Source organism: Callithrix jacchus, chromosome 15 (assembly GCF_049354715.1).
Source record: "Callithrix jacchus isolate 240 chromosome 15, calJac240_pri, whole genome shotgun sequence".
NCBI classification, from domain to species: Eukaryota; Metazoa; Chordata; class Mammalia; order Primates; family Cebidae; genus Callithrix; species Callithrix jacchus.
This window is the reverse complement of record NC_133516.1, coordinates 21,890,928-21,963,016: the sequence shown is the minus strand read 5'-3', so window position 1 is coordinate 21,963,016 and position 72,089 is coordinate 21,890,928. Positions and strand designations below refer to the sequence as shown.

General features: G+C 39.1%; 1 long non-coding RNA gene across 1 annotated transcript; it reads left to right on the top strand.

Annotated features, from left to right (window-relative positions):
* The first annotated feature begins 11,999 nt into the window (after positions 1-11,999).
* LOC118147813 (uncharacterized) lies at positions 12,000-57,763 on the top strand. Its single transcript, XR_004734416.3, has 4 exons — positions 12,000-12,081; positions 17,541-17,611; positions 23,578-23,655; positions 56,847-57,763. It is a non-coding gene; the product is annotated as an uncharacterized LOC118147813 (long non-coding RNA).
* Positions 57,764-72,089: the final 14,326 nt, after the last annotated feature.

Genomic DNA, 72,089 nt, shown 5'->3' with positions numbered 1-72,089 from the left:
GGGGGAAATTTTCCTGGATGATGTCCTGAAGAGTATTTTCCAGCTGGGATTCATTCTCTTCGTCCCCTTCTGGTACACCTATCAAACGTAGGTTAGGTCTTTTCACATAGTCCCACATTTCTTGGAGACTTTGTTCATTCCTTTTTGCGCTTTTTTCTCTGATCTTGGTTTCTCGTTTTATTTCATTGAGTTGGTCTTCGACTTCAGATATTCTTTCTTCTGCTTGGTCAATTCGGCTAAAGAAACTTGCGTTTGCTTCGCGAAGTTCTCGTATTGTGTTTTTCAGCTCCTTTAATTCATTCATATTCCTCTCTAAGGTATCCATTCTTGTTATCATTTCCTCGAATCTTTTTTCAAATCTTTTTTCAAGGTTCTTAGTTTCTTTGCATTGATTTAATACATGATCTTTTAGCTCACTAAAGTTTCTCATTATCCATCTTCTGAAGTCTAATTCCGTCATTTCGTCACAGTCATTCTCCGTCCAGCTTTGTTCCCTTGCTGGTGAGGAGTTTTGGTCCTTTCTAGGAGGTGATGTGTTCTGGTTTCGGGTGTTTTCCTCCTTTTTGCGCTGGTTTCTTCCCATCTTTGTGGATTTGTCCGCTGGTCGTCTGCGTAGTTGCTGACTTTTCGTTTGGGTCTCTGAGTGGACACCCAGAATGTTGATGATGAAGTATTTCTGTTGCTTGGTTTTCCTTCTACCAGTCTAGCCCCTTCGCTGTACGACTGTTGAGGTCCGCTCCAGACCCTGCTTGTCTGGGGTGCACCTCTAGTAGCCGTGGCACGGCGAGGGATGCTACCAGTTTCTTTTTCTGCTCTCTTTGTCCCAGGATGATGCCTGCCTAATGACAGTCTTTTGGATATAGAGGAGTCAGGGAGCTGCTTGAGGAGACAGTTTGTACTTTATAGGGGTTTAATTGCTGAGCTGTGCACTCTGTTGTTCATTCAGGGCTGTTAGGCTGCTATGTTTGATTCTGCTGCAACACAGCTCATTAAACAACCCTTTTTTTTTTCTCAAATGCTCTGTGTTGGGGGGTTTGGGCTTTATTTTTGGATGTCCGATCAGGTGTCCTGCCCAGCTCGAAGGCAGACTAGCCACTGTTTGGCTGCCGAGGCTCCGCCCTGCTGTTGTGTGATTCGCGCTGTTCCTGCCGGCTCTGCTGTGGTCTCCGCCACGCCCTGCGGCGGAGTCTCTTCGTTGTAGCGTGTTGCCTCAGCAACGGCAGGCTGCGTCAGCAGTGGGCGTGTATCTCAGTAGGGACGTGTTGCCTCGGCAACGGCTGGCTGCGTCAGCAGTGGACGTGTATCTCAGTTGGGGCGGGTTGCCTCGGCACCGGCTGGCTGCCTCAGCAGTGGGCGTGTATATCAGTTGGGGCAGGTTGCCTCCATAGTGGTGGACGCCCCTCCCCCACAGAGCGTCTCGGACCGTCTGCCCGGGATAGTTTGAAATCGCGGTTTTGTTCATCCCACTGGGTATCCCAAACGATCTGTCCCTGCAATCCCCTGGGCTGGGCTACTGTGCAAGTCTCGTTCAGTCTCAGGTCCAGCCCTCTCAAGTCTCAGGCTGCCGGTTCAACAAGGCACCCGGACAAGCGCGCCCTGTGGGGATTGCTGGGTAGGGCCGGCCGCCGCTGCCCCGGCTGCCGGCTTCGCCAGGCAGACCTACTGCCTGGCGTCCCGTGTCTTTTTATACTTGGGAGTTTCCCCGTTCTGTTGCGGATTCAACGCGGGCTCCAATCCTGGGTTGTTCTCACAGCGCCATCTTGAGTCCCCTCCCCTTTCTCTACCTTTGATTCTATTCAGGCTCTCAGCAGATTAAATGATGATCACATACATCATCTAATAGGAAAAGGCAATCTACTTTAATGAGTCCACTGATTCCAATGCTAATCTCATCCAGGAATACTGTTACAGCCACAGTGAGAAATAATGCTTCATCTGGGCACCCTTTGGGATAGTCAAGTTGACACATAGACTTAACCATCGGAATACCTCAGAAAGCATTAAGGTGAAAGTCAAACTGTTATTCTGAAGACTAAGTCCAGCCTACAAAGAGATTTGCTTGACCAACATAAACTTTACAAATGTACATTAGTGTCAACTTTTAAACATTCAGAAATTTTATATATGAACTCAGATTTCCAGCTTTTTAAGAAACGTGGAGTTTTTGTAACAGGGTGAGCTAGTGTTCTTCTATGATAGCAGTCACTGGAGGTGAATGGTAGCTGCCCTGTTTGGAAGGTGTTTCGCTCTCCTTTATGCAGGCATTTGAGTTTGTGATACTGAATAAGGGATCTGAGAATATTGACTCATAGGTTACATATATTAAGGTGAAACTTCTGGGACAAAAGTGTGGAATATAGAGGTTGGCTCAGTTCTAGCCTCTCTGATTGGGTATAATTTATGCAAAGGACAACTGCGGGGAATATATATCCACGATAGACTTATTATGGATACCCTGAGAGTAACTTAGGAATTGGGGTTTTTTTCAAAGAAAGGGTACTGGATATCCTGGAACATGTTTGCTCTCAATATTTGTGCAGCTTAGGGTGGGAGTACAAATAAAGTCCTATGTAAATATTTTGAATTGTAAATATAAACTAACAAACTATTAATAAAAATAAAGTTCTATATTCCATTGAAAGATGCACCTAAATAACATTTAAGGCCAGGGTGTTTGTTCATTTGTTTGTTTTTGAAACAGCGTCTCACTCTGTCACCCAGGTTGGAATGCAGTGGTGCAGTCATGACTTACTGCAGCCTGAACCTCCTGAGACTCAAGGGATGCTCCAGCTTAGCCTCCCAAGTAGCTGGGACTACAGGTCCATGCCACTGTGCATAACTAGTTTTTTGTATTTTTTGTACAGATAGGGGTCTCACTTTGTTCCCCAGGCTGGTCTCAAACTCCTGGACTCAAGCTATCTTTTTGCTTAGGCCTCCCGAAATGCTGGAATTACAGGTATGAGCCACTGCACCTGTCCTAAAGCCAGTTTTAAATTTAAAATTCTCAGACATCTTGGAATTCCAGACCAGAAGAAGGCAGCATGAATGTTAGCCACAGGATACTTCCTCACAGTTCATCTCCATCTCTTCCTACTCTATCTTCATCCTCTACCAGTCAAGCCTTTTGAGGAATAAGCTGATGAAGAATCCAGTACAGGCCCTAGAAGCGAGCTATGTGTCATTTAAGCATAATATTCTTTGGAACATAGGGCAAAGTCTAGAAGCATGTTTTGAACACTAGGAGGGCACATTCCCTTTGCTGCAAGGACTAACCATGAAATAACCAGATGGGGATCATTTCCAGTAGGGATCAGTAACTATAGTCGGCAGGCCAAATCCAGCCCACAGCTTGTTTTTGTATATTCTTTGAATGGTTTGACGTTTTTAAAGAGTTGTAAAAACAAACAAAAAACAAAGCAATGAAGAAGAGATGACAGACATCCCAAGTGATCCACAAAACCCAAAATATCTACTATCTTTCCCTTTACAGAAAAAGTTTCCATAACCCTATTTTAAGACTCACATGAAACTTCCCTCTCACTTGAGTCTAGGGGCAGTATATCCTAGGATCCCAGATTCATCTAAAACTACCACGAAGCCAGTTCAAAGGCTACGTGTCTTCTCCAAAATCCCTCAGTGACCCTGCAACCTGTCTTTTAATCCCACCTTTTGTGAACTCTTTCAAATCAAAGAAGTTCTGGATGGGGTTAGGGGTAGAAACTATAAAGTAACATATAGTGAACTGGTACTTTGAGTCAACCACTGTGCTAGATTTTTAGGTACATTATCCTATTCAATGCTCTTGGGCCATCTTCAATCAAGAGTAGAAACCTAAATCATACAAATAATCCTAGTAAGACCAAAGGTAATGAAAAAGACTAATACTTCCTGTTTTTGCTGAAATTAGTACTGTCATCAACATCATCATTTTAGTTTAACTCAGTGATGTTGATGAGTGAGAGAATCAACCATCTTTTAAAAAGATCCAGTTTCAGTTAAGTGCAGAAATGACTCTTCTTCTCACAGCAAAGAAATGCAGGCTTTTAGCTGAATCTCAGCAAGTTGGGAGTTCCATAGCCTAGAGACCTTGGTGATTAAATTCCACCTTTGCTTTTCCTCTGTGTCTCTCTAAGGAGAGACAGATGGTGTGTCAGGTGAAAGCAGATCATGTGGAGATGAATGTCTCTGACACTGGCTCAAAGGCAGTTTTATATGAGGCCGGTGGCCTTGAATGGAATCAAATACTTATATTAAAAGAGAAGGGGGCTGCCACATTGTAAGCTGCAGCGTCTTACCTCACACAACCTAACTGAGGTTCTGTCATCTGCTGTTTCCTCATAGCACACAAAGCAGTGCTTTCCCAGAGGAAAACAGGCTCTTCCTTCTCAGGGAAAGAAAGGTGTCAATTTAAATCCCTGAACTGACCTAAGAACAAAGAAACCTCAGATAAAGTCACTCATGACCTTTAAAGTTGATCTGATTTTCTTATTCACAGCAATAAAGGTGGCTTTTATTTTATTTTTTTATGAGCAAAGGCAAAAGCCCCATTGTAATTGAATGGGTCAAAAGAGTAGGAGGTTGATTTTTACAGGATTTCTTCAATAAGAAATAGCTTTATTGATAATGTTGAAAATCTTGCTGCAATCTAGTAGAGAATAGGCTGTAAAATTACAAAATTGGAAAACTACAGAGAACCATATAGTAAAGGCAGACATACCCACATTCAGGTGGGATAAGGTTTTGTCATAATTGCTTCAGATGTTTTTAAAATATAAAATAAATATTATTTTCACATTGAATGCTCTTCTTTTGCCAAACTTTTCCCATAGTTCCATTAAACCTATAAATATGATAAATTACATTAATAGCTCCATAATGCTGAATTAATGCTTTAGGATAAATGTTATTTGTTCAAATTTTTATATATGTAGTACTATGCTCAATTCTAATTGGTCTTACATTACTTAGCATTTGTGCATCTCTGTTTGTTAGTAATGCTGGACTATAATTGTAGCCTTAAAAAATGAGTTATGTAACTTACTTATTTTTTTCTATTTTCTGAACTTTTACATGTAAAAGGAATTATCTTTTCCATTTAGATTTGAAGGAATGCACCTATAAAACTGCTGGAGAAACTTTTTACTATTAATTCAAATTTTTAAAGTTTTCAATCTGTCAATATAAAAAAATTCTTTTTTTTTCAGTTTTATCATTTATGTGTTTTATATTTTGTACCTTATCCAAATCTTTAAATTTATTAGCAAAAGTTGTTCATGGTATCCTCTATATACATCCTAAATTAAATTGTACTTGTAATGTTTTTCTTCTCATATTCCTTTTGGTATTTATTTGGGATTGCTCTCCTTTACTCAATTAATTTTTTTCACATATGTCTGTTTTATTAATTATTCAAATAATCAGCTTTTTACATTTGATCATTTCTTCTCTTTCATTTTTTATTTCATTAATTTCTGAGTTTACGTTTCTTTTACATTCTTTCTGTTTGTGCTTTTTAATTATTTGGCTTTTTGACTTGAAACCTTATTTTATTTATTTATCATATTTGTAAAACAAATGCATCACACGACTTTTATACTTTTTTGTTTAAAACTATTTTATATTTTATAATATGATTATTTCTTTACTTACAAGTTGTTAAATGTTGCTTTGCTTTTAAATAAATTTGTTTTCAAGTGTCAATTAATTTCTTATTTATTTTCTTGATTTTAACAATTGACTATGTTCTGTGTGATATCAACTCTTGGGGATCTATTGGGATGACCATTGTGCTCTTATAGAATGTCAACTCAAGAGAATCTTTCATTTGTGTAGGCTTGAACATAACTGAGACCCTTTATTGTTTGATGCTAAATTCCATAAAGGTGCTAAGTCAAGCTAATGAAATGCATCATTTATATTATTACAGTCCTGCTGTGTTTTTTTTTTTTTTTTTTTGAGACGGAGTTTCCCTCTTTTCACCCAGGCTGGAGTGCAATGGTTGCAATCTCAACTCACTGCAACCTCCGCCTCCTGGGTTCAGGCAATTCTCCTGCCTCAGCCTCCTGAGTAGCTGGGATTACAGGCACGCGCCACCGTGCCCAGCTAATTTTTTGTATTTTTTAGTAGAGACGGTGTTTCACCATGTTGACCAGAATGGTCTCGATCTCTTGACCTCGTGATCCACCCGCCTCAGCCTCCCAAAGTGCTGGGATTACAGGCTTGAGCCACCGCGCCCGGCCCCTTGCTATGTTTTTTGCTGCAAGAGTTATCAGTTTCTGAAAACATTCTATTTAAATCCTCCTCCGTGAGTCTATTGATGTGAAAAATAATATTGATTAATTTCATATTGTTAAACATCCCTTTCATTCCTACTAAGTAATGATTATCTTTTTTTATTCATTGTATTCAGTTGGCTAATGATTTGTTTAAGATACTTGTTTCTTTGTTCATAAGAGAGATTAGCCTGTAAATTTCCATTCTTCTAATATCATGGCAACAAAACGAGTTTGGAAGCATGCTTTATTTTTCTTTTCTTTGAAATGTATCGTGTAGGATTGTTATCACTTTTTTTTATCAGAGCCTGTAGTTTTCTTTGTGTATTTTCTTCAGATTATGAATGCTGTTTTTACTATCATTTCAACGTCTTTAGGATTTATAGCCATGTTCTCATTTTTATTCCTAATGTCAGTAATGAGATTTTCATTTTAAAGCACAAGTTATTTTAAAGTGTGTAACCTGATTTCCAATAAATTGGAAAATCTTTTCTTATTGATTTATAGTTTAATTCTACTGTCATCTGAGAATATATTCTACATGATTTTAATCCTTTGAAATTTTATTAGACTTGATTTATGGCACAGCATACACTCCCTTTTTGGTAAAAATTTCATGGCATCTGGAAAAAATGTATTTTCATCAGTTTCTACAAATGTCAGTTTGGCCAAATTAAATGACCATGTTGTTCAAATCTTTTCTATCCTTAAAGTTTTTTTAAAATTTGCTTGTTCTATTAGTTGCTAAGAAAAATGTGTTAAAAGCATCAACTGTAATTGTGTATCTGTCCACAGTGTCAAGTTTTCCGTTGTGTATGAGGCTTTGTTGTTATTGTTTTTGTTTTGTCTTGTTTGAGGGTAAAGTTTCAATAATAAATTACATTTCTTTTATAGATACAGAAGCATTCAGGTTTATTATTTTGGTGGTCAAATTTGGCGAGTTGTATTTATCAAAGAATTTGTTTATTTTATGTTTATTTTTAAATATTCTTATAAACTTTCTCATAATATCTTTTTATTATCCTTTTAAACTCTGTAGCATTGATAGCTATGCCCTTCTTGCCTCACTAAATTATCAATAAAATAATATCAATTATTATTTTGTTGATAATTTCATGTATTCCTTCAATTTTTTTTATTAGTTTCACTCATGGATTGTTGATGGTATGATTAATCTTTGCAAAGGATAAAAGTTTGGCTCAAATTATCTTCTCTATTATATGTGTGTTTTCTACTTTATTTCTATTCTTATCTTTAATACTTCCTTCTTTTTTTTTTCCTTTGGGTTAAATTGTCTTCATTTTGTTTCCAAGTCTCTTAAGACAAAGGCTTAGGCTAGGCATCGTGGCACATGCCTGTAGTCCTAGCTACTTGGGACGCTGAGGCAGGAGAATGTCTTGAGCCCACGAATCGGAGGTTATAGTGAGCTATGATCATACCACTGCACTCCAGGTGAGATGACAGTTGAGACCCTATCTCTAAAAAAAAAAAAAAAAGCTTAGAATGATTTTGAGACTTTCTTTCAAATATATGCATTTAATCCTGTATACATGTCTCTTAGCACTGTTTTAGCCATGTCACATAAGTATCACATACACGTCTTTATGTTTTTCAGCTAAAAAGTTCTTATTTCCTCTTTTTCCCACAAATTACTTAACAGTATCTTATTTAAGAACCAAGCAGGGGATTTCAAATTACCTTTTTGTGATCAAATTGTAGTTTAATTCAATTATGGTCAAAGAAATTTTTTTGAACGACATAAATCATTGAAATTTCTTGAAGTTTATTTTGTGAAAGAACATAAATTTAGGTAAATGTGTACCCAAAAAAATGACTATTCTGTCGTTGTGCACAGTGTTCTACATATGTTAACTGGGTCAGTTTTGTGATTATTTTAGAATCTATACTTATAGTGAGTTTATTTTTGTTTGCTTGTTCTTTGTACATAGAAAGAAATGTGTTAAATCGTTACGACTATAAATTTATCTGCTTATTTTAATCTTATTAATTTCTGCCTATATATTTTGAAGCTAAACATTGGGTACATTAACGTTTAAATTGTTATAACTTATTGATTAACATACCTTTGTCTTTGTGAAATGTTGGTCATTATCTCTAATAATGTTTTTGCCCTTAAAAATGTACTTTATATTGCATTAGTACTGTCACATCAGCTTTTTTTGGTTTGTCTGTACATGGTATCTTTTTTTCATTCTTTTCTTGGAAGGTAAGTTCTTGTCTTTAAAGTGTTCATTTTGTAAATAGCATAAAGCTATACGGTTTTTCAATCTGCTCTAAAAATGTTGTCTTAATAGAAGTATGTAGCCTATTTACATTTAGTACAATTACTGATGTTTGTTTATTTAGACAATTACTTTTTGTTCTATTTAACACATTTATATTCCTTTTTTTCTTTCTTGCCTTATTTTTTGACTAATCAAAAAATTTTATTATTCTATGACTTTCCTCCCAATAAGTGGTGAGGCTTTGGCTCTGTGTCCCAATCGAAATCTCATCTTGAATTATAAGCTCCCACATGTTGAGGGAGGGACCTGATAGGAGGTGATCGGATTATGGAGGCAGTTTCCCCCATGTTGTTCTTGAGATAGTGAAGGAATTTTCATGAGATCTGATGGTTTAAAAGTAACAATTTCCCCTGCACACACACTGTCTCTCTCTCCTGCCACCCTGTAAAATATGCCTTGCTTCCCCTTTCACCATGATTGTAAGTTTCGTGAGGTTTCTCCAGCCGTGTGTAACAGCAAGTCGATTAAATCTCTTTTATTCATAACTTACCCAGTTTTAGGTAGTATCGTTACAGTAGTGTGAAAATGGATTAAAACAGTTCGTTATATTTTTTCTTATCCTTTTAGTAGTTTCACTACAGATCACTGTGTACATCCTTAACTCATTGTAGGTTAATACAATTTATTAATTTTTACTACTTCTCCAGTATCACTGGAATCCTAGAACATGATGACTTCATTAATTTTTCTCTTGTCTTTTGTATTACATGCTTTATGAGTTTTAACTCTACATATATATTTTTAAATTCCATGCAAAATTTTTTTTAAATTATACTTTGAGTTCTGGGATACAAGTGCAGAACATGCAGGTTTGTTACATAGGTATACACGTGCCATGATGGATTGCTGCACCCATCAGCCTATCATCTACTTTAGGTATTTCTACTAATGTTATCCCTCCCCTAACTCCCCACCCCCCAGCAGGCCCTAGTGTATGATGTTCCCCTCCCTGTGTCCATGTGTTCTCATTGTTCAACTCCCACTTATGAGTGAGAACATGTGGTGTTTGGTTTTCTATTCCTGTGTTAGTTTGCTGAAGATGATGGTTTCCAGCTCCATCCATGTCCCTGAAAAGGACATAAACTTTTCCTTTTTTATGGCTGCATTGTATTCCATGGTGTATATGTGCCACATTTTCTTTATCCAGTTTATCACTGATGGGCACTTGAGTTGGTTCCAAGTCTTTGCTATTGTGAACAGTGCTGCAATAAACATATGTGTGCGTGTGTCTCTATAGTAGAATGACTTACAATCCTTTGGGTATATAACCAGAAATGAGATTGCTGGGTCAACTGATATTTCTGGTTCTAGATCCTTGAGGAATCACCACACTGTCCTCTACAATGCTTAAACTAATTTATACTCTCACCAACAGTGTAAAATCGTTCCTGTTTCTTCACATCCTCTCCAGCATCTGTTGTTTCCTGACCCTTTAATGATCAGCATTCTAACTGGCATGAGGTGGTATCTCATTGTGGTTTTGATTCGCATTTCCCTAATAACAGTGATGATGAGCCTTTTTCATATGTTTACTGGCGGCATAAATGTCTTATTTTGAGAATGTACATATCCTTTGCCCACTTTTTGATGTGGTTATTTGGTTTTTTCCTTGTAAATTTAGTTAAGTTTCTTGTAGTTTCTGGATATTCACCCTCTGTCACATGGATAGATTGTAAAATTTTTTCTCATTCTGTAGGTCATCTTCTTCCTATGTGTTTACGTGGCAGTTCCTTAGTGCTTGCACGTGGACAGCAATTGAGTCTCTTTTTCTTCCTATGAGGCTACTAATCTCATCAGGAGGGCTCAACCTCATCATCTAATCTCTCTCTAACTACATTTCAAAGGCCCAGTCTCCAAATACCATTATATTGAAGGTTGGAGCTTCAGCATTTAAATTTGAGAGAGGCATAGACATTCAGTTGATAACATGCCCAACCCAATGAGACTGCCAGAATCTCTGCTTCGAATTTTCGTCCTTGTGTAGCTATGTTGTGCTAGGCCTTTTTCCCTATACACATGAAAGTGAAGAATATCAAATGCGTCAGTGGAAATCATGTGTAGATGTTGGGCTTACTTCTCTAAAGGTTTTTTTATTCGTTGTCATGATCCTTCACATTATAGCTGCTTTAGTTGCTGCTTGGTGATTTCAACATCTGTGTTGTCCGTTGTATTCAGCTTTTATAGTTATTTTCAGCAGAAGTTTAGTCCGATATAAACTACTCCTTTTAATCTAAAAGCAGTGGTACACACTTGGCTTTCTAAATGGCATGAGCGAGGAGGAGAAATTCTTTCTAGCAATAAGATTATACAATTAGGAGAACTTCTCTTGTGTTCTCTAGGAATTTATAATGCAGATAGCGTTGATGTCTCTCTCATTCACTCTTCCTTTACTTCCAGTTTACAAATTAATTTTATGAGGAAACAATCTGACAAAAAACTGTACATTTACTCTTTGAATCTATTTTGGTCAATGTCATGTAAACAAGAAAAGGGGGTTCAAAAATAAGTTGGTACTAAAATGGCAAAGAATGTTTGGTACATCCACCTTGTGTAGTTATTATGAAATAAGAAATAATTTGAAAGTAAGTCAGCTGTGAGTGGCAAGACCATAGCTCTTGGAAGCAAACGTCTTATTGTACTTAGCACTTTCCTGTTTCCACAACATTCAAGGCTCTGTTCTAAGACAGATGACAGATGACAGATAGATACATATAGAGAGATAGATATAAAGAATGTAAGGAGAGATATAAAACGGAAGCATAAAAGGAATAATATTTAAATTTCTACTCATTATTTTATCAAGAATGAAAATTTACAAAATTTTAAAGATAATATCTTTATTTGCCAATTAAGCATATTAATTTGATGTCAAATCACTTTCAGTGTATTTTCAGAAAGTTTGAACATAAATATCCAATTCAAATATTCAATCTGTCAGGAATGGGCCATGATGCTTATTCCTGTTACATGTCACTTTCATGTGTTTACTGTGCTAAATTTCTCACCAGACTTCAACAAATTACTGTCACCTACAGAGCATTAAGATAATTTCTCATTGAAGATAAGAAGCAAAAGCAAAACTACTTAGCACTTGGCTAGTGCTTTACATAGATTAATCCATACTCTGCAAGTATTATCTTGTTCTCATTTTAACAATTGGGATACAAGAACGAAGAAAGATTAACTCTGTAGAATAGAATGAGCAGCATTTGTTTAAATAAGAACTGTGCATGGATAATCATCCTACTTATAGGATGTACTCCCTAAGCCAAAACTAAAGCAAATCATCAAGCCAAAACAACTAACCAAGTAAATGAATTAAATAACTCATGTTTAACAGGGTCATACATTTTTTTTTTAACTCTTCACAGTAAGAATCTGGAAAAAATGTTATTTAAAGATACACACTACTTTTGTGTCTCAGGGATAGAAACTTGAACTTTCTGGAAATAATCACCTTACTTGTGGGGAGGAATATGTGAAGAATCTACTAGAAGGATCAAGTAAGTATCTATTTACTGTTTTGGGGGAAGACTTTTTCTGTGCAGTATAATAACCCAAGTAATGGTGCTTTGGGTTGAGAAGTTAAAATTTTCATTTTAAATTACAAGAGTCTTTTTTCAGACTTACATTCTGATTAGGCTAATGCTAGAGTCAAAGATGTTTCCTTTCTTTGAAAACATATTTCACTTACTTTCAATGAATGGCAAAAGTTATTAGCTGTTAGTCTTTGCACATGTTTACTTTAACAGACTAATTAATACATGTATACTTTTGACTGACACTAATTTTGCATGCTTATTTAAGCCAGTGTTTTTCAAAATTCCAATAATTTAGGATTTTGTCAAGATAACATAAGGTACACATTAAGAATACAGGGTGGCTGCAGTGACTCACGCCTGTAATCCCAGCACTATGGAAGGCATAGTCGGGTGGATCACCTGAGGTCGGGAGTTTGAGATCAGCCTGACCAACATGGAGAAATCCTGTCTTTTCTAAAAATAAAAAATTAGCCAGGCATGGTGGCGCATGCTGTAATCCTAGCTACTCAGGAGGCTAAGGCTGGAGAAGTGCTTGAACCTGGGAAGCAGAGGTTGCAGTGAGCCGAGATCGCACCATTGCACTCCAGCCTGGGCAACAAGAGTGAAACTCCGTCTCAAGAGAAAAAAAAAGAATATAGTTTCCTAGGTCATATCCCTGAAATTCTGATTTAGAAGGGCTAGTCTAGGACTCAGAAGTTTGCATTTCAGTATTTCCTTTGTGTTTATTGTATCAATAATGTTTGAGAATCACTGCCAGAGGTTTCTCCAAATGTTGTACATTTATCCCTTTACAAATTCACTTAAAAAGTGAGCTTCTTCACTCACTGTAGATGCTCAGAACTAAAACACTAGAAGTTTTTTTTTTTAATGTAAATACAAAATTGAAACCTGAAAACATGCAAAGAGAATCAGATTTTTTACCAGTGCAGTAAAACTACTTGAATTCCTATTGAAATGCTGGTTATTGTGAAGTTTTAGCCTCATTTTTATGGCATTGTAATATCACTTGAGATAAAGACTTACGTAGCTTCTGTCACTTCCCATGCTCCTATCACTGGCTCAGACCTCCTGCCACCGTGCCATCTTTCAAAGAAGTCCAAAAGAGGTGCCAAAGAGGTGAAATTAAGAATTTCTCCACTTTGTGCGAATCCCAAGAACTGATGACGCTTCTTTATCCTTCCCTCTCCTCTGATCCACTGGCCACACTAGCTGTACTCACACCACGGGATGATAGTTTTTCTCTTAGACCTGGAATTTCCAGCCAGTCAATAAGATTTATTACATATATTTTTTGAGACAGGGTTTCACTCACTTTGTCACCCGAGCTGCAGTACAGTGGTGTGAACATGGCTTACTATAAACTTTAAACTCCTAGGTTCAAGCAATCTTCCCACCTCAACCTCCTGAGTAGCTGGGAGTACAGGCACATGCCACCATGCCCGACTAAGTTATTTATTTATTTTTTGTAGAGACAGGGTCTCATTATGTCGGTCTTAAACTCCTGGGCTCAAGTGATCATCCTGCTTTGGCCTCCCAAAGTTCTGGGATTATAGGCACGAGCCACTGCACTCAGCCCAGTAACACTTACCAATTACTGATTACCACTCTTATTTTACTGTGATGTTTGACTCACATCTGTTATCACACTAGATTCACATTATCACTCTCAGATTTTGTTCTCAATTCTCAGTACACATTCTGTGTTAGTATCTTTCAGATGGCATCTACCATGACTTAGCCTGACTTCACTATTTATGTACACATCCTTTTTCTTCCTCCTTCCTATGTTTGCTGATTCTTCCTCTCTCCCTCCCTCCCTCCCTTCTTTCCTCTGGTCACTCTTCTCTTCTCCTTTCATTTCCTTTCTCTTTTCCTTAGAGGATTCTCTGAGGAGGCATACAAACTTTCTTAACACTGCCCAGAGTTTGTCCATCAGAGCATTAACTCCTGTCACTTGTGCATTTTGAGTATGTGGGCATTGAATGTGGAAAGTGAGAGACACAGGGAGGGGTGTGAGACAAGTCACTGTCACAATGCACATGCATGAAGCTGGTCAAAGTCCTTACAGAGTGTCTGCAGTAATCCGAATAAGAGACAAATGAGGCTGAGAGATTTTGAAGTGCTGCACGAGAGATGTCTGAAACAGATGGCTTTGAAAAGATGAATAAGAGTTGACAGGTAGACAAATCATAGAAAGTTGAGGGACTCCAAGTAGAGAGACTGACATATGGAAAGATATCAAGGCATGAAACGTGTTGTGTACAGGGACCCATAGGCAGCTCTATTTTGGCAGAACACAAAATTTAAGAAGGTAATGACAAGAGAAGAGGCTAAAGAGATGATAAAGAAGCTCCTACAAACTTCTAGATTTCTTTGTAATCCTTTATGGAATTAAAAACTGTTGTGTTATTTGTTTAGTTTTATGTACATAGAGTTTCTCTTATTATTTGTTCAATTTTATGAGGCATTTTATGTCCTATAAAGGCAAGAACATCTCCATCTTCTCCGCTGTGTTTGGCATAATGTAGGCTTTTTAAATAAAGAGGGATACAGATTGCTAAGGGCCTTTCACATTATTCTAGGAATCTCCATTCACTCTCTAAGGTGCTTGAGGGCACCTGTCACATCTAGCCCTTCTCACTGCCTCGTGAAGAGCTTTCTATATAGTAAGTACACAGAGACTGTTTTACTGAAAGAATATCGGGTTATTTAATTATCAAATTACTTGGATTTACTGGAAAGTTATGAAAAGAGTAGGCATGCTAGGAAAGACTGCTTCCTTGTAAAAGAGATGTCAAGAAAGTATGATTTGCATAATCTGAAGGAAGATTGAAGAGCTTTTTGACATCTCTCTATTTTTCAAACTAACTTAACTAATCAAATCATTCATAACACTTAAACTAATTTATGCTATTAGAACTAGCCTCTCTAGATTCTGGCATGTGAATTTTCCAAGACATCAGCATAAGCACTTGCTATTACTGTGTGTGTGTGTGTGTGTGTGTGTGTGTGTGTGTGTGTGTATCCATAATACTGAACAGCTATCCAGATGTTAACAGGTTAGTGTGGTTTTAGAATATAACTGCATTTAGGAACATTAATTGCTCAATGACATCCACTTTTGGATATAGTACACTCAATGTAAGTGTGGAGAAGTGAATATGTGTAAGTCTCGACAAATTAATAATTCTTGTGTTAAAGCCACCAGACATTTCCAGCTGCATAGCTACAGTTGTGACATCCCTCTCAAACACCCAAAGAAAACATGAGGTCAGAATAAGTGATTCCATTTCGGTTTACTTATTCTTTTCAAAATCTCACTTGGCAGTCTCGATGAATAGATCTAGCCTAGAAAACACACCAAATGTGAAGATGAAAATCTGTGAGTGACTCCATGAAGATGCTTGAGATATAGCCAAGTTTTTACGCGGTTACACTTATCAGTTGTTCTCTGTAGATATCTTTCTTTTCCCAAAAATAGCTTGCAATGTATTGTTTAAATGTGACTTGATAATTTTAGTAAAATAAGCAACCTCTGGCAGAAAATACAGAAGAATTCTTGCTCACTATATTAAATTGCTAACTGAATATGTACCAGCACAATCTGAGGTCAAATGGTACCTTAAAGATCATGTACATTGTCTGGCTCATCTAGGAACTGATGACCTATGGAACTGAATCTGACCTACAGATGGTTTTTTTGTGTTTTTTTTTTTTTTTGACTTACACTTGATTTTGACCAAAAAAAAAAAAATGAAGTTGCAGCCATTTAAAACTCAAGATGTTTCTCACAAGTGTCTAGACTTGCAACTTTTCTTCTTCTGTGACAATATCCAGGCTTTATCTTTATGGGGAAACCATAACCTGGAGCTGGCAACCATTGTTTCTATATATACATATGTATATGTGTATATATACATGTATTTTATTCCGTTATAAGTTTTGGGGCACATGTGAACAACATGCAGGATTGTTGCATAGTTACATACATGGCAATGTGGTTTACTGCCTTCCTCCCTATCACCTATATCTGGCATTTCTCCCCATGTTATCCCTCCCCAGCTCCACAGCACCCCCTGTTCCTCCCCTAGCTCCCCACCACAGACAACAAACATGAAAAAATGCTCATCATCACTGGTCGTTTAGAGAAATGCAAATCAAAACTACATTGAGATACCATCTCACGCCAGTTAGAATGGAGATCATTTAAAAATCTGGAGACAACAGATGCTGGAGAGGATGTGGAGAAATAGGAACACTTTTACACCGTTGTTCCCATTAGTGAGGAAGGCCCTACCTCTCTGCATGGTATTCTACCCATCATCTCCTGTAAGAATTTAGGTTTCTGGCCTGACCTCTGTAGACACTCGAATTTCTGGCTCCCGCACTTGAATAATGCTAAGGGATATTTTAGCTCTCATATCTTAAATCCCTGAAGTTGACTAATATATGCTGTACTTTTATCTGGTTGACATGGATAATTTTTCTTCAGTATGGCATTATCTGACAATATACATATTATAATTTGTTTAACATGTTACAGTCTTAAACTAATTAGGGATTTACTTCTATCTAATGAAATATGCTTATAGCAGTTTAATGTTATCTTGTTAGTACAGATTGAAAAGGCCTAATTCTTTTTTTAAATCTTCTTCTTTAAAGTCAACTGAAATATACAGGCATTAGACCAGGGAAAGCCTCATTCAACAATATGGGCTATATATAGACATATCCAATATGTTTATAATCTCAGATTAATTTTTGTTCTGAATGTTTATCAAACTATAATACACAACTTGAATTAGGATTAATTTTAGAGAGGCAATGAACATTATTCTGTATAATTGGGACTCCAAAGCTCACTGACAGTATAATTTGGCCTACTTCTCTGATTATTTATTTAGCAAATGTTTATCATATCTCAAAACCTTTGTGCAAAGGGCAATTAAGAAATATAAAGGTGAATGAAACGTGGTGTCTGCCCTCCAAATAATTTACATTCTAGTCAGGGATACAAATACATAAATAATTCAAGGCACCAGAGCAGGGGAGTGCAAAATAGATGGCAGGCGGAAGCGAACAGTCTCGACAGCCTCAAGGTTGGAACTAGGGTAAAGGGCTATGTGGGGGAGGACTGGAGGGTTATTTTAATATTCTCACTAGTGATCTGGATGCTATTAGGAGAGTCCATTCAGAATTGTAGCCCAAATAGATGCTAAATGCTGCCCAATAAAAAGAAGTAAATTTCAGGACCAGTCCTCTCAGTAAGATAATTTTTTCATCAGCTTATATAGCTTCCTAAAAATGCCACTTGGAGAGTTAAAGGTTGGCCTCAAAAAAGTGAGAATACTAGTATAGAGAACAAAAGATTAACTACAGCCTGTCTTTCCAATTGGAGTTTTTTGACTTGTTTTTCATAGGGATTGGTGTACATAATCCAGGCTGGTGTGGATTTGATGGTGGTCATAATATTTGCAAAGAAGACAGACAGGTAATATCCTCCCACATAACACTGAAATACTTGGTCTATTAAGTGACCGTTCTATAATAAGTTTATTCTACAGGTAAAATCAGACAAATATACTGTTTGCTATCATAGTGTTTTTTTTTTTTATGGTAGTAACTATTGGGCTGAAGCTTTCCCTTTTCAAATTCTTTTGCAAATTCTTTTTGGATCATCTGATGACATTAGGAGATCTCACCAAATGACTAATACTCATTCAGTACCTCAAGAGAACGAGGTGGGAATTACGAGAGGTATGGGGTATCACTGGTAAATGTGGCAGAGTGTATGCTTCAAATTGCTGTGCTGCTATAAAATATCATTTCTAATTATGTAGCATTAGTGTGCTCTCAGTAATACCAGCTGGCCAAACACAGACAGGAAAAAAGTATTGATAACCTACACTCATTTGGAATTAATAATTTGATGAACCCGTCTTTTCCATCTGCATAAATCCTTCCATTTGCCCTTCCTTCCTAATTGTCTTTTATCAACAGTGGTTGGAGCAATGTTTTCTCTCTTTTTCTTTCTTCTCCTTCTTTCTATTTTTCATTTCTGGCTCTTTCCTAAGCACAATCAGCAAACTATTCACCCAAGCGTATATTTGTTGGGCATAACTGGAACAAAGCACTAGAATAGATACCATCCAGGACATGGTGGACAAGCACCATGCAGTCCCTGCCTACAATACGTCTGCAGTGTGGGAGTGGAGGAGAGAGGAGGAGGAGGGGACGGTACTTTGTTAAAAACCTGTAATGCTGTAAGCCTCACAAGTCATTAAGTTTGCCCGAATATTTATAAGGGTGATTACAGAGAGATCAAATAAATTACCTGAGCTTGAAAATGGTGCATGTGCCCCCCACACACATACCCTCAATCCAGAAGCTTTTGTTTGTGCCTTGTTTATTGCACTGGTTGACTTTTGCCTTCTCATGTGGTTAACTGTGTACATCTGTGAGACATATTTCCATAACTCTAGCTCCTGGCCTAGGGTCTGGCTCATAACAACCACTCAGTGAATGCTTATTGAATTAGTTGAATTTTCATAACTAAAACCAAAATAGTAGTGGGGAACTCATACTTACTGTTCATAAGCTCTGATACACATTTGCAGCAAACTAACACAAGAACAGAAAATCAAACACCGCATGTCCTTACTCATAAGTGGGAGTTGAACAATGAGAACACATAGACACAGGGAGGGGAGCATCACACACCGGGGCCTGTCAGAGTCTGGGAAGTTAGGGGAGGGAGAGCATTAGGAGAGAAATACCTAATGTAGATAATGGGTTGATGGGGGCAGCAAACCACCATGGCGCGTGTATGCCTATGTAATAAACTTAAAGTATAATAATAATAATTTTTTTTAAAAAGCTCTGATGCAACGTTTGTTCACCACAGGGTTGGAGCACTTCCTTGGAGGAGAAAGAATACCCTTTCCTTAGTCACCGAGCAATTTTCCAGAACATCAGTTTCCCTCAAGTAAATAAGAAAAGTGCAGGTTACTACAGCTTCACTTACTTACTGGAGAAACTGAATGGTCCAAGTGTATGAGTGTACACCACTTTAGGAAAACCTAATGTGAAACAGCTGAACATTAAAAAGGTTTTAAGGAATGGAAATCTCATGAATTGGATTTCTAGTGTGCTACAGGCAGCCCACTAGCTCCACTGGTTGCCTCTGCCATGCTCAGCGTAGGGGTACTATGATAAGACAGATCAGCGCATCTGTGACTCTGGAGACCCAAGATGAGAAATGGTTAGGTTCTTAGCAGCCTCACTGGGGTCCACACTGGTGTTCTGACTATCCACTTTCACCTCAGCTCAGGATTTCATACGCTCTGTTGACTAAGCACATTCTCACCAACATAAACTTTAGCAAATTTGCATTTGATCTCTGAAATCCTGTGAAAAATGAACCAATGCCTACACTGTGTTTGAGAATCAAGTCTCAAATCACTCAAAGACTTCTTCCCACTGTCTTTTGAAAAATCTCCAGAATCCTCTATGTTCCGCTTCTACTGGACCCCTTGCTCCCAGTTCTACCTCACTCTCCTCAAGAGTAGACATGGTGCAGAAATGAAGGGGTCAAGATCAGGGTCATTTATCAGGTCCTGTGCTAACCAAGATAGTCTCTTTCTCCCTCAACACATTTCTTTCTATCTCTCTCTCTCTCTCTCTCTCTCTCTCTCTCTGTGTGTGTGTGTGTGTGTGTATGTGTGTATGTGTGTGTGTGTATTTCCCCTCTTGGTAGGGTCTCTCTCTTCATTTTTAAAGCTATCAAGGTAAGACAGGCCTAGGATTCATCCCATGTGAGCTCTCTCCCAGGCCTACTTAGTACAGAGTGCTCCTATTAGACCCACTGATATGGCCTGCTAAGGGCTGAGAGTGAGGGTGGTCTGCCCCAGGTATAAAAAATAAAGGTGTGAATTGTCTGTAAATAATTTAAAAGCAATAACAGAACAACTAAAAATCTGTTTGTTATCAACATGCACCAATAATTCTAAACAATGTCTGTGATCGAACACTCCTCCTGTCCTGAGAGAGGCAGGCTGACCATTCCTTGTGCCCTGCCCTTCATACACCTCTTGCCAGCCCTGCTGTGGGTCATAGAGAGAAATTCCTTTTCTTTGGCTTGCGTTTCTCAGACTTAACTTTCCTTCCGGTGGAGGAATGGTAAGCACAGTGAACTTAAGGCAGAACAACATGTGGTCCTCGGACCATTATTAGCAGCCTCTCTTGTTTTGTTTTTGTTTGTTTGTTTGTTCATTTTGAGACAGAGTCTCTCTCTACCACCAGGCCAGAGTGCAGTGGTGCGATCTCTCACTGGAGGTGAACTCCACCTCCCGAGTTCACGCGATTCTCCTGCCTCAGCCTCCTGAATAGCTGCAACTACAGGCTCACGCCACCATGTCCAGCTAATTTTTGTATTTTTAGTAGAGATGGGGTTTCACCATGTTGGTCAGGATGGTCTTGATCTCTTGATCTCATGATATGCCCACCTAGGCCTCCCAAAGTGCTGGGATTACAGGTGTCAGCCACCACACTCGGCTGCCTCTCTTACTTAGATCTATTAAGCTGTCAGTTTAAAGAGAGAGAGAAAGATGAAGCAGTATACTTTTCATAAATTTGAAGTTATTTTTCTTGTAAATATCATTATATAAGGTTTAGGAATATAATTTGAAGAATGAACTATATTCTCCAAATTATATTCCTAAACTTTATACAAGGTACTGTAATGACTAAATTGGATGTTCTTTTTTTTTTTTTTTTAAACAGGATCTCTCTCTGTCATCCAGATTAGAATGCAGTGTGCACAATCATACCTCACTGCAGCCACAACCTTCCAGGATCAATGGATCCTCTCACCTCAGTCTCCCAAGTACCTGGGACTACGAGTGTGCACCACCACACCCTGCTAATTTTTCAATTTTTTTGTAGAGGCGGGTGTCTCAATATGTTGCCCAGGCTGCTCTCAAACTCCTGGCCTCCAGTGATCCTCTTGCCTTGGCCTTGAAAAGTTCTGGGATTACAGGCATGAGCCACCATGCCCAGCCTGGTAAACCAATCACAATGTTTTGGAATGAGCAAAAAAGAAAATGTTTCACATAGAAAATTAACTAATTTGTTATTTAAATGAGAAATGAGACAATATGACTCACGCATCTAAACTATTCAGGCATCAAAATAAGTAATTGTCAATACGTAGAGCAAAAATAGGCATAAATCACTCTATTTCCCAAAAGTCTGTAAAACCAAAAACAACGTCATTGATAATATTTTATTTGGAGAGAAAGAAGAATGAGTTATTGGTAAACTTATCTAATGACATCTTTTTGATGTTACATTCTGCCAATGGCATAGGATGTGACTGAGCAATTGGCATCCCACAGGCATGCTGCCCTTTACAGTGAGATCAAAGCATTTTTTAATGCAGAGTGTGGATCAGCTTTTGGCAAATGTACTTTGAATAAGAAAAAGTGCCCAATGACTTCTTAGTTTGCTTATCCTTAAAAACATACACTACAGGAGAGAGATTTCTCATTTAGGTACCACCTGTTTTAACGAGCCAAGAGTTAAGCTGGAAATGGCACGTTGGGGTCAGAACCAAAGGTGCACCAGCTATGTGTGCGGTAAGAGAACACTTTACCACAGGGATAACGGGGGCTGCTCTTGAATGCCAGTGCACACACTGCTTATTCTCAGAGAACAGGTCACCAATTGGAAGTCACCAATATATCTTCTGATCTTAATTTAGTGTTGAAAGAAATTATAAAACCTATGACTCTGATTCAATTGTAGAGCCTGGAGGTATGCCTTCTCCTCCTGCTGTTCAAAGAAATAAGCAGCAAGTATATGACTGTCACAATATTTAAGTTGGCTAACTGTTGAAGGGAAAGGTGCTTGCATTGCTTGAATATGAAATGAAATGAAAGATTTTTTTCATGGCACTGTTAAAATCAGTAAAGACCATCTCTACGATTCAGTCAGTATCTGAATGGTTTAAATCTATCATCTTAGAGGTAAAATATAATATTTAATGTTTAGAAAAATATATCAAAATATATTTAAAAGACTGAATTATGGTAAAGGCAGCTTTTTCATCAAGAATTTGGATCTTTCTCAGAATGTGATAATTTTTTCCTTCCATCAGAAAAATCAATGATCAACTAAACACTTTTTAAAAATGCATACAAATGTCACAGCAAAATATAAATACTTTAAGAATTAAAGCAACTGAAAGTGGATAATTAATTCATTTTCTTCTTTCTCCCAAGTTAAATATCCAGACTTCCAGCTTTGGACATGATATTCCAAATTAGTATGTGAGAGAATGTTGAAGTAACCTTCAATGAAATCTCTCTCCATCTTTCCAGGCTCTTCACTGATCTCAATGTCTATAATTATCTGACAAGTCAGTGGGTGCAGTGGGTGGATCACTTGAGTCCTAGAGTTCGAGACCAGCCTGTACAACATGGTGAAATCCCATCTCTACTAAAAACACAAAACTAGGTGGGCATGGTGACAGGCACCTGTAATCCCAGCTACTCAGGAAGCTGAGGCAAGAGAATTGCTTGAATTCGGGAGGTGGAGGTTGCAGTGAGCCAAGATCACACCATTTTCACTCCAGCCTGGGTGACAGAGCAAGACTCCATCTCAAAAAAAAAAAAATATCTGACAAGTCACCAAACACTTACTCCCATTTCTGATGACTTACAATTGCACATTTGATTTTTTGGTTTTTGGTTTTTGGGTTTTGAGTCTTTTTTTTTTTTTTTTGAGACGAAGTCGCTCTGTCACCCAAGTTGGAGTACAGTGGCACAATCTTGGCTCACTGTAGCCTCAACCTCCTGGGTTTGAGTGATTCTCATACCTCAGCCTTTCAAGTGGCTAGGACTACAGGTGTGCTCTGTGGTGTCTGGCTAATTTTTGTATATTTTTAGGTATAGATGGGGTTTCACCATGTTGCCCAGGCTGGTCTTGAACTCTTGAGCTCAGGTGACCCACCCACCTCAGCCTCCCAAAGTTCTGGAATTATAGACATGAGCCACCATGCCTGCCAACATTAGGATTTTCTATTTTCATGTTGTAAAAGGTTAAAATAAACCAAGTGGATGTGAAACATGACTGGCAGTTCAGTGTGTATTCATTACGAAGTCTGGTCTTGAGGTATCAACACTTTGGTGAAATAAAACTATATTGTCTATTAAACCTATATAAAACAAGAACTATTAACATTTAAATGTTGTATATTGTTTACCTTATCTAAAAGATGTTTATAGAGTGCAATGTATGAACTGACAATCATAAAAAGCTTGCTGTTGCTAAGAAAAAAAAAAGCCATAGATTCATTTTATTTCAAGTCTAAATAAACAAAATTGCTAGAGGTTACACTGAGGTTTGGAATAAAACACTCCTTGCAATAAAACAAGTGACCTTGTCTTCTGCCTACAGATCCCTGGAAATCTCATCAGAGAGGGTGGAGAAGATGGGGGAGAGGTCTTGCAGGATGTCAGGATTTGAGCATCTCAGGTTTCTGGCTACTTTCCTTTCCTTCATGTTCTCACAATTTATTGGGATTATTTACATTTTTGCATATAAATATCAATATCATTTTGAAAAAAACTGTTATATAGAAGATTTTTGTAGCATTTATGCTAGCTTAATTGAAATGTTTTTGCTCTCATCTTTTAATATCTAATGTAATTGTTTATTGCAATTTAAATAATGACAATGTTTATGTTTCCTATTCTCATTTTCTATTGAAACTTGGAATTTCATAATCATGCAGTCATAGTCGTACACTGATAATAATTGTTATGCATCTGTGTGTTCCAATGCAGAAAATTTTTATTGCATATGTCTTCATTTCAGTAATGCAATGGTAAGCATTTGTTTCCAATACAATTGCAAGCTGTTCTTAATGTAAACATCATATTCCATCAGCCTCACAAATCCACAAGCAACCGCACTTCAGTAAGCATCTGCATTCTTATCTCCATTTCTCCAGGGAATACATTTTCACTTTGGTAATTTTGCCTGTACTTTTAGGATTAAATGTATGCCTCTCACACTGGAGTGAGGAGGGGCATACTAATTAATCACTAAGTAGGCAGTTCATCTCCTAACACTTAGAAAGAAAAGAAGAGAAAAGTTAAAAAAAAAAAAAGACTCCACTGTCTTTTATCACTGATTTCTTATGAGAGTTTTCCAAGTATTCTGGATGAACCCAAGAGAAATCATATTATCTCTGTCCATGGTAGCGTGTACTAGCCTGTATGCATTTTAGGTGGTAAAACAAATGCAAGAAGAAGAAAGGTATTTGTTTTTCCTACCAAATGGCCAGTCTATTTTGTGGTCCTACCATTATTTTAGTAATGGTAGGACCATTACTAAATACTTAATTAGCATTAAGATGTTAATTTCAAGACTAGGGTAGCCATCGAAGGAATTGGTCAGGATAGGCAGTGCCAGGTAAATTAGAGTAAAAGCCACTTGCTTTCTTCTCCCCGCTCCATTTAAACATTTGAGCCTAATGCTCTTTGCCAGCAAATTGTGTTACTGATACTACGAGTCTCTAACAGTAATTAATGATAAGTATAATTTAATACGTGCATGTTCTATGCAAATAAGTGTGCTAATTTCATATATTTCTTCATTTAAAACAGTTACGATCCCATGAGACACATATGACTTCCTCCAGTGTACAGATAAGGCCATTGAAGCTCATAGAGTTCAGTAACTTGCCTGAGGCAATGTGGCAACTAAATGTGGAGCTGCCATTTGAGCACATGTCTTTGAGACTCCAAAGCCTTTACTTAAGTTATAAGATAGACCACTTTCCTAAGGCTTTATATCATTCTGTTCTACCAAAAATTATTGTGAATCCTTCAAGAAGAAAAGCTATGCACTTTCCTTCAACCATCATTAACTAAACAAGTTATTTTATTATGCTCTCTAGGAAATGTATATGTAAGAATATGAACTATTTCCCCAAAAGAACTTGAGATCTAAGCATAAAGATTATACAAATGCAAGAGTAATCATAACACAACAAAAAGTGGTAAGTATCATGAAAGAAGCACAGGTGGGTTTTGTTTGATAGAGAATTAGGTTCCAGCTGAGGATACCAGAGAATCTTCATGAACACAGGCCAGAGATAGCCTAATATGGAAATGTAAAAATGGAGATACGTATTAACAGGCAAACATTGATACCCACACACAGCCACATGTTTTAGGAGGTTCTCACACCTGCATCATTCACAGGGCTGGTGGATGCTATAGGCCCTTCAGCAAATTATATTCTCTCTTTGACCCTATCTCCTATAAATTGAAGGGAATGGCTTGTAGGATCAATAGTCTATATCTCTATGTTCATATTTTGATTAAGTTTGGAGCCAAAGGGGAAAAAAATCCAAGGGGGGGAAGAGAAATATATCATATACTCCTGAGGAATGGTTGCAGAGGAAAGTAAAGGTGGGCATTGCAGAGATAAGAGAATATGGAAGTTCTTCTACAAGCCCAGAGGCCTGGTCCTGGGAAGAACCTTTCTATCTTCTATGGCCACAAGAAGATAATGCTTGATGTCCATCTTGTCCCCACCCTTTGGAGAACTGTACTCTTGTCTCCTCTTTGACTTATACGGCTGACATGGTAAGACAGGATGCTGGCTGGTCTTCAAATTCAGGCTGCTTCTGTCGGCTGGCTGGTAGACTGCCGGGACTCAGATGAGCTTCGCAGATCAGATTTCTAAAAGAAATTCTTATAGTGCTACAATTCAGGAAACATAGATTAAATACAAAGTATAACACTGGTTTGGTATGTAGGTGTCCAGTAAATGTCTACCAAAAACCAGGAAGGACGTGCTTGAAACAAGCCAACGGTAGTTTTCCAAATGACCTAGCTCTTCTTTGTCTGATGGTAAGTCAGGGGGTCTTGCTTGAGATTTGAGAATTTCCCTCCCATTAGCTACCCTTTTTATATTTTATTGGCCAAAAGTAACAGTATAATTTTCAAAGAAAAGTATGTCACAAAAATAGACATTGAATCAATGGACAATTAAGCATCCATTAATAAAAATATGCCGACTATGTTCTTAAGAAAGTGTAAATGAAGTAGCATTAAGTGAAAATGTCAAATAAAAATTATTATATATATGCTATAATTATTATAATGGTTATATGTGGAAAGATTTAAAATAAGCCAAGAAAAGATGAAAATAGTTGCTTAAATAAAAAGAATATATTTCTTTGAGAATCTTATTTAATAATTTTTTATGAAAAAAATTATCATATTTCTTCTCATCGTTGTTAAATATCCAAACCGTGCCGAGAACATAAAATTCTTTATATGATCTCATCTCCTTCCCCACTCCCAAGGGGTAACCACTTGTAACAAGCTGCTGGAATACTTCCAGACTTCTAATGAATATACAACCATACTCACACGTATTTCTTCATAAATGAGACCATATTCTGCATTCTGTTTTATAACCAGATTTTAAAATTTTATATATAGTTTGTTATGATAGTGGAGACAATGTAAGCTTATAAATTAAAGAATAAATAATCAATTAGAGACAAGTCTAGAGATTCAAATACAGATGACAAGGTATAGTGTTTTCTTTATTGCCATCAAGATTCCAATCCGGTGAGGCTCAACATTTCCTCAATGCCGCAGCCTAGTAACAAGTTCTCGTCCTCCAACATTGGAAGGGAGGGCAATAGAGTAATTCTGATGGTTTGGGGGAGGAGGATTGTGACTTCAGCCCCATCTGTCATGTTGTGCCTGGCCTGTCAAAACAAAACCCAATGGACCTCTCCACAATAAGGAAAAAAGAAAAAGTTGCCTCTTTTATTATAATAGATGTGGAGCCCAGGGAGTCCATAAGTGAGCCACAGAGACGTGGCTGGTGAAAAGCTGCCTCATATGTGCCAGCAAAGCCCACAGGCTTGGTTTCGATTTTCTGAGTTTACACTCTACTTTCCATGGAGAACAGCAATCTATATCCTCTGGGTCTCCAGTCTATGTGCCTTCTCTCCCAAGGGACACTTCTCAGCTAAAGGAGGTTATTATTCATTATCCTTATGTCATTCTAGCTAATAGGACTGAGATTTTCCTGAGGTCACATGGCAGTGTTACTCCACCTTAGAACCAGGCAGGCTGGAAAAAAAAATGCCTTTTCCTTCTGCTCTGTAACTATCAGAGTAATGAAGTTACAGAGCAGCTTAGCCTATGACATTTTCTTGGAGAGCAGAGTCTTAGAAATGGAGGCCTGGAAAGTTAGTTTTAAGGTTGAACGGCTTCACTGAAGCCTCTCAGAGACATTGGGGACCTATGAAGACTGGCCAGCTCTAAACATTTGCAAATGTCCGATATAAGCGTCTAATGCTTGCATTAGATCTTTAAAGGAATTTGTGATGCTCTAAAATGTGACGAACTCTTACATTATTGTTCCTAGACCTAGCAGGTATTGTTGGTGCTCTGGCCAGATTCCCCTTGGATTTTCGTTTCTTTGTTTTTGTTGTTGCTGTTTGCTATTTCAGCATACTCTTCCTCCAATTCCAGTGGGCTTTTGGCTTTAAAGGCTCACAGCCATGACCGTCTTCAGAAGAGCTTTGTTTCCCTGTGCAGAAAGCCGAATATCTGGGAAATATATCCTCTTGGGGTTGCCTTTAGCCAACGACGGACTAGTGAAGAAGTATGAAAGCCCCGCTCCCTTGCCTCAGTGGGTATAGGCTGATGTGTATTTTACATTCCAGCACACCCTGTGGAATCAAACTGAAACTGGAGCTTTGCAAGAAATTGCTGAACTTCTTTGCATTCCGTGTCGTGTTTCCCTCACCACCTTGCTGGGTTCTCCTGGGGGCACTTTCTTAATAACTCACACACACACACACATCCTTCTTTCAGGGTCTTTTTCTGGGAAATCTTTCTTAGGACAACTGCCTACAGAATGCCAGCCAGATGGGGTCAACAGCCTCTTTGCTACTGAACCTCTTAAAAAACAACTGATGATACCCCAGAAATGAGTTGTCACTAGCAAGCTGGAGGTGTGATTACAGACAAAGAAAGAATATAAAGCAGATGGATGAGCATAAAAGTAAGGCAGAAAAAAAAACGGAAAGAGGAAGAAGAATTGTGAGAAATTATAAGACAGTCATTCATTTATTCATCCACTTGTTACGTGTTATTTTTATTCATGTTACACTGAAAAAAGTTTTAAATAAGAATGAAAGTCTCTGGGTTTTTGTTCAGACTCCATAAATTATTAGTTGTTTGGTCTTAGACAAGTCACTCAGATTCTCTGAGCTTCAGTTTTCTTATCTGTAAGTCAGGGTTCACTGTACCTAATTCATAAGATTAACAGGAGGATCAAACAAAACAACAGAAGTAAAAGCACCTTAATGTTGTCATGCATAATGAAATGCTGTCTTTAATAAGCATTTTGTGTGCCTAACTATTTAGACTACATTAGTAATTAACTGGTATAAAAAGCATTTAAGATATGATACTATCCTATACGAGGTTTCAATCTAGGAATACAAAACAAGCACAAAGGAAATGGCTAAATAACAAATAAGTGTGTATCTATATGCAAAAATATGTAGACAGCAAGAGCAGAAAAGATTTCATAAGTGGTGAGGTCACAGTTGCCCTGACATAAAAACTCATGTATTATAGCACGTTGTTTCCCTGTTAGATGTACTGTTTTTTGGTGTCTTTTTGTTTTTGTTTTCATTTTTGATTGATGGAATCTCGCTCTGTCTCCAGGCTGGAGTGCAATGGCACGATCTCAGCCAACTGCAACCTCCACTTCTTGGATTCAAGCAATTCTCCTGCTTTAGCCTCCCAAGTAGCTGGGACTACAGGCAGGCACCACCATGCCAGGCTAAGTGTGTGTGTGTGTGTGTGTGTATGTGTTTAGTAAATACAGGGTTTGAGTGTGTTAGCCAGGATGGTCTCAATCTCCTGACCTTGTGATCCGCCTGCCTCAGCCTCTAAAAGTGCTGGGATTATAGGCATGAGCCACTGCACTAGCCCCTACTTTCTTGCTGAAACACTCCTTATGTCATTGGTAATTAGCAGTTTAATGCCATGCTGCTCCATCAGATTGTAGGGTATAGATCATACCTGAATTATTCTCCTAGGAATCTCCAGCACATAGCATGTAGTTTGTGAACATTAAGTATTTCTTAATGAATGAGTAATATGAGGTGAACTGTTTAAGGTAAATAGCATTTGTGAAGCAATTTGAAGATATGTTGTCATTAAAAGTAGGAACAATGTAAAAAGCTATCTTGACTCAAACAGGGTGGATGCTGAGCATACCAGGAGAAAAATTTTAAGAGCTAGGCTAAGAGTCACATTATAAAAAGGTTTTGACTGCCAATGTGATGGTTAGACTTTTGCCCAATTGGGAGTTGCTGAAGATTTTTCAGCAGAATAACGTGATGGAATCAGTGCACTTGGAAGATCTTTCTGGCAACAGTGTGTGGAATGTATTATGGGGATATGTCAGTGGGACGGATACCAGTTAGAGAGCGGATGCAGTAACCACTAGGTGTGAGATGGTGAGGAGTTAAAGAGCGAGTTTTCTAGAGGATCAAATCACTGCCATAGGTCATCTATCCTTGTCCAGCTTCCCTTTCATAATTAGGGACTAAACTTTTATGTTTAAAAATATATGGCATCAATTTTTCACAAACTTCTAACAAATGAGTTGGCAAAGAATAGATTTATATAAAATTGGAAGGTAAAGTGTAACTACCCAACTGATGGATTTATCTACAGATTTTCTTCTAGGTAGCATTTGTCCTATAATTTACCATCTCTGCTACCTTCTAAGGTAGTCTGTTCCACACTGGCATTACTGCCATTATTAAAATACAGGGCACACTGGCATGACTGACCATTTGTTTCAAGAAACTCCAGAAAAATTATCCTGCCCCTTGGCATGGGACTAGCAGTCAGACAACCTAGATTCTATTTCCAAATTTGTCATTGAGTTTCTGTGTGATATTGGGCAAGTTGTTTTTTCTAATTTTACTTTGGTTTTCTCATCTTCAAAATGAAGAAGTATTATTTTGCCTGAGCTTAATTTTTTTTAATGATGAAGTATGACTAGATCTTCAAACCTGAATGATCACTGCCATTACCTAGTGTACTTGTTAAAACTATGCCAAACCTACTGAAGCAGAATTTTGGGGAACTCGGTTCAGGAATCAGATTATTAACAAGCTCTCAAGTTATCTGATGAAGCCAGCATGGATCTGGTCCAAGTTTAAGTATTTGGGAAATGGACTAGATGATCTCTAGGGTCTTCTCCAGACCTTAAAATTCTATTTAAGAAATTTGTTCTGCAAGTCAGGCATGGTGGTGTGTACCTATAGTCCCAAATACTGAGGAGTCCTAAGCAGGAGGATCACTTGAACTGAAAAATGTGCGGCTGTTATCACACCTGTGAATGAGAATGATCACTGCACTCCAGCCTGGGCAACATACCAAGACTTTGTCTAAAAAAAAATTTTTTTTTTTGCGGTGATTCTTATATTAGTAATTATACAACTAGTCATATAGATGCAATCTTTTTTATCAGAGTTTATCAGCCTAGATTTAGAAAGGGGGAGGGATAAAACTAACAGAGTTAAAAAAAAATCCTCTAACTCTACCCTTTCCTGCTATTGCAGACTCTTCAAATCCCCACCTCCCCAGAATTTTGGGAGTTCACTGGGGATGTACACCAATAAACATTCTCTTTCCATTGTAGTGCCTTTCTGCTTTCCTCTTCTGCTCAGGTTCTGGATCTGATGTGCACTCAGATCAGTGGGTGGACTGGGAGAAGCAAACCTTCAACCCGGGAGGGCACCATTTAATCAGCTGCTTCTTCTTCTAATGAGTAATATGTATGTCATCTCTGAAATTCAATATTTTCTCCCAAAAATCTTGGTGTAGCTGTTGCCACTACATCCTATTGATGCCAGTTATACTGTGCTGTGCCAGAGGTACCACCATGAGCCACTCCACTCAGCCTTCTGAGACTCTTGATGAGAAGGACCATAGGTGTCACTTAATTGTAAGTAGAGCAAATATGTTTCCTCTCACATGCTAATTCAGACCAATTGCTGTTGGGAATTCTGAGGCTGCACGAGGTTGGTGGAAAATGCCATAATCCATCAATTATGACTGTTATTTATGGGTGCAAAATGAAGAATGATAGTATGCCAAGGATTTGCCATCTCACCCAAATCCTTTCTTTTCTTTTTGGCTATTTGTTTTGTTTTGTTTTGTTTTGCAAATGAGAATACTACAGCCCAGAGAAAGACTTACTCAAATTTGCACAAATATTGCAGAGACACCAATTGTATTAGGATTCTCCAGAGGGACAGAATTAAGAGGACAAATGTATATATGAAGGGGAGTTTATTAAGGAGTACTGACTCACTCAATCACGAAGTGAAGTCCCACAATAGTCCATCTGCAAGCTGAGGAACAAGGAAGCCAGTCTGAGTCCCAAAACTTCAAAAGTAGGAAAGCTGAAAGCGCAGCCTTCAATCTATATCCAAAAGCCCGAGAGCCTCTGGAAAAATCACTGGTGTAAATCCAAGAGTCCAAACGCTGAAGAACTTGGAGCCTGAAGTTCAAGGGCAGGAAGCACCCAGTGTGGGGAAAAAAAATGAAGGCTGGAAGACTCACTAAGTCTAGTCCTTCCAACTTCTGCCTGCTCTATTCTAGCCAACTGATTAGATGGTGCCCACCCAGAGCGAGGGTGGGGCTGCCTCTCCCAGTCCACTGACTCAAATGTTAATCTCCTTTGTCAACACCCTCACAGATACACCTAGAAACAATATTTTGCATCCTTCAACACAATCCAATTGACACTCAATATTAACCATCACCAATTATCCCAGGCAGACTTTTGGTTAGAGGCAACTAGCCCATGTACAGAACTTTAGGCGTATTGTGTTCTCTCTCTTTCCATGTGTGTGTGTGTGTGTTTCTTTAAGAATCTAGACAATATTCCCTAATGCAATGCCATGCCTCGTATACACAGTCCATGTGGGCTTCTGAGATATTTATCTGTCCTTTTGAACATTTTTTTTTTCATTAAAAAAACTCTATAGAATTTATTCAGGCAGGATTATCTCAGGACAACTACTTAGTACATTTTCTAACATTTGCTATTTCCCCTTCGTTAAAGAGCCAGCTGTAAAATAACGCTTTCTTTACAGAAAGCTTGTGCCACTGGACAGATTAGATAACTCAGGGGATTTGCAGCAGGTGGTGGAGACTTTAACCCACAGGTCACCCTTTCATCTCTCACCCAGATTAGGCCTGACAGTTGTTCAGGATCCTCCTCAGAAGGGAGTGCCCAGCCACTTGCCTCAAGACAGTTGGCATCAAACTACGGAACGTTTTTGAAAGTCTTGAAATATATTTTGTCATTCCTTTTAGTCCAGTTGTCTGTCATTTCACAAATCATGAGAGTACTGGATGAAGTTTAGTTAGCACAGAGCAAAGAGGCTCTGACCACTGACACAGATGCTGATGACTGGCCCCAAAGCTCTATCCAAAAGCCACAGGTAAAAAAAGATTTTCAACACATGTAATCCAGGGTCTGTGATAGGTGCTAAACAGACATTGCTTCTTGAAGAAGAGTCTCTCTGGCTGCTTTTCTATAGAGTTCTTTATTCTATCTGATCTTCGCTTTCCCAGCGTGAGTTCCAAAGCAGCTGCAGTATATCTTGCAAGTAGAAGCTGGTTGAGTTCAACTCACTCACAACTAGAAAACTTAATTTACCTCAGAAAATATTCATTTTTATTGTGATTGTTGGGATGGGTGGTTTTATAATAGGAATGGAGAGTAGAAAAGAATGGGATTTTTAATATCATTGACCTATAGCAATAATACCCAATTTTCAACTAAAGAGCACCTCGTATGTTCAGAACCATGCCCCACCCAGCAACACACACATTCATAGCTGTGGCCATATTTTTTATATTCCTGGAATGACAAAATATTTATACCTCAAGATTTCTGGAACTCTTGTCTCCCCAGTTTTCCTTTCCCTCCTCCAGATGAGGAGCCTCTGCCTAGGTCCATGCATGCATTCTCACAGGTCGGCATATCTATTGACATACCCAGTAGAGTCTCATAAAGGAGTCTCCATGCTTCGTCTTCCTAAAGGTACAACAATAAGAATGTGCTGTAACGTAAAAAACTCAGGACAATTTTCATCCCGGGTTACTATTTATTCATTCATTTATTTTTGTATGAAACTTAAACTTTCTTTTTTTAACTTTTAAGTTCAGGAGTACATGTGCAGGTTTGTTATATAGGTGAACTCGTGTCACAGCGATTTGTTGTACAGATTATTTTGTCACCCAGGTGTTAAGCTTAGTACCCATTAGTCATTTTTCCTGATCCTCTCCCTCCTCTTATCCTCCACCCTCAGGTAGGCCCCAGTGTCTGTTGTTCCCCTCTGTGTGTCCATGTATTCTCATCATTTAGTTCCCACTTATAAGTGAGAATGTGCAACATTTAATTTTCTGTTCCTGTGTTAGTTTGCTAAGGATAGTGGTCTCCTTTGTATGGCTGCCTAGTATTCCATGGTGTGTATGCACCACATTTTCTTTATCCGGTCTACCACTGATGGACATTTAGGTTATTCCATGTCTTTGCTGTAGGAAATAGTGCTGCAATGAACATACACATGCATGTGTCTTTATAATAGCATGACTTACATTCTGTTGGGTATATACCCAGTAACGGGATTGCTGGCTCTGTTTTTAGCTCTCTGAGGAACAAGTTACTATATATTTATATTTGTTTTTATCCCAAATCTTTCAATTTGAGACTAAGCTTAAATGATCTGCATGAAACATATTACTGCTGCTGTTGTGATTATTATTATTTCTTCTACTTTCATAGATATCATGAATAAATTGTTGGGGATAATTAAAGAGTGTTGTTTTCTTCATGTATTCTAATTTAATAATACTTCATTATTAAAGGAAGATATTTTAATATTTATTTATTTTTGAGACAGGGCCTCGCTCTATTGCCCAGACTGGAGTGCAGTGGCAATGATCATGGCTTACTGCAGCCTCAACCACCCAGGCTCAAGTGATCCTCCCACCTTAGCCTCCTAAGTAGCTGAGGCTACGGGTGTGCACCAGCACGACTGGCTAGTTGTTTTATTTTTTGTAGAGACAGGATTTTGCCATGTTACCCAGGTTGATCTCAAACTTGTGCACTCAAGTGATCATCCACCCTTGGCCTGCCAAAGTGCTGGGATTACAGGTGTGAGCCACCACACCCAGCCTGAAGGAAGGTATTTTAAAGAACTGTGGTATAATGAAAAGATTCTAATTATTAGGCTATTTGCCCATATGACTTAATTCTCCTAAGCCTCAATTGATAGACATATGAATTCCAAAACATTATTCCTGTTCCCGCTTCACAGCATTGCTGTAGCGACCAAATATATTAATATATTTGAAAGAACTTGTAAGCTTTTTAAAAAGTATTTTGTGCTGCCTATAAATTATTTTCTACCTATAGGAGTAATGGTAGTTTATTATGGAAAACTGGAAAATGCAATAAAGTAGAAAGTAAATTAATATGACTCATAATCTCACAATTCAGAAATAGCAACTGTTAAAATTTCGACATGTAAACTCCTACACCATTTGTCTTCTGTATACGTGTGTATGTTTTTGAAAATCGAAGTCACATTATAAAGATGGCTTTTATGACATACATTTTTCACTTAAGTATCTCAAGTGGTATGGACTGAATTGTGTTCCCTCCAAATTCCTACGTGGAAGTCCTAACTCCCAATATGACTGCATTTGGAGAAAGGGCCTTTAAGGAGGTAACTGAAGTGGCCAGGCACAGTGGCTTATGCCTGTAATCCCAGCACTTTGGAAGGCCGAGATGGGCGGATCACCTGAGGTCAGGAGTTCGAGACCAGCCTGACCAACATGGAGAAACTTCATCTCTACTTAAAATACAAAAAAAATTAGCTGGGTGTGGTGGAGCATGCTGTAATCCTAGCTACTCGGGAGGCTGAGCCAGGAGACCCCTTGAACCCGGGAGGCAGAGGAAGTGGTAACTACAGTTAAATGAGGTCATAAGGGTGAAGCCATCCTCCAATATGGCTGGCGTCCTTATAAGAAAAGGGAAAGACAATAAGAATGTACACACACACAGAAAAGACCATGTGAAAACACAGCAAGAAGGAAGCCATTTGCAAGCCAAGGAGAGCGGCCTCAGGAGACAGCAATGCTGCTGGTACCTTGATCTTGGACTTCCATTCTTCAGAACTGTGATTAAATAACTTTTTGTTGTTTATGTCGCATGGTCTGTGGTATTTTATTATGGCAGCACCATGAAAATAATATACTGAGCATTTCCTTGTAAATATTTTTAAATAATTTTATTTTTAATGGCTGAAGATTCATCATTTTGATATAATTATGTAGCTAATCCTCTTTTTTGAAGTATTTAGGCCATTCCCAATTTTCACTATCATAAGTAATGCTTTTAATATCCTTGCATGTTGGTAAATCATTTTTTAGATGCAAAATGCCCTCCAAAAAGACTATAGTATAAATTCATGGGAATAAATTATGGGAATTCTTTGTACTACTTCTCCAACTTTTCTGAGTTAAAAATTACTTCAACATAAAAGTGAGAGAGAAGCCAGGTTGTGTGACTCAGGCCTGTAATCCTAGCACTTTGGGAGGCCAAGGTGGGTGGATCAACCGAGGTCAGGAGTTCGAGAGTAGCCTTACCAACATAGTGAAACCCATCTCTACTAAAAATACAAAAAGTAGTCGAGCATGGTGGCGGGACCTTGTAATCCCAGCTATTTGAGAGGCTGAAGCAGGAGAATCACTTGAACCCAGAAGGTGGAGGTTGCAGTGAGTCAGGACGGCACCATTTGCACTCCAGCCTGGGCAACAAGAGCGAAACTCAGTCTTGGGGGAAAAAAATGGAGAGAGAAATCTTATAACAAGACTAGAATAGCACTAGAATATTTCCGTGAGTATTATCCTGCAGCCAGCATTGTATAGGCACAGGACCAGAAAAACCTTCTTGGAGGTCAATACTCTGCAAATACTGTCAATCCAACAGGGAACCCTAAGAGGAATGCTTTCTCTTGGCAGGAATTTGACAATTCGGTGCACAGCTAAGGATGGGGAGGGAAGGAAATTTAGAAACATCTTTCTAAAAATTCTTGCTCCTGCACAGAGAAGAACAAATGTGAGAATGGAGGTGGGATTCCTACTTTTGCTGGTCTCTCCTTGATTTTATAAGTAATGACCATGGTCACACAGCTCCCTTATGCTTTCCATTTTAGTAAAAGATTTACCCTAGCTCTTTATCATCAAGTGGTGCTTCACAGGCTTTTCTATGGGAATTCACTCACAGTCAAATATTTACTGAACACTTATGCAGAGTTTTGTTGGGGTTATAGGAATTAATGAGGATCGTTCTCTGCCTTCTGGGTGGACACACTAGTGAGACAGACTCATAGAAAGGAAAACAATAAGCTACCATAAAAACTGAAGGAAATAAGCCTCACTATGGCTGGGAAGGCACCGAATATGCATTAAGGAGATGGGGGAAGCATTATTAGAGGAGGTAGCATTTAAGGATGAACAGGATATTGCTAAGCAGAGTTAAGTGGAAAAGCTGCTAAAAATACCTGACATCTGAAAAAGAACGACCAGGGTGCATGGGGCAAGTCATGGGAGATGAGGCTGGGTATAGGAGCCAGTGCTGTGGATTTTGAATTATTAAAAGGCCACCAATTTGCATTCTAAGATGACTGAGGAACTGTTAAGGATAAAAGAGTAGAATGTGTATCTTTTATGGTTCAAGGGTGACAGAGAAGGGTTTGCTCTACCCCCGCTCCACCCCCATCTCCTAAAATTCGGTTTAGGAGGACGCTGTTGCACTCTGCAGACCCAGAAAGAGAGTTACGTATTAGTCACAAACTATAACACAAAGCCGTGATATGATGTGATGTGATCAGACAAAAGACTCCACACATTTCTGCTGAGTGCATGACCAGCATGTTTAGTATTTGTCAGTGCATGAAATAATGGTCCACTCTTTGTTTGTGTTAAAACATAATGTATGTTCACTTGTGTTAAGGTTTAAGTATGCATCTGCCCATCACTGTGTGACCTCCTGGAAGTGACATACCCTCTGAAAACCTCAGTTTCTTTTTCTGTCAAATGTGGGTAATAAAAATTACCTCATAAGGATTTTGTGAGCATTAAATGAGATAAATGCATATGAAAGTGTTTGCTAGCTATAAAGCATGATATAAATGTTATTGTTACTAGAATAATGTGTACATGTGTGTGCGTGTATGCAAGTGTGTGCAAAAGTGACCTGGAGAGAAATATTCTGTACTATTTTACCAGAAGGTGGCAGCATTTTGTTTGCTAGGTATATCCTGTCTGTGTTAACGCTAGTAGGTATTTTCCAGAGACTTCTTCAGACAACCAAGGAAATCTCATGGGGAGGTATATGAGTTGAAGACCGTTATTCTTTTTTGTCTATTTTGTTTCGAACTACAGGGAGATTAATATATAGAAAAGTTATGGGGAACAAAGTCTTCTTAGAAGCTCAATTAAGGGGAAATCATTTGCTCTCCTGCCCCACCTCTGCAGTATAAGAGGTGGGGCAGCATCGATGATAGACTGGACAGGGAAAATGTGGCACATATACACCATGGAATATTATGCAGTCAGCAAAAACGATGAGTTTGTGTCCTTGGTAGGGACATGGATGAACCTGGAAACCATCATTCTCGGCAAACTGACACAAGAACAGAAAATCAAACACCACGTGTTCTCACTCATAGGTGGGTGTTGAACAATGAAAACACACGGACACAGGGAGGGGAGCATCACACACTGGGGTCTGTCGGGGGGGAAATAGGGGAGGAACAGCTGGGGGTGGGGAGTCGGGGAGAGATAGCATGGGGAGAAATGCCAGATATAGGTGATGGCGAGGAAGGCAGCAAAACACACTGCCACGTGTGTACCTATGCAACAATCTTGCATGTTCTTCACATGTACCCCAAAACCGAAAATGCAATTTAAAAAAAAGAGGTGGGGCAGGAGAGCAAATGATTTTACCCTTCCTTTAGCCTCCCATTTGCTGGAGGCTTTTAAAATGCCTTTATTGTTGCCTGGTGTTTGAAGCAGAGACACACATCTTGGATTTGATTAATGTTTTTATTGGATTGTCTTTGTGTCTCCTACATGTTAATCCATACCACCATATTCAAACACGTGCATTAACTGAACACTTTCGGCTGCAGAGATGCTGGATAAAATTGCAAACGTGCTCATATTTTTCAGGAACCTTACAGTAAGTCTTGTCGAGAAGATCAAGTATGAAAGAACTTGAAAATGGTTACAAAATAATGTATCAACGTGAATAAGCAATAATACCACCAACTGGATTGGGGGTCCTGAAAATGCAAAAAAAAAAAAAAAAGATCAGAGTGAGAGAAGGTATCAAAATTTGTGATATTTCATCACCTATCCACACGCACAACTCAACACACCCTATACCTCACCACTTTTAAATGGCTTATTTATGTATATTTATTAAAATAATGTTTGAGTTTGTCCAAATATGTTATGTCCTGTTACTTCTTATAGCAATATGACAGTCTTCTGGATATATTGCAAAACTAAGGTTTCAGTGATATGGATGAAAATGAATATGGTGATATGGATTAACATGTAGGAGACTACATCTATCTAAATATCTTCACAGTGTGTCTAGTAAAACTAAATAGGCTTGTGGCAAGTCATTTTAACCACCTTTTTTTTAAAAAAAAAAATTACTTTCCAATGCTCTACTTGGGTAACCAAAGTGTTCCCTAGACTTGGTTTTGCTTTCCATCTTGACAGTGAGGATAATAAAATAATGCTGTGCTGTGAGGAAACCTGTCAGCTGTGAAGTAGAGTTTTATCACATGTTGGGACAATAAAGTAAGATTTTTTAATTTAAGGGATTATTATTTACATGGTAACAAAAGGCTGTGAATTCAAAATGGCAACATATCAGATTTGGTTTCACCAAGAAAAACACCAGGACTCCACTTGGGATTCAATCTCTATGATCATCGCCTCCCTGATAGGAGCTGGGACAGTATTTAGGTCTACAAAATTTCCCCTGAAGCCCATGCAATTGACAATTACCAAGGCCACCATTTTCATTTCCAAATTTGTTTTAAAGTTGATCTGAATTTTGCCCAATATTGACCAATAGCCACTTAAGTGGCCTGCTATCTCAGAATAAGAAGCAAAGACTTATATAGCTAACCCTTTTGTCTGTGAGACCGAACAAATAATTAAACCAGATTAAAATAAGGTAGTTCTAGACCTCCTGAGATATTTAGTAATGCATAACATGACTTGTGAAAGACATTTTTCCCCTGAATCTCATTTTACCCCTCTATTAAAAGGGTGGGGGGTGGGGAGGGAGCGAAGATGGAGGCACAGATTAGCTCTAAGGACCCTACCAACTTTGACCTTCTGTGATTCTAAAAGAGGTCAAGTTCTGGTAATTGCCTGGGATTCATTATCAGGCCTTTGGAAGGATCATCAAGAGTATTTTAATGAAATTCATTTTGCTGTATGTATTTATAACTGCACTTGAATTGAGCTGATTGCGCATTGGTCAATAATGGGCCCTAATATGAAAACTATCACCAGATCAATCCTTTCCCCTCCACTTAGGAAGCATCATTTACTACCATTCAGGTAGTGAAAACACCATTTCAGAGCTGCCCAGGGTCTCCAACAAAGGTGGAAAATATGAGCACTGCCCCTGATGACGAATGCCACAGATCTAGGGAAAGTATTATCCATGAATCAGCAAAAAGCGCATTTGCCCTAACTCATAGAACTTAAATTTAAGGCCTAGCTCTGGACCTAGCTCTGACTCTAACTTGGTTTGAGTCTCAAAGCCAAACTTCAGTTTAAAATATTTAAAACTTAAGAATAACATCTAACAGCATGGCTGCAGTGTTACTCAGCTGACATAATAAATGGGAAGTTTTATAAAGATGTATCAATCAACATTAATTGAGAATCCACAATATGAAAGTTACATGGTCTTCAAGGAAATTTCAGGGTTTTGTGTGTGTGTGTGTGTGTGTGTGTGTGTGTGTGTAGACAAGGCGGAAGGCAGATATGCAAACAAGTACCATTTTAGAAGAATAAAACTGGTAAGCCAGTAAGAGGAGTATAAATGGCATGAGCAGAAACTTCATTCATGCAATTCACCACATTAACTGAAAAAAAAAAGTTAAACCATAGGTAATCTCAATAGGTGCCAAAATTAGTGCAGGAAAAAAGATTTGATAAACTTTAACAGCTATTCCTGATTGATTAAAAGCCATCAGAAAATTCCCATACTAGAAAAAGGCCATGTACCAAGAGCCTAAAATCAATGTCGTAATAACATTAGAACCATTCCCAGTTAGATATAAAATGGGTTAAAAGTGCCCCCTACAATCATCCTAGGGATCTTATCCAATAACAAGACAAAATAAAGGAACAAACAAATCTATTGGTTATGAGAAAAAAGGTGAGATTTTTTTCAGTTAATATGATCACTTATCTAGAAAATCCACAAGAATCCATTTTTAAAAGTATGAAGATCAGGAGTTCAGCAACGTGGCTAGATTCGAGTCCAATAGCTTTTTTACACATTAGCAAAGCCAATTAGAAAATACAAAATAAAAATCACAATCACAACAGCAACCAAAACTATAAAATTTCTAGAAATGTAAGAACTACGCCGGGCGCGGTGGCTCACGCCTGTAATCCCAGCACTTTGGGAGGCCGAGGCGGGTGGATCACGAGGTCAAGAGATCGAGACCATCCTGGTCAACATGGTGAAACCCCGTCTCTACTAAAAAAATTACAAAAAAAAAAAAAAAAAAAAATTAGCTGGGCATGGTGGCACGTGCCTGTAATCCCAGCTACTCAGGAGGCTGAGGCAGGAGAATTGCCTGAACCCAGGAGGCGGAGGTTGCGGTGAGCCGAGATCGCGACATTGCACTCCAGCCTGGGTAACAAGAGCGAATCTCCGTCTCAAAAAACAAACAAACAAAAGAACTACATTACTTATGAAAACGCATAAACCAAGACCTGAATAAATGGAAAGACAAGTAGTATTTCAGGAAGGGAAGACTCACTGTAAATAAGCAGTGCCAGGTGAACAATTAAAACACCAAGGCAGCTTCAGGCATGCTGACATGCCAAGATTTTCTGGATGTTTTATTAAGTGGGGGGAAAATGTAACAGAATAATATAAAAAGAAATTATTTATTTTTCTAAAAAACAACAAAACCATGTACAGTTGATTTTTGAACACTGCAGGAGTTAGGGGTGCTGTCCCCTGCACCGTTGAGAAGCCATGTATGATGTGTTACTCCCTATAAACATAACAACTAATAGCCTGCTGGTAATGGAAGCCTTACTGATGTCTCAACAGTTGATTAACACATATGCTGTGTGTCATATGAATTATATACTTCATTCTTACAACAAAGTAAGCTAGAGAAAAGAAAACATTATTAACACAATTATAAGGAAGGGGAAATAGTTTTTTTTTTTTTTTTTTTGAGACGGAGTTTCACTCTTGTTACCCAGGCTGGAGTGCAATGGTGCGATCTCGGCTCACCGCAACCTCCGCCTCCTGGGTTCAGGCAATTCTCCTGCCTCAGCCTCCTGAGTAGCTGGGATTACAGGCACGCGCCACCACGCCCAGCTAATTTTTTGTATTTTTAGTAGAGACGGGGTTTCACCATGTTGACCAGGATGGTCTCGACCTCTTGACCTCGTGATCCACCCGCCTCGGTCTCCCAAACTGCTGGGATTACAGGCTTGAGCTACCGCGCCCGGCCCGGGAAATAGTTTTATAGAAGTGTACTGTATTTATAGACATGTATATCTGTTTACAAACTGAATCATCTGTCTGAAATGGTGGGCAACCGCAGCTGCAGACCCCAATCGTACCAACCAAGTTGACTTTTTCTTCTAAAGGCCTGACTTTTCTCTGCTTCTTGGGAGTGCTACTACCATCACTAGCGGCAATTCACATATGTCCCTTGGTGTTATTCAAACTTTACTACATTGCACTACATATGATGGGAAATACCTGAGAACCACCCCGAGATCACTTTTTGCTGCAAACATGCAATTTACTGAAGAGAGGAACTGCTCACGTGGAGACCCATGTCCCTGGGTGTTTTAAGTGAATATTTGCTATACTTCTCACTACATAACATGAGGGGTCTGCCAACTTATTACAGTACAGTGCTACAGTATGTACCACAGTTAACTTTACACAGTCATGGTTTAATACCGCCTCTTTACTTTTGTTTACAATTCTCTTGATTGCTAATGGTGCCGTGCACGGTAAGTAAAGGTTGATGTGTGTAAGTTTTGACAAATTTTAACTTTTTATAATAGATTTATACCTATTTCATAGTAGTACATGATAAAACAGACTCATACCTACATATATTTTATGCATTTATGACATTCTTTTTAAAATGTTTTCAATATTTCTTTTTTTAATTATACTTTAAGTTCTAGGGTACATGTGCAGAATATGCAGGTTTGTTACATATACATGCCATGGTACACACATGCCATAGCGGTTTGCTGCATCCATCACCCCGTCATCTACATTAGGTATTTCTCCTAATGCTATCCCTCCCCTAACCCTACTCCACAACAGGCCCCTGTGTGTGATGTTCCCCTCCCTGTGTTCAACTCTAAGTTCTAGGGTACATCTGCTAGAAATATCAATATTTCTATGCTAAGAGATTCATCTGTGAGTTTTTTCAAATTGTCAACAGTCTCCAAAAAAAACTGTCCTATATGTTCATTGAAAATCTTCTGTGTACAAGTGGACTATAACAATTCAAACTCATGTTGTCTGAGGCAACTGTATTTCTATGCATTGTATTCAAGTGAATGCTTAGCAAAAGGTAATGTTTCGGGGCTGGGATAGGGCACAGGAAGAAAGAATTCAGCCTTTTTTGTAGTCTTAGGATTTCTGCTAGCAATATATATTAGTGCTTCCCTTTTGAGAGGTATTAACACCAATGAGGAAAATGAGGGAAGAATGGGGGAAGAGGACTTTTGTAGAGCAGGCTTTTGCAAGATGAGGAGGAGGTTTTCAACAGGTTGTGATAGCGGCATACATTCCAGAATGGAGGAAAAGCCAGGAGGAAAAAAAATGGCAGCGTAAACCTGAAAGAGACATCAGCTTTGCATTGTGCGTTATAATTTACAAAGCACTAGAGCATTTAATGTAAGTACTGCTGTAGTGTAGATGGTTGAAATCATCCATTCTGGATTTGAATCCCAGCTCTGCTAGTAGCTAGCTGTGTGGCTTTGGACAAGTAACCCAAACTCTTTGAACTTCCGTTTTCTCATCTCTAAAGTTGAGCAAATATTGGAACCTAATTTATAGTAATGTCTTAACTATAAACCAAAAAGCAGAGAAAAACCTGAAGCATGGGTGCCCACTTAGGGCATGCTCACCTGTGCTAACCTACTCTGAAATTTTGAATAATTTTTTTTCACATAAAACACCATATTTTTCAATTTTCTATCATAAAAATCATGACTATTTTTATCTAAGTAATGTCTTTGCCGTGCTCTTTCCCCAAGACGCCATGTGGTAAAATGGTAAGGAACCAAGAATGTCTTGAAGTCTGCACTAGACAAGCACATACATTGCATCAAGCAGGGACATTTCTCTAATGCACAGGGGACTGGTCAAGGAAGATCATTATGAAGCTTTTAACACACAGCCTTTTCTTTTCCTTTCTGGTTTGCCATAGATGGTGCTTTTCCTCTCCTAAGTGAAGGAAATGGGGAAAATAACAGATGAAAATTCACAGGGCAAGTCAGCTACTAAAGAGAAAATCATGCTCAGAAAAGAAGACAGACTTTCTCCCAGTGTGTCTGCAGATGAGACTGAAGTCAGTCATGGTGTTTAATATTTTAACAAGAATGTGGGCATAAATAACATCATTACAAAATGTGATTCCATAAACCTGAAAGGTTATGCCTGTGAGTTTTTGCATGATTAGGCTTTGGGAGAATGAAGAAGGAAAGGGATAGAAATGTCATCAGAATTTGATTTTTATCATCTCAGAATTACAGGAAACAAATGGTGAGTCAGTAGAGCATAAGAATTAGTGTTTCAATATCCCAAGGGGTGTTTTATGTTTAGAAAAAACCATATACATTGTATACAATTAAGGAAGTACCTTACATGAATTATGCATGTAGAAACTGAATCTTCCAAAATCTAAATGGAAGATTTACTGATCCATAAGACTATGGGTTAAGTTTTGAGTTAGCATCGATTTATTTTTGCCATTACTGTTCACGTACATTCTGCGATATCCACTCCTCAGTTCAGGCAAAAGTTCTGTGTTATCAACAGCTCCTTTTTGTCTAAAAATCTCTTTAAGGACCTGTGTAGCCAATTACAAATAAATTGATCAATTTGCAAAGATATTAATTAAAAATATTAAATGAGAGGCTTAGTATTTCTCTGCTTAAAATCTCTCAAGTATGTATACATATTGACACAAAGCTACTTTGCTAAAGTTGTATCTCAAGCTCTTATAAAATATTTATATTATAAATTTATTTATGCACCACATACACTAGCCTGTCCTTGCACCCCTGCCCTGAGACATTCTTTCCCACTTCTACTATTCCTGTATTTACAAACCCAGGAGCTTCCTCAAGAGTCTCAGGTGTCTAGCTGGGCACAGTGGCTCACGCCTGTAATCCCAGCACTTTGGGAGGCTGAGGCAGGGGAATCACTTGTGCCCAGGAGTTCGAGACCAGCCTGGGCAACATGGTAAAACCTCATCTCTACTCCAAATACAAAAATTAGCCAGCCCTAATGGTGCACACCTGTAGTCCCAGCTACTTGGGGGCTGAGATAGGAGAATCACTTGAACCTGGGAGGCTGGGGCACTGCAGTGAACTGAGATCGTGCCACTGCCCTCCAGCCTGGGCAACAGAGCAAGACTTTGTCTCACAAAAAGAGTCTCAGGTTTCTCAGTGGTACTAGATTCCAAGGGAGGCTGGAGAATTCTTTTAGTCTGTGTCTCCTTAGCATCCTTGATTTCTGGCTTTACCTGTCACAAGACCCTCTCCATTGCAGGGCCAAAGCATAAAAGCTCCTAGAGCAATGGTTACATTATACATGACACTTAGTGACTAATAGGTCCTGCTGTCATTATCAAAAGCATCTTTGAACATCTCCTGCCAGAGGAGGTATATAACACAGAGTGTTTGCTCTATTGGTCTGTGTTTCAGTGGCTGGCCTGGGAAATTTTTCTGGAGCAGTAGAGTCCTTGAAAGAATTGTAAGTTCATAGTTTGACTAGGTCTGGGTATCACCAAGTTGTCTTGTGTGATCAATCCTAAATCAAGGCATATTGTGAAGTAGCTGGTCCAGGACCTATCAGAATCTAGACCCCACATGATCCAGGACCCAATCTGATCTCATTGGAATCAGAAAAGTCCTGCGCAAACTCAGCCACACATGATAGCCACAGGTCTAGCTGATCGTTTTAGATGCTTATTCTTGTTTGTGATGGGTATACCTCGACAGCATATGCGTGTCTTTATAGAATCACGTTCCTCCTGGGTACAAAAGCAGATGCACTCACAGAACATGCTCTAACAATAATGAGAAAAAATATGCACTTAGGGAGAAAAGATTGGAGTTCGAATTTAGTCTCCTTATTCACCTGCATATATCTTGGGCAAAACTATTAATCAATGTGAACTTCAGTTGCTTCAACTGTAAAATGAAGATAATGCCACCTGCCTACATTTTAAGTTTATGGAAAAGCTCAAATTTGGTAATAATTGTGGAAATGTTTTGTAATACACACAAATACACACATGTATATATTTGGAATGACTCGTGTCTTAGTATTATTATTTTCCATGCTGATAAGCATACTAGAGCATCTTAAATGTCATTTAGTACAGTCCTCCTAAAACATATGTGCATGAAAATCACCTGGTGATTCTGCTAAAATGCAGATTCTGACTTAGTAGATCTGGCAAGGGACCCCAGAGTCTGTATTTCTAATAAGCTCCCAAGTGATAACAATACTGCTGGTGTGGAGACTCCAATCTATGGAGCAAGGACTGAATACAACTTAGGACCCTTAAAAATGATAACTGTATAAAATGGCTCCATATATGACTCTGAGAGGAAGAATCGGAACTTCTTAGGTTATTTATTTTATTTTGAACATAAAGGCAGCTTTTACTTTGCATTGATTGCATATGCAGAGGGCACAGGAGTCTGTTAGATAACCTCAGTTACAGACTATTGGATTCTGCTACCATAAACAATAAATGCAATCAAGCAATATTGATGAATGTCTTCTATACGTTTCTTTCCCTTTAGAGATTTCACCCTGCCTAAATACTCAGCCACCCTTTAGAGAAAATTCAGTTTGGCAACTCATTCTTGGCAGTCCTGAGAAATTATTTCCTGCAGAGAAGAGTTATGACTGGATGGCCTGAGAGAGGGCCTTACCTTACACATGTCCGCCAGACCCAGCAGCTTCTCAGCAGCTGTGCTCACTGTGAAATTCATCTTTGTCACAAATAGCAAATCACATGCTATGGAATATCACAATCTCATTATGGGATGTCATCTCACAGCACAAATACATTATTTTCACCAGATTTACAGACAGTGCAGCCCACATCACAGCATGTGATGGATGGGCTCTATCTGGATGTATTTGGGTGTGTGATTTATAGATGGCAGGACCCTGACAGACGGGGACTGCAGCCAGCCCCACAAGGGCTCTGAAGAAGGTTTCTCCTTCACGGTCTCTTAAACACAAAACCCAGTGTTTGGAAAATGTTGTGGCACCTACATTAAGAGAAAGAAATAGGGACAACCCCAACCACTTCCCTGTCACACTTCCTTTCCTTCTTCTGTATTGGAATTTAGACTACAAGGAAACTGGTAAAATTCACACTCAACCTCACGGGATGGGCCCACAGCAAAATATCCGGTATTAAATTCCATTCTACAGAAAAACTATCATTTAACAGGCATTGTATCTTGCACGAGAAGAAGCACCTTGCTGTAGTATTTTGGATTTTTTTTCTACTTTTGAGATGGAATCTCACTTTGTCATCCAGGCTGGAGTGCAATGGCAGTCTCAGCTCACTGCAACCTCGCCCTCCTGGGTTCAAGCAATTCTTTTGCCTCAGCCTCCCAAGTAGCTAGGATTACAGGTGCATGCCACCATGCCCAGCTAATTTTTTTTTGGTGGGGGGTTGGGGGGGTGGAGTTTCATTCTTGTTGCCCAGGCTGGAGTGCAATGACACAGTCTCAGCTCACTGCAACCTCGCCCTCCTGGGTTCAAGCAATTCTCCTGCCTCAGCCTCCCGAGTAGCTGGGATTACAGGTGCTCACCACCATTCCTGGCTTTTGTGTGTTTGTGTATTTTTAGTAGAGAGAGTTTCACCGTGTTGGCCAAGCTGGTCTTGAACTCCTGATCTCATGTGATTGGCCTACCTCGGCCTCCCAAAGTGCTAGGATTACAGGCATGAGCTACTGCGTCCAGCCCAACCCAGATAATTTTTGTATTTTTAATAGAGAAGGGATTTCCCCATATTGGCTAGGCTGGTCTTGAACTCCTGACCTCAGGTGATCCTCTTGCCTCAGCCTCCCAATGTGTTGGGACTACAGGCATGAGCCACTGTGCCCGGCCTAATTTTGGAATTTCTATGGTGAGTAAATAATCTTACCTGGCTAATAAGATATAAAATAATTACATGTCATTTTACTTACTGCCAGTTTATAGTCTTAAAAAGAGAGAACCAAATATTCCAGAGAAATGAAACAGCATAATATCACAATGAAAAATATTCATTTAAAGGGGCTCTAGAAGACCCTCATATCTTTCATTAAATGCTTTAGTCAATTCCTTACATTATGGTTGGCTAGTCTCTTCTTGAAAACCTGAGGTATTGGGAAGATCATCAGCTTCAGAAAAAAATATTTTAACTTCTGAAAGATTCGAACTATAAGAAACTTCTTATACATATTGAGTCTGTGTCTTTCATTCCCTACTGATACTAGTTTCACGTCTCAGGGGCTCACAAACTAACTATTTCATCATCTTCCTAGCCTTCCACTGCTCTGAATTCTACTTCCACCAGCAATATCTCTGATGCTCTATTGGTGAATGAAATGTTGCAGGGTGCAGTGAAAAAAAAAGAATTTTATGAAGGAGTAGCATTATGATCATGTTTAATTTTTAATTTTTTTCAAATTTGTGCTTATCAGAGAGAGAGAAAGAGAATAGCAAACAAGAACAACGAGCAAGAGAAAAAGCAGTAGTAACATCCCAAACAATGTTGATGGTTCTGCCTACCATTTTCCCCAGTGAGTGTACACACCAGCGTAAGATGAGGATCTAGTGCCTCTGTTGGCTCAGTTCCCAGGTGTCTCCCACAGTATAGACAGCTTACCACACTGAATGCGATTTCAGTGTTTTAGACGATTTTTCGTATAAAACATGGCACCTAAGCATGAGCCAACGACTTTATTTGGCTATCCACTAAGAAATAGCAATCATTTCCATCTTTGGAGAAAAACTCACTGTATTAAACCTATTGAGAGGTGATATATTGGCCTCCAGCATAGACTCTTTCTAGAAAATAATCAAAGAAAATTTTGGCTCCGTGTGAGTGGCGTATTGTGCCACACTGAATTTAGAATCTATGCTTTGTGTCTTTTTCCACATGCATGGAAGTTACTCCAGGGAGTACATTATGGCTAACCTCTCAAATTCTCTTTTTAAGAGGAAATACACAGGTCTTTCTCGCTTCGGACTGGTATTTTGTGGTTTTTTATAATTTGTATTGCATGGCAGGAAAGCATGTATGATCAAAGGCTATTTGACCTTAGAAGGTGCCACAAGAGGAGTAATATTGGCTTCTCCAGTTTCTTAAGGAGGGCAGCAATTCGTTACATTTTGGGAAGAGAGAAGCAAACCAAAGCCTCATTCCATAGCCAAGGTAAACACAGACCTTTAGGAGAAGGAACCCAGCTGTTTCCTATGAGTTTACCTATTAGTAACACAGAAATTAAGTGCCCACTTTCATTTCTGTAGCAAATGACAATCTTTACACTATCTTTTTACATCCAGGAGTCTTACTAGTGACTAGAGTTGAATACGGTTTTATCAGACTAAGCAGATATTCTAAGCTAAGTATGTTAGTTTTCTATTGCTGCTACAACAAATTACCCAAACTGATTGACTTAAAACAACATGACTTTATTATTTCATAGTTCAGGAATGTCAGGAGTCCAAAAACAGGTATTATAGACTAAAGTCAGGGTATCAGCTGAGCTGTGTTCCCTCAGAAGGCTTTAGAATGTTGTTTTTCCCATCTTCTAAAGGTTGTCTACATTCCCTGATTTACGACCTCCTTTCAAGAATAGCATCATGTGCCCCTGGGCCTCTGTCTCCACATCTCCCTCTCTGACTCTCCTGCCTCATTCTTATAAAGACCCTTATGATTACACTGCTCCCACCAGTTAATTCAGGATCATCCCACCCGTTCAAGATCCTTAATCTGATCATGCCCACAAAGTCCATTTTGCCATATGAGACAACTCGTTCGCAGGTTGTTTGGGGATTTGAATGTGAGCTTCTTTGGGGTGTGGGGGCAGCGCATTATACAGCCATCACACTAAGTTAAAGCAGGTGGACTTCTGCATTTTCTAATGAAAGTGTGTATTTCCTAATCCATAAGGCATGGTAGGGAGAGAAACGCATACTTGACGCAGAGTCTGATGTTAGCATTTATCGTCCCACCGCCTAGCTGTGTGATTTGGGGCAAGCCATTTTCAGGCCCAGGACTAAAGTGAGATGAGATATCTAGGGCACACGACTTAAGGTAGAACCCCCACTCAGGTGCTAACATGTATTCGCACAACCCTGAAAGTGAGTGCCTCCTTAAATTTCAAGCTCTGGGAACCTTTCATGCCTCATCCTATGCCCTGAGTCGCTTTATCTGTTTATGCCTTGGTTTTCTCATCTGTAAAATTAGGGTACAAAGTTAATAATCACTGCTCCTTTTTATCTTGCTTTTCTTGTTTTACTTTATAAAAAAATAAACGAATGAATTAGTGGATGTTAAAGCATTTTAATAGCACAATGTCAGGCATAAATTAATAACAACTAAGATTTTGTTTAAAGCATGAGGATAGATAAGTGATACTTTCCATTTTTCACCCAATTAATGTAATAGTTAATTTACGTAAAACAAAAAAGTATGAATGAATATGTTTATAAAGATAAATTAGGAATGTAGGGATGTATTCATTTAGGAACTATGTTCACTCAGGACAATGGTTTTTCAGTCTTAGCAATACATCGTCATCACCTGGGGAGCTTTACAAAGTGCTGATGCCTGGGTCTTATCCCCAGAGCATTTCATTTAATTGGTGTGGGGTACAGCCTGGGCATTGAAATTTTTAAAATTCCCCAGCTGAATCTAACGTGCAGACAAGGTTGAGAACCACTGGTTAATGACTACTTTTAGAAGCCTCCGAAATGTGTTTTGAATTGATTTAAATTTTATGGAGGGTATAGCACACACATTTGCTGCCTACAGAGTGTATTCCATAGAATCAAAGTGACAGGCAAAATTCAGAAGATTATATTCTGATTCAAACATAAAACCTTTCTGTTAACAATAGGAGAGATCTAAATATCAAAATTCAAGTAAATTCTTGTTTTTAACAACAACAAAAAACTACTGTGGGCAGGTAAAAAAAAAGAGAACAGCCAAATAAAGTGTCTCCTGTATAGATTAAATCCTGTCTAATACAGTGTTTTTTTTTTTTTTAATCTTGACCAAGTCAACGGTTCGAGATCTTGACTGACCATTAGAATCATCAGGGGAGCTTTTAAAATTCTAGTATCCTAGCTGCATCTCAGATTGATCAAGTTGAAATCTCTGCAGGTGAGACCCAGCATCAGAAATTTTTTAAGCCTCCCCAGGTGACTTCCATGTGCCAGCAAAGTCAGAACCCATAGCCTAATTAACTTAAACTCAGAATCAATCCAACCAACATTTATTGAGAACAGGATTGCAAGAAGATGCTCTCTACCTCAAAAGGTACTGAGTCTAACACTGGAGAACAAACGTGGTGACACAGTTAATAAAGGTAAGAGCAGGATGCAGTGGGAGCACAGAGGAAAACGAGCATGCAGCAACTCCTTGGACAAAGCGCAGGAGAGAGGAATAAACCAGACAACTAAAAGGATCAGCAAGAGATTCTGTGAAGCTAAGATGTGAACTGGGTTGCTGTGAGATGGGAACTTGTAGGAGAACACCTAGCATGTGCAAAGCACAGAGGCCTACATGAAACAAATTGACTATGTCACATAGGATTACTGATTTTCTAAGTTAGAATAGGATTATTTAAACAGTGCCTTATTGCATAAAGAGCATTTTAGCATTCATCAGGTCATTTAAACACAATTCTTGAAATACTACTCAGCAATAAAAAGGACCAAACTTATCAATACACATAAACAAGTAAGAAAGATAAATCTCAAGGAAATCATTCTGAGTAGGAAAGGCCAATCTCAAAACTATATATTGTGTGAAATCATCTATATAACATTCTCGAAATAACAGAATTCTAGTGATAGAACAGATCAAAGGTTTCTAGGAGTTAAAGATGAGGAAAGGAGCTGGCTGTGGTGGCTCACGCCTGTAATGCCAAGACTTTGGGAGGCTGAGGCGGGTGGATCACCTGAGGTGAGGGGTTCAAGACCAGCCTGGCCAACACGGTGAAACCCTGTCTCTACTAAAAATACAAAAAGTTAGTCAGGCATGGTGGCAGGCCCCGGTAATCCCAGCTACTCAGGAGGCTGAGGCAGGAGAATCACTTGAACCCAGGAGGCAGAGGTTGCAGTGAGCCAATATCACTCTATTGCACTCAGCCTGGGCAACAAGAGTAAAACTCTGTCTCAAAAAAAAAAAAATTTAAAAAATAGGATGAGGAAAAGAGGAGAGTTGTGAGTATAAAAGGGTAGAAAAAAGGGGGTAATTGTAGTGATGGATTACTTCTGTATCTTAATTCCAGTGGATATATCGATCTACATGTGAAAAAAAGGGTGTACAGCTGTACACTCACATTGTGCCAATGTCAATTTCCTAGTTTCAATGTTGCGTTATAGTTAAATAGGATGAAACCAATGGTGAAAACTGAGGGAAGGACACACTAGACTTCTGTGTACTACGTTTGCAACTTTGTGTAACTCTATAATTATTTCAAAATAAAGTTTTTCTTTAAAAGAGACCTAATAAAATAAAATAAGATGAAATGGATTATAAAAAAAAAGCCTTACAATTCTAATATTACTATATGACTCAAAAAGTAGTTTAGGACCTAGAAAAGAGAAAAAAATCTGATTTTCTATTCTTCTTTTTCTTTTTAAAAAATTTATTTATTCTCTTCTTATTTCTCTTTCTCATTTTCTCTGTATCTTTTGTTTTCCTTCCATTCTCTTGCTTTCTCTTTTTTCTCCTCCAATATTAATCTCTTCCTCAAAATTACAGCTTAAATAGTACATTTATTATTTATTTATAAATAATAATAAAAGGCCTAAGTGATGAAGAAAAACTAGTGATGTTCCCATAAGTCTCTACTGTTACTAGGCTACAGGCCCATTCTGAAAATTTAGCTTACAATTTACACAGCAGGAGACTCATATGCTGTTTTATTAATATGCTAACTTAAGGCTAAAATAAGAGCCAAATAACATCTCAGTGACAACCACTTTGAGTTGCTTTAGTCTAATGGTGATATACTGGCAACAAAGAACTAAGCTTTGGAATGAGGATGGAAAATGCAGCTTAGCTTTTAGAGATTAGACAGTTTCTATCTTTACAGACTGATTTTTTAAATTATGTTTTGCTTACAATTTGTTCATATAACAATAATAAGATGGTCCTCTATGGTGAGAATTTCTGTATTAGCCTCAATAATATATCTAATACATTTAAGTACTTCTGTTGGAGCTAAATGCTCTTGAGAAATTAGCTACTTTTAAAAAAATTACAATTTTTTTGATTTTCATTTTAATAGCAAAAATAAGTTTGCTCTAGCAGTTCTTGCCAACCCCAATGCATAATGAGAAGTGGGTTGGTTAGGAGATCCTCCAAAGACAGGCAGCCAGGCTCAGGCTGCCATCTGAACTCAGGCCTGAGTAAAGATTCCCTGCTCTTTCCATTCAATGACTGGTTCTTGACAATAGACAGAGGCTGAAATTCAAAGCCCTCAGCACCTTCTCAGTGAGACACCAGTGCTGTAAATAAATCATTTCTTGATCTTTAAATGCCATTTGTACTTCCAAGTAAGAAACATACACCTAAAATTATTAAGAAGGATAAATGGAATTTGTTCAAGCAACAAAAATAAATGGAGCTTTGTTCTTTTATAAAGCAAATTACATACTTCGGAAAAGCTAAAAACACCTTTATTTGGAGAGAATATGAATATCCCTTAAGGAAAAAGAAGTAGCTAATTGTACTAAGAAATTTAATGAGATTATCACATACCTTAATGGTTCTGGAGACACCATGGCCTTTCTTTCTTAACTGTTAGAGAAAGGTGTACATTTGCTAACTTACACAAAGTGGATAATGCACCATAATGGGTTTTTGAAAAGCTACTCTATTAAGTTCTTCCAACACAAAGTGACCAAATAAAATCAAATCACAACAAATCTAGGAAAGTAACTTGTGAATTTAAAGAGAGGCCTAGCCTTCTTGAAAGTGAAATCTAAAATAGATGTGCTAAGAGCTACTTTCAAAATATAAAACCCTAGACCAAGTTTCAAATCCTAGGATGTGTGGAGCAGTCCTTAATGCATGCATGCGTATCTTTTTTTATTATTATTATTTTATTTTGAGATGGAGTCTCACTCTGTCACTCAGGGTGGAGTGCAGTGGCATGATCTCTGCTCACTGCAACCTCCGCCTCCTGGGTTCAAGTGATTCTCCTGCCTCAGCCTCAAGTAGTTGGGATTACAGGCATGTGCCACCACACCTGGCTCATTTTTTCGTATTTTTAGTCGAGACACGGTTTCACTGCATTAGCCAGTATGGTCTTGATCTCCTGACCTCACAATCCACCCACCTCTGCCTCCCAAAGTGCTGGGATCATAGGTGTGACCCTCCGTGGCCAGCCTCATGCATGAGTTTCTTGCTGGTGGCAATATAATACTATTTGATGTGGAACCAAACTAGAGAGCTTGGGGGACACAGAAGATAAACTCATTGTAGAACTGAAACCTGACAGGGACTTCAGTCTTTCTCCTGTCATCTGCTTTCCAGCTCTTCTTACTCAGTTACCCTCGATTCTCTCTGGTCCTCACCCAGTGTTCTTCTGTGTCTGGACCTCTCTCTCTCGTTCTCCCTTTCACACAGATGTGCACACACACAAACACACACCTCACAACCCAGATAGAAAGAGGACCTAACAATGTGGGTAAAATCATGAATAGATAGACACATATCCTAAAAAAAATAGCTGACTTCAAAGACCCATCTCCCTCACCATCACATCCTGAGAGATAATGCCTCTGCATGATACCACTCAATAAATGAAAACCTTCAGGTATAATGAAGTGAAAAGTAAACTGAGTCAGGATTTTCTGTGGCCACGATTTAATGAACATGGAAATGAAGATGTGTCCTCCAGGAAGAAGGAGAGAGAAAAAAAGAGTGTGTCTTTTTGGTTTGGAGTTCTTTGTTTTGTTTTAGAGGTTTTTTTACATTGCCTTTCATTTAGTGTGTGACAGTTCTTTGAAGTGAAAATAAGATATTGTATCTGCTGCACTGATTCCAGCTAGTTTATCAGGACAATTATTATGGGGGGCTGGGAGTAGGACTTCTCTCCTGTCCTTCCGTGAGGAGAAGTCTTCAGGACCATGGAAGCCCTGTCCCACCTCCACTCTTTACTTACTCCTCCCTATGGGGAAAAGGGCTGTGTCTGATTGGTTGGAACTAAGAAATGAATCTGCATAACCTTGGTCCTTTATATGTATTTTTCACTTGGAGATCTGATCTTTCTGTAGGAAGCATGCACCTGCTCTGTTTCTCAATGCCTTGAGTTTTACAAAGGCAGGTACAGAGCAGGGGTGCTGTGATTAAGTCTTGCTACTTCTGAGATTCAGTATTAGTAAGCCACCTAGCCTACAAATAGAAACTGCATTTTCCAACATCAACTTCATTGGTAAGAAAAATAGTATGTTGGCTCCCAACCTACATTACTCTTAAGTCTTATTTTCCTTTTGGTTCAGAATCCAAGTGCACAAGAAGGGTACTATTTATTAGACCCTGTCAAATCTCAACAACCATGCATGGAATGGCAGGGAAACAGCCCTCTGGTCAAATTGAGTTTGGTGTTGATGACTTGGGACCTTGTAGGAGCATGCTACTTGACACCAAGAATTATTCAAGTCAGAAGACAATCAGCATTTTATTTTTGCTTTTCTTGAATAAATATTATAGAAATAAATAGACTGCTATTAATAAAGATTTGTGTGCACTTAATATAATTAAATATTTTTATTGCAATGAAAACAAATTATCCCACCTGGATGGGTTTAAGTCTGAGAAAAATGTCAGTTTTTCCATCAAGTCAGCCTTGCTGGCACCTGCAAGATATGCTTCCTTCTGCCTCGATTCCTAAAACGCTTCTTTCGTATCACTCAAGTTACTCACCACAACAGCATGCTACGGCAGCTGCGAATACATCTTCTCCCCCATTTCCAGTGTTGTTAGCTCCTGCAGCCAGGAACCTTATCTTATTCATGGCTGTGTGCTTCACAGTATCTATTATAGAGGCATGCAATTTGTAGATAGCAAGGAAATGCAATTTTAAAATGTTTAAAAGCAAGCAGATCATAAACCAAAGGGCTTAGAGTTGATGGCAAATAATATCAGGTGCTTTTCCTCTGCCTAGACATTTAATTACATATTTAAAAATAAATGGACATCAAGGGCAGCCTTGAAAAGAAGAAGTTCCTAAGAAGCATCCTTGGGAAGATGAGAAAGGTAGAAAGAGGGAGGAACGGTGACTTTTACCCTGTGTTATCTCATGTTGTTCATTATTTCTCCTAACCTTGATAACCTATATGTCTCAGGCTTTCAGAAGCCTTTAGCATAATGCAGGAATCCACATCCCTACAAAATTCTCTCCTCCCCATCACCATCTACAAAGAGTTGACTTAGCTGAACCTGTACATTTCTATCAATGTAGTTTCCTGCCTAGAAAACCTCTTGAGGTACCTGGCTCAGCCATTCTAGCTGCCTTGATCCTTGACTGAGGCTTCTAACCCCTTTCTCACAGGCTCCTAAAGTTACATTCTCAAGCTGCCAGATGGCCTTGGGATAATGGGTCCTCACAGAGACTGAGGAAACTGCACCACATCACTTGACTTCAAAGAAAGGATATGCTTGTTTATTGTCTCTTACAGAACTTTAAGAAACCGTTTCTTCACCTTCTGCCTGGCCTCTCATCCTTTCTCCTTATCCTTTCTTCCACTAGATACCCTGCAAACCTCTTCCACATTCAGAAGAAACCATCATGAAAATCTATGCTTGGAGATTTCACTTAGACCTCACCTGTGTCCCCAACGCCCTCAAACATGAACTCTTGCCACGCCAGCTATTCATTGCTTCAGACCCTGCCTTATCCTACACATATTGGCTTAAGAAGCAGTGTGCTTGGCCAGGCGCGGTGGCTCACGCCTGTAATCCCAGCACTTTGGGAGGCCAAGGCGGGTGGATCATGAGGTCAAGAGATTGAGACCATCCTGGTCAACATGGTGAAACCCCGTCTCTACTAAAAATACAAAAAAATTAGCTGGGCATGGTGGTACATGCCTGTAATCCCAGCTACTCAGGAGGCTAAGGCAGGAGAATTGCTTGAACCCAGGAGGCGGAGGTTGCCCTGAGCCAAGATCATGCCATTGCACTCCAGCCTGAGCAACAAAAGTGAGACTCCAACTCAAAAAAAAAAAAAAAGGAAAAAGAAGAGGAAGAGGAGGAGGAGGAGGAACAAGAAGAAGAGGAGAAGCAGCGTGGAGTCTCAGAAGTTCCGGAGAAATCATCCACAATTAACCACACAGTTCGTCCAGCTCTGAGCCTGGGGCTGAGACATTTGCCACTTCCTGTCCCATTGGCGCTCCTATAAGCATGTCACTGCCCAGTTTCACAGCTCAGACTCCACTGCAGTGGAGTAGAACTTGACGAGTGAGCGTGAGGGTAGAGACAAGAGCCCTGGGGTGAATGTGAACTCCATGGTCTCTCACTCTAGTTTCAGTTCTGCTGCTATTTCCTCGCGGCCTTGGAAAAGTAAGTAAACTTCCTCCACTTGTTCCTCGGCTTTTCCCATTTATACATAAGGTGTTTAGATCTGGTAATCCCTTTGACGTGCTAAAAGTAAATGACGGCTTATATAATAAAAATACTAAATACTAAGTTTGGGGCCCTGGTTACATCTCATTTGATCATTTCTAATATCATATTCATTCCTTTATAATCCCATGTTTGTTCATGCATTCAAAGCTTGGGTCCCTTTAAGATTACACAATCCAAGAAATGCTAATATCAGAAGTCCTGATCCTATGTTTTTAAAGACAAGAAAATAACTACTCGTTGCACGCTCACGTGCTGTAGAGTAACAAAGCCAGAGGCTGACAATGAACTAAGTGGGACCAATATTTACTATTCCTGGTAGAACAACCAATCCAACGGCGAAAATTCAGTAGCCAAGGAACTGTTTCTGGTTTGGTGTCAGCTATGCTTTTTGCCTTGGCTGAGGAAATATACCAAAGCACTGGGTTTTATCTGACACTCAGAGAACTCAGAACTGGAGTTGGCATTGCAAAGTAGCAAAAATCATTCATCAACTTGAGCTGCAGGAGGCCTATCTATTGTGCAGGCCACACGTGAGAAATTGCACCCCTTCTCTCCGTGAGAAGCTGGACTCAAATTCATTGCATTAATTTTATTGATCTACGGTCTGTGCAAGGTAAAAGTCCTGTGATTGCATGGCTAACCCTGGTAATACTCTATGCTCCTTGACAGGTTTTCTGATAGGTCTAAGAGTTCTTTCCCCCCACAGGCCACACTTAAAGAGCCAACTTGAGCATTTTCATAGGAGCCAGGAATGCAAGAGATCTAAGGAGTTTCCTGTGTTAACTCTCTTTCCCCAGTACAAGGATTCATATATTCTTAAAACTTCTCTAAGCGTCATCCAACTTAGAGGAACATATTTAAGTGGCAAGAAACTCATGATTCTTGAGTCCATCTTTTCCATTTTGGGCTAGCTTCAATGGTTAGAAAGTTCCAAAGAATCATAAGTCCAACTGTCTTCCTACCTTAGGTTACCTTAACTTATAAACTCTTAGCCCAGCTCCTCACATGTAGTACTTGATAAGCCTTAGTTATAGCACAGGTATCATACTGAAACAATTCCCTATAGTATATTAAGACCATGGATGTTGAAGGCAGGCATGCCTAAAGAAAAGGCTAACTTTGGGCAAGGTATTCATTAACCTTTAATTTCCTTATTCATAATGTGTAATGATAACTCCAACCTTACATATATTACCTATTAAATGAGATAATGCAAGTCAAATACTTAGTACAGTTGACTGACAGTAAGCACTCAAAATATTTAGCTATTATTAATATTCCCATCAGTAATTATTTCTGGCAATGTTTTCTTCAATGGAAAAATTATCAGGCACGTACACTGGAGGGAGAAGAATGAAATATGTTGAAATAGATAGCAATAGAAAACCTCTGCCTGATGGCAGAAACTCTTTCTTAGTCCATCTCTCAAGCTCTTGTGCATAACACACTACGTGGTGTAGGCTACCTAAATATTTTTCAAGTTGAACTGAACTAAACTTTCCATTAATGAGGACACACCAAATGTAACATCAAAATATGTTTTCATAGACATTCACATTCTCCTATTAAGCTTTATTTAGAAAATAGCTATGGAAAATGAATCAATTAACTGTTAAATCCTCTTTACATAAATCCATTTTTACCCTTCTGTATTAGTCAGGGTTCTCCAGAGGAACAGGACTAATAGGATAGATGTATATATAAAAGGAAGTTTATTAAGCAGTATTGACTCCCACAATCACAAAGTGAAGTCCCACAATAGGCCATTTGCAAGCCGAGGAGCAAGGAGCTAGTCCAAGTCCCCAAACCTCCAAAGTAGGTAAGCCGACGGTGCAGCCTGTAGTCTGTAGCTGAAGGCCTGAGAGCCCCTGGAACACCACTAGCATAGGTCCAAGAGTCCAAAAGCTGGAGAACTTGGAGTCTGATGTTCGAGGGCAGGAAGCATCCAGCATGGGAGGAAGATGAAGACTGAAAGACAGCCAGTCTAGTCCTTCCACGTTCCTCTGCCTGCTTTTATCCTAGCTGTGCTGGCAACTGATTAGATGACCACCCAGAATGAGGGTGGGTCTGCTTCTCCCAGTCCACTGACACAAATGTTAATCTCCTTGGGCGACATGGTCACAGACACACCCAGAACAGTACTTCAAATCCTTCAATCAAGTTGACACTCAATATTATCTATCACCTTCCTTTATCTTTTCTACATCATTTGAGTTATTGGATCTCCTTTTGCTATTGCTTATGTAGATGGATATCACAATCTAGCATTTCTTTTTTTTTCTGAGATGGAGTCTCACTCTGTCACCCAGGCTGGAGTGTGATGGTGCAATCTCAGCTCACTGCAACCTCCACCTTCTGGGTTCAAGTGATTCTCCTACCTTAGCCTCCTGAGTAGCTGGGACTACAGGCATGTGCCACCATGCCCAGCTAATTTTGTGTTTTTAGTAAAAACGGGGTTTTACCATATTGGTCAGGCTGGTGTCGAACTCCTGACCTTGTGATCAGCCCACCTCAGCCTTCCCAAGTTCTGGGATTACATGCATGAGCCACTGTGCCCAGCCTATAGTCTAACATTTCTATCAGTCAATAATCATAGACTTGGAAGAGGCCTCGAAGATTAAGTTCATCCTATATATTTTACATATATTGAAACTAAGACCTAGTGAGAAGAAGCAACATGTCCAAAGTTACCCAGGTTTTTAATAGTAGAATTAGCACCAGAAGGCCTGGCGCGGCGGCTCATGCCTGTAATCTCAGCACTTTGGGTCATGAGGTCAAGAGATCAAGACCATCCTGGCCAACATGGTGAAACCTCTTCTCTACTAAAAAGACAAAAATTAGCTTGGTATGGTGGTGTGTACCTGTAGTCCCAGCTACTTGGGAGGCTGAGGCAGGAGAATCACTTGAACCCGCGAGGCAGAGGTTACAGGGAGCTGAGATCGTGCCCTTGCACTCCAGCCTGGCAACAGAGCAAGATACTGTCTCAAAAAAAAAAATAAAAAAGAACTAGCACCAGAAAATTATTTCTGACTCCCAAGTTAGAATTCCCTTTGCTCTACCATACTGTTAGCAAATAACGAGACTCACCAGTATACATCATCGTTGGCATTCTGAGCTCTGTTCTGTGAGGGTAATTAGATGTATAGCCTCCCTTTATATTTGTTAGAGGCATTTAGAGATATTGACTGTTCTTTCCCCTCCACCTCCCTCTCTCTGGCTATTTCCAGATTTTCAACTGATTACATTATAAAAATCATATCATTTATATGAATCAAGCTTACTTGGATGTGGGTGACAGAAAGCCAACTCAAACTAATTTACGCAAAGAAAAAGTATTGGGAAAGACTGTGACATGTCTAGTAGTAAAGAAAGTGAAATCGTGAAGGACTTTCTAAAGAAAAGAATGTTGGGATTCATGAATCTTCTCTGTACTGCCATTACTAATGACATCCCATCTCTGTCTCTTTTGTTTTTAGTTTTAAATGAGAGAGAGAGAGAGAAAGAAAGAGAATAGATCACCCCAGCTAAGGTCCAGCATCCAGTTAGCTATGGTGAGAGCTGGAAGTTTACCCACATAGGACAGCTCCACTACAGATCTCACTTTTCTGAGTATCAGGGGCTGTCCCTAAAGGGAATCATTGTGAACAGAGAAGCAACCCCGAAAGATATGTATTATATTTCACTGTATATCTCCCCAAGTAGATTGTGAGTTTCCAGAAGGCAAGGATCTTATACAATATTTTCAGACATTTTCCTTGCCTTCTGTGTAATAAACACCTAATGCACATTTGTAGATTTGAATGGTGTTAGAGCCACTGTTCCTTTTTATCCAGGCTTACTGAACTAAGCTAAGAAAGCTACAGTATGCCACTAATAAGAAAGAGGATTTTGCATTGTTTTTGGTTATTGGGGAAACCTCAAACCTAAGCCAATATTATGTCCTCACTCCAGTGAAAAACATCTAACCACGTTTCCCTCCCCAGTTTCATGTAGAGACAGAGTTCCTCTTTCTCAGGCAGCTTCTCTACTGGAAGTGTCTCTTCCTGACCTCCTGGAGCTTCCCCACAGCTAAGTCTTCAGTGGTTCAAATAGAGCCCTGCTGTGCTCAGGTCATTAGGATTCTTGTCTTTCCTCTTCATATGACAGACATCCAGATAACATATTCTCTTCTCTTGAGGAAAAGCTCCAATTAAATATGCTCATTAAGCCCTGTGATTCTCCTGCTTCCTTCAAATGCACAACGAAAATGAGTCACGTTATGCTGACCCGAAACCTGGCCAGGGAGTGCCTGCCCAGGCCAGGTGTGGGCTGACTGCCAGGCCCTTGTGAGATGTACTAGGCAGTTTCACTGTCAAATGCCAGATTCTGCTGCTGCCTTCCAGCTGGTTATTGGAGCTGGCAGGCAACCTCATAAAGAACCGTGAACAAAATATCACAGTTTACCCAGAATCAAAAGGATAATAAATGAAGGGGAAAACAAAGCCAAATCTGCCCCATTCTGCCCCTAATTGGTCTGACTTACCCATTCATGGTTCAAGTATAGGCTCTGATGCATTGTGGTAGGAAGGGCACAAGACCGGAAGTCAGGACACCTGAGTCCTGCTACTTTCCCATGGGCCCTGCTACTTTCAGCTTCAAGTACCTCATGTGAAAAGAGAATACCATTAAAATCTTGCAGGTCACAGACTTTATTTTAACGTATGGTCCCAATAAACTTTACTACCACTGATACAACCACCGCTATTAGCTAATATTTATTAGTAAAATATTTATTCTGGGTCAGACACTGTTTTGTGCTTAATAACTATGGATTCATTTATTTGATCTTTATAACAACCCTTTGAAGGAGCCTAGCATTGTTATTTTTCCCATTTTTCAGATGAATAAACTGAGATTTAGAGAGTGAAATAACTTGCTTAAGGTTATAACAGCCAATAAATTACAGAGCTTGATAACCCGTGTTTTTTACAGCTGCAGTAGAACTCCAATAACATCTCAGTTGCCAAAACTGTATAGTGATGCTAAGCTTCCTCCTTGGCCTCCTTCTGCCCCAAACACTTGGTTTCTGGTCTTGAGTACACGGTACTATCTCCTTCAAATTGGTTCACTATTTCTATACTGACCGATCACTCTGGAGGTCTTATTCCACTTAAAAACCAGCCCATTTCTGCCTTTTAAAACCCATCGTCTACAATCCTCATTTGGCAATCCATGTGTTGCCTCATTAAGTCATTTCTTTTATTATCATCAGTTATCTTGTGACCATTATGTCCTGTCTCTCCAGCCAGATTTTTGAATATATGAAAGACCAGGACATGGATCACACATCTTTGAACTACGCTTAGTCCCTGGCACAATGTCTTTTTGCCAAACAGTAAATGTTAATTGGGTTTAGTGTAGCTTCTCCCTAAGCTTTAGCATAAACTATACTCCTTATTAGTGTCTACATGGTTATATGTGCTCTTTTTGGAAACTATGGGATTAGCATTGTCAGCCAGAAGCCTGGCAGCCCCCTCTGGGAAACATCCAGCTTTCACTGTGCAGGCAGAAGTGGGAAAGGGCACCCTGACCTATTCCTATGCTCCTCTGTTAACCTAGGTGAGTTACTTACACCAGAGCTTTACCATGTCTACACACCACCATGTGTTTGATAGGCTCAGGACAAGCTTTCCTGGTGATGCCAGCCAAGAAAAAACAGCTGGCAAATGTGAAAAGGAAGTTACCAGGCACCTGGCCCACTTAGATCAGCATTCTGTGCCAGCTTTGCATTTTGCTTCAAGGTCTATGGTGAGAGCAGGGGATGACTACACCTTCTCTCCTCTCCAAAAGCTGGCCTGTAGGTGCCAAGTTCATAATGGTCATCTGTTGGGCTGTCTGTCCATAGCATCTGCAGTTCAAACAACTAAGTCCAGAAGTTGCCAAGACCTTGGCACTCCCAGGGTAGAATGGCCATGCCAAGAACTGAGGGGGTGACAAGTGTCCAAATTGTCTCATTACCTCGTCTTGGAAGTTCCAACACCCAAATGCTGAAGGAAATATGAAAGTGATTCCAGGTGCATTGTATTTTAGAAACATCATGTATTTTAGCAAATAGAGGAGATGTAAAATGTTCAGAAAACTGTGAGGAGCTTGGTGATTTTCGGGAGGGATGATGTCCTTTCATTGCTTCCACAGTACTGAGTAATAAACAACCCTCAATGTGCTTTTAATAGCCAGCTGATCCCCAGTTTCACTGACAGCAAAGCAAGATAACCCAACTTTGGCTACAGCAAGAAGAGAAAGTTCTAACCCTTGTTTTTAAATTGTACTCCTGCTGGGCGTGGTGGCTCACGCCTGTCATCCCAGCACTTTGGGAGGCCAAGGTGGGTGAATCACTTGAGATCAGGAGTTCAAGACCAGCCTGGCCAACATGGTGAAACCCTGTACAAAAAATTGTCCAGGTATAGTGGCACATGCCTGTAATCCCAGCTACTCAGGAGGCTAAGGCACAAGAATCGCTTGAACCTGGGAGGCAGAGGTGAGAGTGAGCCAAGATAGTGCCACTGCACTCCAGCCTGGGTGACAGAGCAAGACTCCGTCTCAAAAAGAAGTAAGTAAATAAATAACTAATGAATAAATTGTACTCCTAAGACTGCTTTGAAGGAGGTAGTGAGGAGGAAAGGTCCTTAGCAGGGGAAACGGCAACAACAGGAGAAAATACAAAAACATTTTTATCATTGTTTAAGTCTGTAAAGATAATTGACTTTTTAAAACAAAATTACTCCTGTAATCCCAGCACTTTGGGAGGCCGAGGCGGGTGGATCACGAGGTCAAGAGATCGAGACCATCCTGGTCAACATGGTGAAACCCCGTCTCTACTAAAAATACAAAAAATTAGCCGAGCATAGTGGCGCGTGCCTGTAATCCCAGCTACTCAGGAGGCTGAGGCAGGAGAATTGCCTGAATCCAGGAGGCGGAGGTTGCGGTGAGCCGAGATCGAGCGATTGCACTCCAGCCTGGGTAAACAAGAGCGAAACTCCGTCTCAAAAAATAAAATAAAACAAAATTACTAACAATGTATTGTGGGGTTTATAGCATATATAGAAGTTAACTATGCAATAACAGCACAAAGGCCAAGAGGGGAGAAACACAGGTATACTCTTGCAAGGTCTGAATACTTGATGTGACATGGGATATCACGTGAAAAAAAACTGGAATAAAGCGAAGGTGAATACAACAACCCAAAAGCAGCCATTAAAATAAAACAAAAAGCAGTAACAGCTAATTTGCCAACAAAAATCATAATAAAATTAATTCTTTTTAAAAATCGTGTAATCCAAAAAAAGGCAGGAAAAAATGGGGATAGAACAAAGAATAGATGGGACAAATAGAAATAAAATAGCAAAATAGTACATTTAAACCCAATCATACCAATAATCACATTTGATGTAAATAATCTAAATACCCCAATTAAAAGACAGACATGTTCGGACTATAATAGAAAAACAAGTCTTAACCACATGCTGCCTAAAAGAAATCAGTTTAAATATAAAAGTATAAACTGGTTAAAAGTCAAAATGTAAAACAGATATTCCATGCTAACATTAAAGATAAAAGCTAAAGTATCTTGATTAGTAGCAGCCCAGGAAAATTTTAGGGCAAAGAATAGAGTATTACCAAAGATGAAGAGGATCATTTCACAGTGATAAATGGGCCAATTCATCAAGTAGAGATATGGGCAATCCTAAATGCTTATGCACTTAAGAGTAGAGATGAAAACCTGACAAAACCACAGGAAGAAATAGACAAGGCCTCACTTATAATTTTTTCCCATAATTTCTCATTTTTTTATTTCCATAGGTACATAGTAGGTATGTATATTCATGGAGTACATGAGTTGTTCTGATACATGCATAATAATCACTTCATGGAACATGGGGTATCATTTACCTCATGCATTTATCCTTTGTCCACACTTATAGTTTAAGATTTCAGCAACCCTCTCTCAATAATTACTAGAACAAGTAAAGAGAAAATCAGTAAGGATATAGAAGATTTTTAAAAAAACATTGACTACCTAGACTTAATTTACATTTTTAGGATACTGCACCCAACAAGAGCAGAATATACATTTTTCTCAAGCACAAAAGAAACATTTACCAAAACAGACCATAGTCTTGATCATGAAGAAAGTGTCAATAAATTTTAAAGGACTCAAGTCATAGAAAGTGTTTTTTCTGCTTGCATTACAATTTAATTAGAAATTAATGACAGAAAACTGGAAATTCTCCAAATATTTGAAAATAAATAACACACTTCCAAATAGCTCATGAATCAAGAAGAAATCAAACTAGAAGGTAGAAAATGATTTGAACTAAGAAAAGGAAAACTCAGCTATCAAAATGGGTGAGATGCAGGTAAAGCAATAATAAGAGGAAAACTTATAGCAGTGAACATAACAGAAAAAAAAAAAGAGTCTCAAATCAGTGACCTCAGCTTCCACCTTAAGAAACTAGAAAAACAAAAGCAAATAAAAACCAAAAAGAGCAGAATAAAGAAAACAAAGATTAGTACAGAAATCAATAGACTAGAAAACAGAAGCATAATAAAGAAATTCAAGGAAGTCAAAAGTTGGTTCTTTTAAAAGGTTAATGGCTACACCTCTAGCTGGAAGGGGCTATAAGGATCAAAAAGAGCTTCCTGGATTAAGGGTATATCCTCAATAGCTGCAAGGAACTATACCTTACCTGCCAGAACATGCTTGATCTCACACTAATGTCTCTCCCCTCCACTTCACAAGCAATCATTCACTGGCTGTCTTAGTTAAGGGTGTTCTTACCAGGAGTCCATGAGCAGTCAGGGTTGGCAATTCTGAAGGAAATGCCAACAAGCATAACTTCAGGCATATTTAAAGCATTCTGATGACTGCATTTTCTAATAGCTTTGTGTTTTTCCACAGTTTGCAGATCTTCTTTGCCTTCTAAAAAATTACAGCACTGAGACAAAGCTAGCAGAACCCTGGGGAAGGGAAACTCCTCAGTGTCGCTGTGAATATGGGACTTTACTAACCCTCCTTGAATCTTTGACTCTTGCCATAGGAAACTGGCTTTCTCTTAAAACCTGAAGGTGAAATGCCTCACCTGGGCCAATGCTACTTGGGTAAGAACACTGAAGGTGGGGTAAGAGGTAAGCAAGAAGCCTGGATTCATTAAGTACAAAAAAAGAGATGCAAACTGAAAAATAAAATGTACACCCAAAAATGTACAAACAACTAGCAGCAGTTCGGTTTCAGACAAATCCTGAAAATGGCATCGGGGAACATGAATGTTCGCTCCACCTCGGGACCTGACTGTGTGATGCTCTACAGGTTATTTCTCCTTCCTCACCAAATGTGCCCCTCTGGAACAAAAAATCAGAAATGGTTTAAATGATGTCTCAGGCGCTCTCTGTTTCCGTTATTCCTATGAGACTCCTACATTCTTCCTATGGGAAAGTGACAAAGTCAGTGTTAGGGAGTCTTTGACCACAGTTGCTTAATCTCCACGTTGACTCCTGTGAGGAATTGGGTTTAGGACTCTCCTGCCCTCCTTTAATCTAGTATTTGATCAAGGTGCTTATTTACAGAAGGGGAATAAGGGAAACCTGCAACAGATTTAAGTAAGAAAAAGGAGCCTACTGAAGGGATTGTGGGCAGCTCAGAGAGTCACAAGAAGACTGGAGAAGCAGGAAAGAAAGAGATGTCTGGGGCCAGCCAGAATCACAGCCATCATGTTCTCAATCTGGGGCCTGAAGGACCCTAATTCCCTTCAGGATCACAGGATGCCATGCTGGTACCCTGTCCCCTTCAGCCTTGACAGACACAGGAGATCACAGCTGGCAGCGCTATGTGCTGTAGCAGCTGCTGCCAACACCTGCCTCTGGAATGGGCTCTTGGCTGCCCCTGCTTTTTGGGTCACAAGCTTCCAACTCAGTCTTGGCAGCTGGGTCTGATGACCCTAGCTCCTGTCAACCTCATTCCAGGCACAGGAAAAACAGGAGAGTGAATATTTGAGGTTTTCGGCATCTATAGTGAAGACAAGTTCTATCTCCCACTAAAACTTATGTAGTGAAAAGTTCTTCCACAGATGAAAGGGTTCAGTTATGCCACAGCCACAAGAAAACACAAATGTTTTAAACATCTGACTAACTTCAGTGGGAAAAGAACATGCCTTCATTTGTTGCTCTGTTTCATAAAGAACTCCAGGTTCTAAAATCTGGATGTGGAAAATAGACTGCTGGCCACCTAATCTAGCCCTTTCATTTTACAGATGGGAAAATACATTTAAAGACAGATGATAACCAGCTTGTCGGCTGGACCAGAACTTAAGTTTCCTGCCTTTGGGCCCATTATCTCACTACATCCTGCTGCCTTCTAAGACCTGGTACCCTGTCCACTTCAGCCTTGACAGACACAGGAGTTCACAACTGACAGCACTGTGTGCTATAGCACACACAGAAGAATCCCTTCTTCGTCAAATGAAGATACCAAATGTTCATAAAACATATTTGTTTTTGCAATTTAGCTTGTTCTGATTTATTGTGAAGGTTTTGGTATTAAACACATTAGATCTGGTCCCCTCCAGATTGAGACTCAATTAGTATGTATTAACCACCTGCTGTAATGGCAGACATTGCACTGGTGTTCTCCTTAATGCAGCAGGAGGTGCAGGGATCTGTTTGCATCTGACGAACAACTGGTAATGGGGACTAGAGCAGTGTGGAGCTTCTCTCACCATCTATTACCTTTTCTTTCTTCTGATCATTGTTTTATACTCCCTTTTTGATATGTACCTCTGCATCGGGTCCTCCTGGCTGAGCAGTTGCAGCAGCTGTGGGAAGATGTGTTAGTGTCAATAGATGGCTCAGTTCTTTTAGCCCCAGTACCAAAACCTCAAGGTAGAAGCAATTGGCCCAGAGTCCTCATCCCTGGCCAAGCAACTGTAACTAGGGGGTCAGAATTACACAGCGCCTGGCTGCTTCCAGAATACCTCCCACAGTAACTAAAGGAAACAGAGGGCAGTTCAAGAAAAGCTTGGAAATGCTCAGAGAAAACATCGATTCCATTACACAGACATGAATTAATTTAATGCTTTAGCCCCATTTACTTAGCAAATACTTATTTAATGCTACTGCATTTTAGGCCCTGCTTTAGATAATAGAAATATAGCCGTGAACACAATAAACACAGAAGATAGGAAAAAAATAAACAAGGAAGTATGTTTTGTGTCTGAGGGTGGTAAGTACTATGGAAAATTAAAGCAGGGTTAAGAATGAGGGTGGGAGTGGGTATATGTGCACACATGCACCACTCAATGTAGAGTATATAAAGAAGGCCTCATTGAGAAGAGGATGTTTTAGCTGAAATATAAAAGAAGTGAATTAGTCATGAGGCTATGAGGTAGAAACATTTCCAGAAGAAAAACAGGAAATGCAAAGACCCTGCGGCTGGAAAGTGCTTTGTGTGTTGGAGAAATAGCAAAGAAGTTGAAATGCATCTAACAGAGCTTGAAATGAAGGATGTCAGGAGATGCCGTCACAAAGGTAGTTGGGTTGTAGAAACCACTGTAAGGACTTGCCTTTTACTCCAAGTGAAATAAGAAGGCATTCAAAGATTTTAAGAAAAACAACATTTCACACACGTGTATTGTGTTGCGAGCAGACTGCAAGTATATAAGGGTGCAAGCAGGGAGATGAGCTGAAAGACTATTATGACCATTCAACCAACAGATGATGGTGGTTTAAAACAGTGATAGTGAGAAGGTGGTCAAATTTTAGATTTATTTGAAGGTGGAACTGACTGGATTAGACCAACTGATTGGATGTGAAATATAAGAAAAACAGGAGAATCAATGATGAGTTTTGACCTGAGCAACTGGAAAGATGAGGGTCACTGATGCCTTTCAAAGTTGTTGGGGTTTGTTTGATTTTGTTTTGGTTTGTTTTCAGTGAGGTGGTGGGAACAAAAGTCAAGCACAGTGAGTACAAAAGAGAAAGTGAGGAGAGAGAAATCAGAAACAGCTAGTCCAGACAGCTCTTCAGAAAATTTTGATAAAAGAATGAACAGAGAAATGGGATGGTAGGTGGAGGTGAGGCAATGTTTATTCATTTTTAAGATGAGAGTGTTGAAGCATCTCTGTATGCTTATGTGAATGATCCAGTAAAGAGGAAAAAACTATTGGTATGGGGGAGGGGAGAGAAATACTAAAGAGATGTCCCTGGGTAGGTGAGAAATGGTAGAATGTAGGACAGTAGGCTGACAATTGGCCTTAGATAAGAAGAGAGAAAATTCAGCCTCTGTAACTGGAGAAAAGTGGAGCACAAAGGCAGGTGGAGTACAAAGGCAGGTGAGGTGTTAGACGTAGTAGGAAAAACATAAGGAAGTGCTTTCTTTTCCCAAGTGCATTTCTCTTACCAAAGTGAAGTAAAAAGTAAGGTCATCAACTGAGAGTGAGAATAGAGGAAGAAAATCTTTGAAATTTGAGGAGATAGGAAAGAGTGTAAACATAAACAAATGGGAGACTGGATAGATGAGGGGGTGTTACTGTATTTCCAAGCAGCAGTAAAGGCCCTGTTGAGGTTAGTGATCATGAATGTAAGGTGAGACGAAGGAGTCCTACCTAGAGCAATAAGGCAAGAGGAGGAAATAAAGGGCATTCACGGAAAAGAAAAAGTAAAAATATCTCTCTTTGCTGACGATATGATTATATACCTAGAAAACCCTGAAAGTTCTGCCAAAAGGCTCCTGGAACTGATAAACAATTTCAGTAAAGGACCAGGATACAAAATCGATGTGAAAAAATCAGTAGCATTTCTGTATACCAATAACATTCAAGCTGAGAACCAAATCAAGAACAAAATCTTATATAAACAAAGCCTCTAAGAAATCTGGGATTATGTTAAATGACCATAAAGCAGGAGTGGCCACCAGAAATAGACCTCTCGGACACTGAACTAGAAAAGGAAGGGGTTTTATTGTTACGGGCTGGGAGCAAAGCTTTATGTTTTGTCCAAATGGTCAAGCTCCCCTAACAAAGAGAAGCTCTGCCTTTATATAGGCTTACACTCTAGATATTACACATGAAAGGATCTTAGGTTTATAGCCTTAGAAATTACAAGTGAAAGGGTCTTGGGTTTACAGTTTTAGAAATCACATATGAAAGGGTTTTAGGTTTACAGTTTTAGGAATTACATGTGAAAGGGTTTCTGGTCTCTGGATGGAGGAGTGGGATGGGGGTTTGATCTTGTTTAAGTAAAAACAGTATCCTCGGGAGAGATTCCCCCATATCATGCCTGCTATTTACAGGAAGGTGATTTAGGCGGCACCAGTCGGCCAGCCTTTTCTTCTATTGAAATACAGTGTGGAAGTCCAAGGGGAGGTGATTCTAAATGCCTGGGTCTCCTTCCTCAATCAAACCTGAGAATAATTGTATTCCTGAGGAAGAAGAGCATTCTAAAAGCTTGGAAAACGTATTTGGGGGAATAATCAAGGAAAACTTTCCCGGCCTTCCTAGAGACCTAGACATCCAAATACAAGAAGCAGGAAGAACACCTGGGAAATTTATTGTGAAAAGATCATTGCCTAGGCACATTGTCATCAGGTTATACAAAGTTAGACAAAGGAAATAATCTTAAGAGCTGTGAGACAGAAGTTCCAGGTGACCTATAAAGGAAAACCTATTAGATTAACAGCAGATTTCTCAGCAGAAACCCTACAAGCTAGAAGGGATTTGGACCCTATCTTCAGCTCCTAAAACAAAACAATTATCAGCCAGGAATTTTGTTTCCAGCGAAACTAAGCATCATATATGAAGGAAAGTTATAGTCATTTTTAGACAAACAAATACTGAGAGAATTCACCACTACCAAAGCCATCACTACAAAAACTGATAAAAGGAGCTCAAAATCTTGAAACAAATCATGTAAACACATCAAAACAGACCTCTTTAAAACATAAATCATACAGGACCTATAAAACAAAAATATGGCCAGGCCTGGTGGCTCAAGCCTGTAATCCCACCACTTTGGGAGGCCGAGGTGGGTGGATCACGAGGTCAAGAGATCGAGACCATCCTGGTCAACATGGTGAAACCCCGTCTCTACTAAAAATACAAAAAGTTAGCTGGGTATGGTGGCACGTGCCTGTAATCCCAGCTACTTAGGAGGCTGAGGCAGGAGAATTCCCTAAACCCAGGAGGCAGAGGTTGTGGTGAGCCGAGATCGCGCCATTGCACTCCAGCCTGGGTAACAAGAGCGAAACTCTGTCTCAAAAAAAAAAAAAAAATATATATATATATGTTAAAAAGCAAAACAAAAAAACAAACAAAAAAAACAATGTACATAGGCAACAAAC